The sequence below is a fragment of the Tyto alba genome, unplaced genomic scaffold (genome assembly GCF_018691265.1).
Source record: "Tyto alba isolate M040663 unplaced genomic scaffold, T.alba_DEE_v4.0 Super-Scaffold_45, whole genome shotgun sequence".
NCBI classification, from domain to species: Eukaryota; Metazoa; Chordata; class Aves; order Strigiformes; family Tytonidae; genus Tyto; species Tyto alba.
Genome location: NW_024881321.1, coordinates 40,902,706 through 40,974,372, shown reverse-complemented (window position 1 = coordinate 40,974,372; position 71,667 = coordinate 40,902,706). Strand labels below are relative to the sequence as shown.

The window sequence follows — 71,667 nt, the reverse complement described above, 5'->3', positions numbered from 1 at the left end:
TACAAAGGTAAGTTAATTCAAGATCTCTTTTTCTTAGACCGGTACAGTGCTATTTACTCTGATTTAAGGTGAACAGGGCATAGGAAACTCATGCCCAGAAGATGAAGAATTATTATTCAAAATCCAGAAAGGAAATAGGAACGCAGAGAATTAAGACTATTTCCTTGGGGCCTGAGGATAGTGCAGGGCAGGTGAGTTTCAGGAAGAAATAATAATGCATAGCCTGTACCTTCAACAGTAGAGATACACCTTGTTGTGGTTTAATCCCATCTGCAATTAAGACCCATCCAGCCGCTCGCTCACTCCCTCCGGGTGGGATGGGGGAGAGAATCAGATGGGTGAAAATGAGAAAACTCACGGGTTGAGATAGGCAGTTTAACAGGCAAAGCAAAGCCTGCTCACACAAGCAAAGCAAAACAAGGAATTCATTCACCCCAACCCACGGTCAGGCAGGGGCTCAGCCGTCCCCAGGAGGGCCGGGCTCTGTCACACATAACGGTGACTTGGGCAGCGAAACGCCATCACTCCGAGTGTCCCCCACTTTTTCCTTCTTCCCCCAGTTTTTATTGCTGAACACGATGTTATGTGGTGTGGGATGTCCCTCTGGTCAGTGGGGTCAGCTGTCCCCGCTGTGTCCCCTCCTGACTCCTTGTGCACCCCCAGTCTCCTCGCTGGTGGGGGGGTGTCAGAAGCAGAAAAGGCCCTGACACCGTGCAAGCACTGCTCAGCAACAGCTAAAGCATCCCTGTGCTATCAACACTGCTTTCAGCACAAATGCAAAACATAGCCCCATACTAGATACTGTGAAGAAAATTAACTCTGTGTCAGCCAAAACCAGTACACACAGGAACAGAACTTGCTAACCAATGAGAAAAATAAGACAATAATAAGAACAGTCACAATGAGAAAATATTTTAATAGTAAAAGCAGCAATGGTCAAGTGGAATATTTCAGAAAATGGGAGGGAGTTACCAAGGTCAGCAGTACACTGTGAGCAACCGGCAACGCTTTCATATTTATTGCACAGTGTGATTAACTGTTAGATCCTGTTGTTCTTGCTGCAGCTGTTACTCTTCAACTAATATCCCAGGCAAGTAGGAACGTGTAGGAAAAGGAGAATCTCCTCCTCAGAGAGCTTACCATCAAGGACACAACAGCGAGGGGAGCGCTGGCAATCAGCACATGGTAGTAGCTAGTGCAGGGAGATCCCGAGGTGTGACCTCCAGAAATACCAATTAGCAGCGTGCCCCGGGAGAAGGCATTGCTGTGGTCCCTCTTCCAGGGGGAATGGTGCCCACTGGGAAGGTCTGCCACCCCGTAGCCAGGGCTGCCGCTGCCGTCTGTACGGCACCCGGGGGAACACCATGCTGGCTACGTGGTAATGCCAGCGGGCAGGACGGGGAAGGGTGCTCTCACGGGCCGAAAATCAGCTTGTGTGTCACACTAGGGGAGGGCGTCGGTGAAGGAACGCAGAAGCAAGGGGATAATTTGCCTCTTAAGCTCAGGCGTGTGTCCATCAAAGCCAGAGAGGAGAAGCTGTAACGGATAGAAAAGAGCAAATGCCCCGGCGGGAGCTCTAGGTGGACTGATTTGCTGCTCTGTGTGTGGGCCGAGAAAGTAGGCCAACTTAAAAGTCAAAAGGTAGTTCAGATATGTGTAGAGCAATTACAGAGGACTGTATGAGATTCAGAAAAGTAGGCCAGGGTTTCGGGCTGGAGAGACTGGTGGAGAAGAAGTAACCGTGACTGTCTTCAGCACAAGAAGGATAGCTTAATCCGTTTTTATGAGCGAGACAGTCAGAGAAAGAAGGCCAGTGATATCTGCAGGGGAAATCATCAAATTTCTATGGATGGAAAACTTGACTTTTAGGTAACAATGTGAAATTATTATTATTTTCCTGCTGGTCTGTTGGTTTTGAGAACTGACACTTTCGAGGTTTTTCCTGAAGCCATTAGACCCTGAAAACTCATGTTTTATTGTCATGTACAAATGGAAACTACTATTTAAAAGCCTGTGGGACACTCCGGAAAATGTAACAAATGTTTCCAAGCTTCATTTCTTCATAGGTACCTTTTCTAATTTTCTCTCTATGCATATGGATAAAACACAAACATTAAGAGTGGAAAAACAGATTACCTTATCTTTATATTTTGTTTGCTTTTTAGGTAGGACAATTACGTTTATTGCTTTGCCAAACTCACTGTACTTAAGAACCTTAAAATCAGAGGTGCAAGGTAACATGAGTAACGTTCTGAACCAGTTAAAAGAACTGGAAATCTATCAAGCTCACTTGCCTGATTTATTTCCTTTGAGAATCTGTCTCAATGTGAACAGGTGAAACTCCTTTTCCTTTCCTGCATTGGTTTCACAGGTGTGAAATTTCAAAAGTTAATATTGGTTCTTGTTTATTTCTAGTCCACCCTTTCTTCTGGAAAAATTTGAGTTTCTGCTACCTTTCAGTCGTAACAGATGAGACACGGACTGAAGAAAACAATGCCAAGATCTGATTTTCAGAGTTTTCTTTCTTTGGCAAGGTAGATTGCAGCCACACCAATAGTAAACAGCTGGTCACAGCCACACCCAAACTGAATATCATCCCTGACTTTCTTCTATTGTCCTTGTGGGAGCAAGCTAGGAAAAAAGACGTATCTGTCCAGAATAGCCACAGTAAGCCAGGGACACAGGTATTGGTCATCTGCAACATCACTTTTACACATTCAAATGTAGGTCAGATCATTAGACATCCACTCAGTGCTTTCCCATCAGTGACTTATTCTGCTAAATACAAAATGATCATAAAAGAAGCTTAAACTCTTTTTTTTTTTTTTTTTTTTTTTTTTCTGTTGTTGGCACGTATGCCAGGTATTAATTTAGACACATTAGTTGGTACTGGGCCTAACACCATTTGCTCCTTGCTCTACTGTATTATCAGCAGTGATAAGGGGTGAAAATAGTGAGTTATGCACAAATGTCATAATAAAAGGGATCTTATTTTTCTTAAGATATCTTGAAATAAAACCTATAGCCCTCTAGCTAGCTTTACTCATGCCTTTATTTAAGGGTAAATTTACCATCACAGAAACTCGCACTGGGTGAGGAAGCAATATATAAATGACATCCAGCTGTCCAAATATATTCAACTTCAATAGTACATGATGATGAATATTGATAATACACACAGGTGCACAGTATCTTCCAGGTGCTATGTGAGCACAAGGCACAGAGGCAGGGCATCCTGAGAATCATGCCAGTGTTAAAACCCCACGTGAAAGGTGGAGAAACTTGCACAAAGTAAATGAGCAGTGTGTACACTTAACACAGGAACAGTGCCAGGAACTGAACATGAGACCCTGGTCCCTTGACACCAAGTCCACCTTTACTTCCCTTAGGCTTTCAGGCGACTGAAATCTACAAAAAGGAACAAAAGAACAGGCCAAAACTGTTCATCCAGCTCTTACCACAAATAAAGGAACAATCCACACAGAAACAACATTGTTTATGCACTGCTTCAAGCCAGACGTCAGGACCTGCTGTTTACAAACACTCAGTTTCCTAAAAGACATCATAAAATTTTGTCGTATTTAAGATGTATGTATAAAATATATGAAACGTAAAAAAGATGTAATTCTTCACTTGTTTTTCCCTAATACATTCACCGTTGTTCTTTTCAAAAAACTACATATGTTCTGCGTGTTTTTCATAGTTATGAAAACTTGGTAACATTGAAGGGGCTTTATAGGAAGTGAATATGCTATGGCAAATACACTTTTCCCTTGGAACCTGGAACAGAAACTCTTGGAAGTTACTTCTTCTCCCTTTTGGTTTAATGAGGAAGGGAAGCCGTAGATGTTTAGCACAAGTGTTAGACCTAGGACAAACCTCTTAGGCCTGAAGATGCTCAAGGATAAGTCATACACAGGTGCCTCAAGCCATCTGAGTTGCCAGATTTGCCACAGGAGCCATGGGAGCCCTTTGCTCCCTGGATCAGAGGAGCCCTTGGGGCACCTTTCTGGCAGCTGGACTGCACCCCCGGGGCTGGATCTGCACAAGGCAGCCAACCGCACTGACTAAATCAGTTGAACGCTGCCTTGCAGTGATCCGATGAACAGATCAGCCTTCACTGACTCCAGTGTGAGCTCAGACACCTACCCCACCTGTAGACACCTTCACGGTGGACATCTAAATGCAGTTTACTGAGTCCGAAGTGGAATTCCACTATCCTGATCCTTCAAGCAATTTTGGCACCTAAGAATGAAAAGCATCTTTTCAAAGTTATGCATTATGACTACTTTAGCTTTAGAGATGAATCTTCTTTTCATCCTCAATAAGCTAAGCTATTTCTGCATGTGCACATAAAAAGGTAATATGTATATTTCCTAACAGTGTCTCACTGTGTACAACTCCTATATTCTGCTTATTTCTAAAGGACTCTCTGTCTGCAAGTGTATTTGGCTCAGTCTGCTGTAACGGGTTTAGCAATAGAAAATTGCAAGGCTCACATTACTGCTGACTCAAATGGACCCTTTGGCTTGAATTCCTCTTAATGATAAATATCCCCAAATCTTTCCACATCATTTTCGTAAGCATGCAAACATGGATTCAAATTAAAGTGATGACTGCCGACAAATTTGTTAATCAAGTCTTAGCTTTTTTCTTATTTTTCCCTAATGCAAAAACGCCTGATACTGATTTACCAAGCATTTCAGAGCAGATATAACAGCTGGTACCAAGACCAGATTTACAGGTCTTGTTCCTAGGTAATAAAAGAAAGATAGATGTAGTGACAAAGCTCAAAACATCACTCTAAACAAGTTTGCATGAATTAGATTCAGTTCCAAAGCTCAAAAGAGCTCCCTTTTTATTTTTTTTTTTTCCCCAGCCTCCCACTATGTGTAAATCATTTTCCTGTACCAGTCTCTAATGGATAAACTAAAACTTTGCTAGATGAAAGTATTAATTCTGCTTTATCTGCTGGAAAAAGACATGCTTTCACCAAAGAGGAAAAGAGCTGCAGTGACCTCTGTTGATGGAATTAAGCAATGTACTTCAGGAGCCAAAAAGGAAAGGTGACACTTTCAAATCCTTTGATAGGATTATATTGTACCAGAAGTAAACTGTGCCAAGAGGGAGTGGCTTTCAGGACGCATATGAAAAAGACTATTTCCCAACACCCACTGAAGTCAGAATCCTTATCAGAATGATTGCCTTTTAAAAACTATTTTTAGACAATTTGTTCCTTTTTTAGTGTGGAATTAAAAACTATTGGCATGAAGACAGAAGACATAGCACACTAGGGGAGATGTGGTTTCTTGAAGCGCTATACTGCATTCCAGGAGTTTACACCACCAAAAGAAAACATTATGCCTGCATGTATTATGTGATCTGAATTTAGTGACCGGTTCCCTGTGCCAGCCTGACACACGGTATTCCTGAAGTTTTGAGGCAAAGAAGCTTTCCAGTTGGCGGGCTGCCTGTAGCAGACAGAAGTATCTAGGAACTGTCATGCCTTTATGACCAAGAATTTGGAACATGTCTTTATGGGCTAGTTCTGATCCAGGAAAATAATTAAATACGTAAATACCCACAAGGATCTGGACCTTAATGCTTAACTTCAAGGTTGGGTGTAGCCTCAGTAAAGCCAAGTGTTTAAGGATTGATCCTGCATGATTAAAGTATTGAAATCAATAGGAAAACTTCCATTAGGGATTAAGTAGCTTGTGGAAATGGGGTAATTATGTCCTTGTTTTTTCAGATGTGTCTTTGCTAAGGACTACTCAGTATTAAACAGAGGCATTAATGAGGGTCAGGGCTTGGTACTGTTAAAGTTATTTTAAATTTCCGAGCTGTCCAGTAAACGACTGGTACTCACACTGTTTGTCTCTTCTAGAAGCCACAGCAATACAGATCGGTATCTTTTTTCTTCTATGTCCAGTGTTATGCCAGGTCTGACCACAACCATAAAGCTGGGAGTTTTCCCAGTTCAGGTATTTTAATTTTTTAATGCCTCTACCAGAGCCTGAGAAGTTTTATTTTTAATATATTTTCCAGAACCACTGCTGTCCCTCTGATCCTAAAATGTTATTCTCACAAGAGATAAATGGATAGTGGTAATGACTCTTTACTAGTATCCACTATGGTATCCTCATTGAGGCTTTGTAGAGAATAATTTCTGCAAGTCTAAGGAGGGGAAAAAAACAAGTTCATTCTGTTTTTAATAAAAAGTATGAAAAGCTGTACATAAAGCAATATCTTATTTTGATATATATAAAATCAGAAAATGAAACAATAGAACAGTGCATTATGATATCATTAACTAGATACTAGAGGTGTACCTGCTCTGCCTGCCTAAGAACATCAAGATATACCAAATGTAAGGTATTAAAATCAACCCTAGTTTGCATATGTTATAGATGCCATAAATGCTATGGCATTTGATACAAATTTCACAATAAACCCAAATATTACAGCTACCTATTTGAGAACATCATGCTGTCAGGCATGGAGGAAGTATTGATGTATCTTCCATGTATAATTAATGGACCTGGCGAAGATCTTCATTGGCTTCTGGGAAATTATGTCTGTTTTTTTTTCACTCTGCATGAGTCTGACAAATTTTTGTGGAGAGTGGTCAGGATGGGAAATACAGCTGGACAGTAAGTTGGATCAAAGATTTCTCTGCCTCAATATATTTAGCATCCTACACAGGCCTCTGCATGTTAAAGGACTCCGGTTACCCACTCACTCTTCTAAAGATAACCCAAGAAAAGGCTCTATTCCTGGGATAGTTTATACATTCAGTAAATTAATTCTGTGTTAGAATAGCACATAGAAGCATTCTATATAAAAAATAATTATTTTCTGCCAAGCTCACCTTGTGATAGGAAAATAATTTGAACATTTGTAATATTCTATATAGCTACAACTTTTTCACTGAAGACTGAAATCACCCATTCTCTGATATCTGTGCTAAAGCTGAGCCCCAGTTCCACATATATTAGTTTTGATACCTGAGGCATGGTTTACAAAGCAGGTTATGACTCAAAAGGAATCGAAGTATCTTATTGCCATTTTTCTACTGTGCATTCTTATTACCCAGAATTTAGACTTTATAATTTAGTTCTTTTCCAGTTTACTCTTACAGTTTATTTATGAACAAGTTCCGGAGTGGTTATTTATGTACCAGTCTTCAGAGGTCAGTTCTTTTGGCTTATCTTATAGAAGAGAGAGGAAAAAGTCAGCAGTCATCTTTTTTTACATGTGGAAAAGTATCTTTTTTCATACAATTATAACTGTTTGACAGGAATTTGCTCAAAGTTAAAGAATATCTTTGGATGGAGATTTAAAATGGAAAATTACATCTTCAGAGATGTACTTTTCTTTAAATTACTAGTATGTGAAAACTGTTTTGGAACTTTAATTGCTGCTACAGACTTACTACAAAATAAACTTTGTAATAAACCCTGGCTGATCCTTATCTACAACCAAAAATCTCCACACTGGCAAGAGTATAATATAGGGTGAAATCATATTTGGATTTGGATTTTTTTTTTGCAACTGAGTTCAACAAGGCAGGATTTTCTCTTTCAAATAGCCCCAAACTTCCCCTCCTCTGTGCATGTGGAGATTATCTAGATTCTGCAGTAATTGCTGGTTGGGTCAATTGCTTGATTTTTTACAGTGAGGAGACTTACATACTTTCTGGTTTTGGCCTCACACAGAAGCATTCGGGCATGATTTCTCAGGGTAAACTGGACAGTCCAAACCCAGGGTTTGAGTGACCTCCTGGATTAGAAGCCAACTTCTCTGCCCAGTGCCAGCTCTGAACCCTAACAATTATGCCTGTTTCCAAAAACTGCATCTGAACCTGCCATTCTTTAGACCATTGTGATTTTGGAAATTTGCATCTCTCTGCTCACCCTGCTTTAGCATGCTGCAGGTGGGACAAACCTGAGGCTCCATCCCAGGACAGAAGGCTTTGTCAGAAGCTCCCAGAGTAGCAACCACTGCAAAGTCGATAGGTAAAATCCCTTCTCATCACAGAATCACAGAATGGTTGAGAAGGGACCTCTGGAGGTCATCTAGGCCAACCCCTCATCCATAGCTCCTTTGCCCTCATGTGAGTAGTCGCTTGGAGAAGACCTGGACAATGCACACAGCTACAAGTCTCTTAGCCATGGCCAAAACTCATATTCAACCCAGCACTGCAAGAAAAAATAATGAAGAGAGGTATCTGCAGTGAACAACAAGGGAGGAGGCACCTTGCTCAGCTTGGCCAGTGATTTTAATAACAGAAGCAGGACAAATGAGGGGTTGGAATCCACCACATCTGGCTTCAGATGTATGCGCTAGCCTATCAACCTGAGGTTCCTTTCGTGCTCAGCTGTAAGAGACAGCATCTACAGGCAGTGACTGATGGGCCCGTACTGGGAAGCAACAACCAGGCCCCCTGAAGTGCCAGCTGCTTTCCAGGAGCCATAAATAGAGCCCAGGGAGCCCTAAATAGAGCCCAGGTTGACAAGCTGGGACATAGACACCATTGCTGAAGGACAGATGAACCACCCTGAAAATAAAATTCTGACTACCTTTTACTGAGGTGTTGAAGGGGTTTTAATAGAGTTTGGTCTTTCTAGGAACAGCATCTGTACACATTTTATGTGATGGTGGGGCTGAAATCGTGAGCAGTTGTTAGAAGCATACTGATATTTTTACTGTAGGCACCCAGTTACTTGCATTAGCTCTAAAAAAAACATTTCCGGAACAGTTGTATCAACGTCTGTATCATGAGCCCTGTGCCAATGTTCATCTAAGAAGCCCAGTTATTTTGTCCTAAGAACACATCTGCCCACATCTGTGCATTGTCCTGAGCTAGTCTGGGAATCCTGTTGCCAGGGCTGGACCACGTGTAGGACCAAAAATCTGTTAGACCCTCGCTGCTGGATTTCACACAGTTTTAAGCCATTTGACTTCTGCAGTAGAAAACACAGGTCTGACTGATTCCTCTCTCCTCCCTGAGGTTTTTCAGATAACTAGCTGCTCGGGTTTATTTCAAACACTGTGGGGTGGTTTCTGCTGCCATTACAGGACTGGCACCGACATGCTGGTCTAGCTGAGATGAGAACCAAACTGCTTATGTGACAAACTTACTTCACCACAAGGCAAGCAGAGGTTGATTGCACGGGGCAGATATGCAGCCTCTGCTCCTCTCTGCAGAACTGGCATTCTTCTATTCCTGGCGTTTTCCAAAGTACCTGCAAATGGAGAAGGCGATTTACTTATCTCTGGGCACCAAGAGATGAGAACTCCTTTTGACAATTCCATTAGAAATACTGCTAATTCCATTTTTTGTCAGTGCATTCCTTCCTCGGGAGGTATAGATGGAGTGTCACCCAGGAGGATTTCAAAAAAATACCAGTAGTTAATGACTATGAACATAATTGCTCCACCTTTTTTTTTTTCCATGATGTAATGTTCCAAGAAAGACTGTTGCACAAGAAAGCATAGGCATGTTAAAATACAAGGAAATGGATATAATCTTCTCAATAAAGTAATGCTATCCTGGCATGGCTCCTGTGAGCAGATTTGTTTGTTGTAGACATCAGAAGGGACTTTACCATTCCTCCACACTTTCCTGCTATGCTTATTAAAATGGTTTTCTTGAGGTATTTTTTGTTTGTGTGTTGTTTTTTCCCTCGTGCAGCCTTTTCTCTGATTAAAAGGTATGCTCACATTTTGATCCCCACATGTAATTGTGGGATAAAATCCTACTGCTCTTTTTTATAACTTGTAAATGCTTGGGATTAAGTTGGGAACTCTAACATTTAAGTATCTATGCCTAGCTGAAATGGTTTGAAAATACAGGAGCGGATTCCAGTTGCAATATCTGCATTCATGAAGAAAGGGAGAAATAATTAAAAATGTAGGTCTAGCTAATTACATGAAGGCTATAAAAAATATAAATAAAATGATACACATATATATGTGTGCTTATGTGTAAATGTATAGATATAGATATTACATACCTACATCTTTATATAAAAGAAAAAGAGGCTGCCTGTTAGACCATGCAGAAGCAGTAAATTTGTTCTCTACTGAACTATTAGTATTCCAGTATGATCAAACCCAGAATATAGGTAGATACAGACGGTATGGGTGTCAAAGTGATACTGATGATCACCGAAGGATTGTGACCACTGAAAAGGTTCATCAGATATTTCCAGTGGTACAAGTTATGTATGCCTTTAATTTTAAAAGTTTATCAAATGCTGGTAAAGTTAACTGAAGTTATTTCACTGAGACAAAGAAAATTTGCTATCTTCCTCATGGTGCCACTGTGTCCAGTTTGTTTATATAGCAGCCAGCAATCATTAGCTTGTTAACAAAAGTTTCTACTCATCAGGAAGATTTCCAGTGATTTGTCTACTTTTTCATTTCCTGAAAGCTCCTGTATCCATCTTCCCAACTTAAAATACCATTAAAATTCTTTGAAGAGTTTTATGTTAGTAATTCCTCCTATTGCTCTTCATTTTTTATCTGGAAAACTCTGATAAATGAAAAAATTGTACATTTTTCTTTACGCTCTTGTGGAAGGTTAAATGAGGCATGGGGTTCAACCATATCATCTCTGAGATCAAGAGAAAGCTCCTTCTACAAAACAAAGGATTTTGATGCTTGGCTGCTGCTCGCTCTAACCACTGCAACACTGAATGTTTTAGGCTGAGGCTCTGTTAACCCCACGTACTGATGCTATTCCACTTAGGAAGTGCTAAAAAACAGGCTGCAGGTTAGGGAGTGTTTTGTGTGCAGTGGAACACCATACCCTTTATCTTCAGAGCAGAGAAGCAGAGTTTAACAGCCATCGTCCTTTTGACTCTATGTTTACGGTGCCTACAGGGAACTTCAAACCAAAGGCTTTCTTTTAAAAAAGAAAAAGCAGCCTCACTGACTATATTGTCCCAAGCACACTTTATCTTTATGCATCAGTGGGAATGGTGGACTTTCCCATGATATTTCGTCTTGAATGAATGAGTGATTTTCATTAATTTCTTACCTGATTGTTCTGTCCTAACTTTCCCGAGGACAGGATTATGTGAAGAGGTGAGGAAAGCTTATTTTTACACATGACTTTGGAACAACAATGAACCAGACTAATTTATATTGAAAACAAACCATATATAATATTCTGTGTACAATTTAAAGCCAAGCTTCCACCAAGTCAGGTGGAAAACCTATGTTCACACCAGCTGTCTACTGGTCATAAAGCCAAGCAGCTGAGATCAACAGTTAAAGATTCTGCAAGGGTTTATTAACATTCTGCAGTGAAAATAAGGTGACATAAGAGATGCAAGCAACGGGTAATTAACTTCAGTGAGTAGGATGGATAAAGAGAAATAAGAAATAAGGAAAACTGGGGTGAGATAAACAAAACATAAGCTCAAGCCACTGAAAAGTAAGAGTTCATCAGCTCCTGAAAAGTGTATTTCTGAACTCTAACAGAAAGTTATACATAGTGTAAAGAAAATATCACCTACTCTAGGTTTCTTCTTTTTCTGGATAATGTATGCTCACCATTTAATCCCTGCATAGACAGTATTAGTATACAGACAGTTAATTCTTTGGCTGACCACTGCTGCAATCCACAAACTACCTTTTAGTGTAACTTAAACTGCAAAATGCCTTCTTTGTGTTGGGGCTGATTCTGCTTCAACTGTCAGGAACAATTCCCTGGCTTCGATGGGATATGTACAGCACCACCCAAGACAGAGAGGCAGCTCTGAGGATTGTGGAGGATCTAAGGTAGCTTTCTTATGCCATTGCTAAAGGATGGTTCCAGTTGTCTCAGTGATGACTAGTGCTGGTCAGCTCTGACTTAGCAAACACAGGGTGCTGGTATTTGTATTTCACGGGTTGGTTCTTGGTGTAAAGGGGAGAGAAAAGAGGGTGTCAGCAACAAAGGGGCAGGTCAGAAAGGGGCCATGGGGTGAACAGCTCCCTATACTACCCATGTATGCACAGCAATTCCATCACCTGGTTATAAACTGACCTGCATCACTGACTACAGGATGGTGTTCTGTAAGGCACCCCAGTAGTTATTTCTAGATTCCTCCTGAAGATTTAAGTCCTCTTACAAAAGCCCTAATCAAGGGCCTAAAGCTACCCTGCTATGCCTTTACAAACCAGCTCGTATTGGTGAAGGGGGAAGCAGATTTTAGCCTGTGCTTATGAGCTGAGTGCAAGCACAGCCAAGAAACCACCTGGGCCAGAGGAACTCATCATGGTAGGACAGTCTAAGGTGGCTGTTGATTTGATTCAAGGCAGAGTACGCTCTGGACACATTTTTTCTTGCTTCAGAACTGCTTGAAAAACTTTGTAACATGTCTTTTAAAATGAAATATTCTTCAGCGAAAAAAAACAACCCCTCAGCATTTTTGAAAGCAACATTTGTTCAACATGCTTGTGCCATTAATCTACTGATAAAAAGTGAGTGGGAAATGTTAGCTTAGCAGAAAGCCTCCCAGAACTCTAGGACTGGGTCAGCCTTTACCTTGCCCTTTGCAAACAGAGGTTACTCCTCTATGCTTTAAAGGTTTCCAGAGTTGTAAATATAAGCTGTAGCACTAAAGGAATCACTTCAGTCACCAACTCCAACACTTGAACTGATGGGAAAGCATTTAAAAATATGCTTATAAACTTAGACTCTGCTTTCAAAGGAAAATTCTCGTTGTTGGTTATGATGCCATTGTAAGGCTGAAAGTGGAGGCATTCTTTTAGTCATTAACTTTTTTTCCCCTAAAAGTTAAACATTTAAATTAGTATTTCTGTATTCATGGCAGTGACAAGTGCTAGGCTTGAGAACAGTGGCTACTTTTGACAGCTGGCATGGGGACACAGCCTCAGAAATCATTCAATGACTAAGTGTCCTGGTGTAGAATAAGCTAAAGAGGGAATTTACAGTTTAAACATTAAACACGTTGCTTAGCTATTAAACAGTTAGATTGTTCTAATTCTTAAGAGATGGATACCAGTCTGTTATCTCCAGTTCTGGGTTTTCAGCAAATGTGCCCAGCAATGTCATTTTCCAGTGACACCCGGATCACCTGGAACACAAGTAATGAATAAAAGGAAAACCAGCACAGACCTCCTCGGGGTGAGTCATCTTGGTTTTGCCTGTCTTACGAACAGAAAAAGTGCACTTTACTTTCAAGTAATGGCAAAAATTAACTTCATGGATTATTCACCTTCCTGGGTTGTAAGTGTCCCTCTGGAGCTCGAAACATCACATAGCCCTCCTGCGGTAGGTGACGACAGGTCCCTTTTTTGTTCTTGGGGATGGTATTTCATGGCGATGCCCTGCAGCACTGCAAAAACCTCTCTGTTATTTGGTGTGAGACACAAAATGATCTCTCAGAGCTTCCTGGCTGACCCTGATAGAGATGCTTACTCATGGTGCCTGCGTACACCTCAGCCGGCTGGGGACCGCCTTGGGAGAAGTCTTTGGAAGGGTGTTCACAAGGGTGCAATTATTCTGATACCCAGATTAGCTCTGGCTCTGGGGAGGTGGTCACCCCTAATCCTCAGAAGCAGCAGCACGTTCCTCCTGCATGGCTTCACTCCAGAATAACCAAGACCGGTGCTGCGGGGCGGCAGTTTCGGCGTGCAGCCTCGGGGGACACCCGAAAATCAGAGTTCATCACTCTGAATTCCGTGCTGGCCATCTCTGCTCTGTGCCACAAACTCATGATCGGCTTCGCTGCTGTTTCCTTCATGGGGCTGCTTGTGAAGATTAAAAAAAAATAGCTATGGCCCTTCCTTCGTGATCCATGGCTGTAGTCATGTAGCCTGCTGCTCCTGCCACGCCTCGAGTTGTGGACAGCTAGGCAGCTGCTGATACCTGTGCTCTTTCTCAACCCTTTCCAGCTTAAAAACTGAGTTGTGCAGACCAAACAGTTAACATCGTAAGGGCCTTAAAATGGCTTACCAAAGTTCAGACCTGCACAGCTAAATTGCTGCCATTAAAGCGCCCGTGTGAGGAAGGCACGGTGCCTCTGGTGGACCTGGTTTATGGGGACGGTTGCTAAGCAGCCCTGGAAAAGGCTGTGGAAAAACACATCCTCAATGGACTATTGATTTCATAGAATAAATCACTCGACAGCTGAGATATTCTTTCACTAATTAATGGATTTAGAGACAGAGCTACACGGTCAAGGCCCTGATGCTATAGCCCTCATAAAAAGAGTCTAAACCCTAATGGAAGGGAGATTTTGAGAAATGTTTGTTAACATAATGCATGCAGGTGAGCAACCAGTTCCCCTCCCAAAGAAAACAACTCTCAGTCAAGCATGTTGGTATTTTATAAACCTTAAATCTCCACTGAAGCTATTTCTAAACAAGTAAAAAAGATCTATGTCAACTCTTTGGTGTCTGTTCTCCCTTAGCTCTCTGAACATCCCAGCTGCATGCACCACAGGCACAGGTTTTCCCTGCATTTTTGTGACGCCCATGTAGCTGCTGATGTCAAGGAGAATTAATTGCCTTTTTACCTGAGGTAACCCCAAAACTTTATTTGTTCTAATGGAAATGCTAGAATTTTTAACAACTTTATTTTATTAACATACTAATGTATTTCAGCAAGATAGTCCATGTTTAAGTCACCTGTACTACACTTTTCGGGCAAATTGGAGAAAATCTCTGTCTGTTTTAGAGAAGTGGCTAGGAAGAAGGTTGAAATTTATACTTTCCTTCTGAACTAGGAACACAGATTTTTACAATACTGCTATGTAGACCGTGTCAGGGAAAATTTAAGAAGTATGAAACCTAAAAGCTCGTCTGCACAGAGTTAATGACCATTAAAATAAAATAGCAGTAGAATATAACATTTTTTAAAAAAAAAAATCTGCTGAAAATATCCGTCAAACTGAAACAGCAATGAAAATAATGGACAAATATTTATTAATGTATTTATGATTTTTTCCCAAACTGTTTTGATTTTTTGATAGTATTTACTAGAGAACACCTATAACATTGCTCGTAGGAGATCCAGTTATTGAAACAGTCACAGTAACATTTTCCAGAAGTGCTCTCTTGATATCAAAGAGAGGTCAGAAAACTAAGTACGAATATACGACCTCATGATTTTTAGGGAATCCTTAAAAACGGAGCTAAATTTGTGATACAGTGAGAATTCTCATTTGTTCAGGTTAGCTTTCTTTTTTTTTTTTTTTTCATTGTGAAAGCAGAGTTTTGATAATAGCAGTAAAGATAAATCTTTTCCTACTATATAGATAAAGCTGGATCAATAATAACAGATGATGTACAACTCTGTAACTCAAAGCCATTCCCACAACTCAGAGGTCCCCATGCCTACTATAGCAAAAGTAAAACTAAACTGTCGTAACACCTATATGAACCACCCGAGCTACTGCAAACCTGCGTGTGGTGTGACTGCCAATGTCTTTCCCAAACAGCACGGAGTGTGTAGCCTGAGCGGTTCCTCACTCTGGTAGTAATTTCCAGTAGTAATCAATAAATGGATTAAAAGGTAACCAAACTGAATTATGTGAGTTCCCATCTTGCTGTATAAAACAGCGTGCGCTTTGTCACGTGAAATGCTGTTAGCACTGTGTCTGGTAAAACAGACAATGCCTGTGAGCAGAATTAAGGAGATGAAAGTACACGCGGGTGCAGGCGGCGGGGCACAGCGTGGGCGAGGAGGGGTGGGTGGGGGCGCAGCGGGAAGGTCCTCTGTGGGTGGCTCGCAGTCGGGCGAGGGCAGCGTACGTGCTTTCCCTTTGTGCTATCATCGAATCGGTGCGGAGTGACCCGACAGAAAATTGCTCTGAAGCGGGAGCAGATGCATTGAGCTGTCAGGGGCAGAGCCATGACGAGACACCGCGGCGCCAGGGACACACCTTCACGTCTCCTCTGTTGCTCTCCCTGGTTGAGGGGACCCCTCTCCCTCTGCTCCACCGGCAGTTTTGAGACTTGGGAATATTTTTTTCCATGTGGCGATGTCCCCAGCCGCGCACCCAGGAGTTGCTGCTTATTGTGCAGATACCAGCAGGGCTAGGTGCAGCGTGAGGGGTGGTGGAGCAGATCGAAGCTGTTGCTGTCTCATACAAGCTAGGTGAAGCAGAGAAAAATGGGAATATCACACCCCACTCTGCACTCTCAGGCAAGTCTCTGCCTGGATTTAAAGACCTTCCACCGGTGGTGAAACCCTCCAGCATCGGTGGGACCTGCTGCACAGGGCAACGAAAAGCAGCATGTGCTGCAAATACTGAGAGAAGCTCCACAAGATCTCCAGCACTTTATACGGTCTGAGCTTCATTGCGACTACTTCAGCAAGCTCCAAAGTCAAATATGGTCTGCTTCCCTGCTGTATCGTGCCATCCTGTAAAGACAATTCCTCTCCGTATGTTGGATATTCTCATCTATACAATCCATACATAAGACTGAATATTTTGGTGTAACAATAGGTGGTATCAACTCTAGTAATCAATCTCAGCTCCAGTTTTCTTCGCTTTCCCATTTTTTTGGGGTCTGTGTCAATGTATTATTTCCTTTTTTATTACTGGCATGTAAGTCACCAGTCTCAGGATTAATGACATCTTTCCCTCATTTTCTTCCCATTTACCGACCTCTAATTTTCATATTAAAAAAGAAAAAAAAATTAGCCTAGTACCCAGACCCACAGCAGTGTCAGAGCTAGAAGGATTTGTTGTGTGTGCCCTTTTTTTTCTTGGTAAGGAGGAAAGTAAGAGGAAAAATAATGGCAAATATGTGGATGGGTGCCCCACGGAAGGATCCATATTCCTGTTTCTGGGAGAAAATTTGTGACTGTAAAGGCATGACCTGGGTGCCAAAGCACTGCTCTGTCTCTGTCAGTTTGCAGCAGCCAAGCTCTATCGTCCCTCAGTGCCTGTAATGAAAAGGGAAGCAATGAAGAACATTTTCCATGAGAAGGGACCTTCCTCAACCTTCTCATGCCTCAGCATTTTCCCACTCAAAATCTTCCTTCCCCTCTTGTGGCAAACTGAAAATCCTCAGCCAGTTCATGTTTCCCAAATGCCCGCAGGGCTACGGTACGGTGCTCGGGTTCCCTGCTCTACAGCGTATTTCTGCTGTGACTATTGAATGGGGATATGAATCCCAGCATGGGGGGGGGGGGGGGGGGGGGGCGGGAATTATGAGCTGATCTTTGAGAAAAGGGTTGATGGGACAGTATATAAATAACCATAATTCCCACAGCCTTGGCCAGCTTGCTCTTGACAATGATTTTTCATGGACATTATTGAAGATAATTCTCAGTCCAGTGCAATATCCTGCAGGCAGGTAACTAGGGAGGATCTGTAACACTGCTCCGAGGAGATCAGGCATTGACACTTTCCCAACTGTATTTTTCAGAAAGGCTTCCTTCAGCTGCAGGGAAGGTCATGAAAGGAGACATGCAAGTACAATTACAGATCTTATGGTTTTAGACTGAATTAAATTTATGAATACACAGTCTGATTTACATGTGAGCAATAACGCTATCTCCTTCACCTGAGGGGTTAGACTTTTCGTATGGATGGCTGGTCTTGACAGGGACCAGGAGATTCAGGAATGAGAGATTCAGGAATGACAGAGCATTAACTTTTTGTATTTTTTCTTCCATATAAAGGAAATGTCCTCAGAATTGGCAATTCTCATCTGATTCTCTTATTTCAGAGAATCTAATATAGCAAATAAAAGGACCTATGAAGATATCACATGCAACTAGAGGGTTAGATGGTGTATATACTGGTTTGATATTCAAATGTGTTTTCCTTGCTGACTTGCAGATAAAATAAAGAAAGCCTTTTTATTAGTGTCATGTTTTTTAAATTTGTCATTAGAACCATAGGCTTTATGCCCTGTTTTCAGGTTCTGGGGGACAGCTATGGATATTCAGCTAATTGATTCTGAGCTTTAACTCCCTATAGAAGTGGTAGCCACTGGTTACTATTTGCTATATTTGGGGAAAAAAAAAAAAGGAGCGCTCTTCCTACCTGCTTCAGTTTTATTTGAAGTCAGGAAAGGCATGCTTTGCTATAGAGGCACACAGGACAGTGTGCTATAAAGATTTTATGAGTTTGAGCTTTGGAATACTGTCTTACTCATAAGTGGTGAAGTCATGAGTAAATCGGGGGTGAGATTCCATTCAGGAAATACAGAAAGCCGGTGCTCAGCAGTACCTGATGGAATCAGACCCCAGTGCCTTCAGGAAGAGGATTCTGCCAATCACACGTTCAATATTGGCAACACACACTCACACACACGAAAATACATTATTAGTTATGCATTTATATACATTATATATGAGAATATATGTATGAGCACTCATATATATATGTTTATACAGTGTGTTAACTCTCTGAATTAACAGAACGCAACTCTCTTCATTAAGAGGAACGGGATTTTGCCAATCACGTTTGGTGGGGGCAATACATAGATAATGTCTATTCATATACTAGATATTATTTTAAATATTAAATAATTATATATAATATCTATATTGTACAATATATAATATATATATGGCAAGTACATACTTATAGATGAACCTACATACATATATGTATACAGAGCGTTTTCTTTTAACTAGCAGAATTTAACCCGTAAGTGGTGGGAACAGAATGTTGTCTTCCATGGATACAGTGGAAAAATCTTTCCTGTATTTGGCAATGGTACCATACATATGTACATATACGTCCACACATACATACGTAAAAATGTGTTTCTTAAAATATGCACATACACAGCCATACGTGTGTGCATATATACACACTCGGACGCATGTGTAGACATACACACACCTGCATACGGCGTGTCTACATAGATCTAAGCGGAACTTGAGGAATTCTTAATTACTAAATCCACCCTCCCTCCCGACCCACGCGGAGGGGCTGCAGGCAGCTACGTGCACGCACACCCCGCCCCGCACCTCTCCACGCAGAGCGGGCGAACGCTCCCAGCGAGCTCCCCACCGACAGCCCCACGTCCGTGTCTCCGCGCCCCCCCCCCCCCCCACGCCCATCCCTCCCCCGGCCCCCCGCGGCCGGAGGGGCTCACGGCCCCGCCGACCTCCCACCTCCAGCCGCTCGCCGCGGCCGGGGCGCCGGTGCCCACCGGGGCACCCTCCCACGCCGGGGCACGGCACCCAGCGCGGGCACCCCACCCGTGGGGGGGTGGGGGGCGGCCCCGTGGGCGGGGGGGGGGGGGAGCGGGGAGCCGCGGGGCGGGCGGCGGCGCCGGGCCGGGCCTCGCCCCGTCACCGGGGAGGAGGCGGAGGCGGAGCCGGCGGGGCCGCGGCGGCGGCAGGTGCCCGCGGCGGCGGGATGGCGGCGGCCGGCGAGGGGCCGTAGGGCAGCCGGGAGCGGGGAGGCCATGGGCAGCCGCGGGGGCCCCCCGCGCCCCGCCGCGCCTCGGCCTCTGCCGCCGGTGCTGGTGCTGGCGGCGCTGGCGGCGGCCGGAGCGGCGGAGGCGCGGGCCACCTCGGAGAGCCAGCTGCCCGGCGCCTCGGCGGGGGGCACCGGCGCCCCGCCGAGCCCCAGCGGCACCGCCTTCGAGGAGACGCGGCTCCACGTCTTCACCCTGGACTACCCCCACGTGCAGATCCCCTTCGAGATCACCCTCTGGATCCTGCTGGCCTCCCTCGCCAAGATCGGTGAGCGGGGCCGTCGGGCGACCCTCCCTCTCCCTCCCCTCCTTCCCTCCCTCCCTCCCGGCGCCCGCAGCCCGGGGCCCTCCGCGCCCGGCCGCGGGTGCGGGGCTGCGGGAGGAGGATGCTCCTTCCCGGGGCGGGATGCCCCGGCGCGATGTGGCCGGCGGCAGACGGGGTTTTCTCGCTCAGGGCAGGTGCGGGGGGAGGAAGGAGGTTCCCCTCCTGCCCCTCTGCAGCAACGCGCAAACCCCGGGCGCTGCAAAACCCCGGGATCGCCCGGAGCGCGACTGGCTTTTGCCTTCATCGCCCGACTTTGCCGGCTGAGCGGTGCCTTCTTTTTCTTAACGTAACGCCGGGTGTAATGACAGTTTCAGAACAGAACGCCGGATCGATGGAAAGCGAATGTTTAGGAGGATAGAGTAAGCCTTCCCATTGAACTCTCCCACCGTTCACTTACATCCCGAGAAAGGCAAAAAAGACGGCACTGAATGAGTAAGGAAGGCCACCTCTTCCCTCATGTGGAAAATATTTGCATTGCATAGCTTTACAGTGTTTTCTGCAGCTTACATATAGTATTTTTTAATTAGCGTTCTATGTTCCAGACAGAAAAATGAGTACAGTATCTCGATCTGAAGAATGTCAGGTAAAGGTGTGCTGGAGAGCCATTTAAAAATCAGTAAATCTCTGCAAATGATGAACTTTGTGTCTTCTTGACTAGAAGATGACGTAAGGAATAAAGCCGTGGGAACAAAAAAAAAAAAAAAAAAAAAGGTTTACTCATCTCATGCTCCAATTGTTTGAATCAGAAATCTGATTTTGCAGTGCAGGTTTCCATAAAAAAAAATATGATCATACTCTGATAAAACATTTTGATAAAACTTGAACCTTTGACTTCTGCTTGGGACATTTAAACAGACTGTGTCACATTGTGGTTAGCGATCAGATAATTAGGATTCTGCAAAAAAACAAAAATTTGTACTCACCTCCTGCCATGGCTAGTGGTGGAGTTGTGGGGCCTGATCCTCTACCCAAGCAACTTGCTATGGCTTCATTACTTTCTGCAGAAATAGTGTGTGGTGCATCCATTAAGGATGCCTGTATCTTGATGCATGTATCTTAATGCATTAAAGATGCATGCTTAGTCTTGAGTATGTATTTAGGTGTTTGCAGAATCAGGACAGACTTCAAATATGATACACTCGAGTATATCATGAACTGTAGCAGAAAATAGGGAGTTTGGTAAAGAGCTTGGTCCGCTGAGCACTGCACAATTGCTCTGGCTTCTGAGTTTAGACACAGCAAGAACTCCTGAATAAGCTAAGACTAGTGAAAAAGTTTCTGTTTTATTAAAGATTACAGGGGAGCCATTTGAAACATGTAAGCACACATACATACACAATAATATATAATTTCTGTAGGGCTGTACATTCTGACTGTCTGGATATTTTGCTAGTGCATAGGCATCTAAAGAGTTAAAACCAAAAAGAACTTGACCAATTTTCCAATCTGACTGCAATACAGTAAACAAGCAAACAGCATGGATGAGGAAGAATGTATATAATTTTTAAATCCTTTCATATATACCAAACAAAAGCTGATGTGGCTAATCTAGGGCATCACCTCTGCTGTTACGAGTGTGCGTGTGCTAAGCAATGAGGGCTGGATCCAGGAGAGGCCCTTAGGTGTGGCAGTGCTCAGCTTCACCACGCCTATCTGCAGGCACCCTCACTCCCGGACTGGAATTAGGAACATCCAGTTCTTGCTCCCGGAGCTCTGTCTGTGCTTCCTTATCCAGCGAGTGCATCAGGTAAACCCTCCCAGGACAGGCTCCCATCGCTCCTAACTCACATTCCCACAGCGCCAGTTTTCCACCTGCTTGTGCCTTCTTTTTTTTTTTTTTTTTTTATTTTGAAGGTAGCCCAGGCGGGCAGTGCTCTAACCACTGAGATACAGAAATGCTGGCTCTGCCGCGTCCTACCGTGTCACTAAGTGGGCTGTGTGTCTCGGTTCAAAGGGATGGAGAGGGGTTTTCTGGGGGGTCTCGCTGCCTGCAGCCCCGAGAGCAGCCCTGCGAGGGAGGTGGCCTCTCCGGCGCATCCCTCTGCCTGGATTTTCCTGCCAGGCAGCACGGGCATCTCGCCCCTGGCATGCCAGGTGGCGTGAAATCCACCTCGCGACTCACACACTGCCCAGGAAACTTTGGTGCTTAATCTGGCATCACAGAAATTCCTTTCTGGGGCTAGGCGCTGAATGCTTGCGCTTGGCAAAGCCGAGTAGCAAACCTTTATGAACAGAGGAGCCCGAAGGTCTTTTCAGCTGCAAGGAGCTCAGAAGATTGAGTCGCATTTCATAACAGCTCCCGTGGTGTGGGAAGGATCCCAAAGACAACTGTACTGCAGCACCTGCTTCTTGCCTGACTGGAGCCTATTTGAACAAATGTGGTTTTGCAGGAGCACTGTTTCACTGGAGCTGCAACGTTACAGCATTTGCTGATATTTATAGGGGATTTACCTGACAGGTTTCTCAGATGCTGGCTGTGATCGTGTCATTGTAGGCTAGGTTCAGAGGGAACAAGGACAGCATGAGGAAGGAAAACCTGAAGTTAGCAAGCAGAACCTGAACGTTTTGACAAAGTGCATTTTCAACAAAGACATTGGAAACATGGTGCTTTTTATTCCAGCATAGAACAAAAGCACATTTTGAAATCTAAGAAATTGCCTTGAACAGAATTGTTATTTTCTGGTTACCTCTACGTATGCATTATCTTGTGTGGTGACACCATATAGGAGGTATGTTACTCACATGCTGAGGCGCTTCATCAGTATATTAGGTGGCATCCAGTGCACCCCAAGTACACTGCAGTCTCTAGGCAGTGAGACTAGTCTACTTACCTCCCAGTTTTGCTCAGTTCTTACACTACTGAACCTACAAAATGTTGTCTAACTGATCCATATTCACATTTCTTTTACATTTAATCACAAATGCGTGATTAGAAGAGTTTCTTCTGGGAACTGAGCTGATATCCTTCCAACACTCCTCTTCTGAAAAAAAAGTTTAAGCTGTTCAGAGGGCCCTTGGGAAACTCACATGCAGTCAGAAGGACAGGTCTCGGTGGCATTTCCAGCATCAGAGGGCACTGGATTCCGCCTAAGGAGCAGGACGCCGGGACTCTAAGGGCTTGTAGCTTGAAGAATACTGAACTTGCACTTGAGGCGAGTGCCCTGCTGCCCAAAGGCCTGAGGGGAAACATCCTCCACGCTGCTGAAGCTGGGTTGCTGCGTTGTCAGGAGCCCGAGGACAGGGTCAGAGGAGGAGAAAGTAGCCGTAGTCCTGTGTTCGGCACAGAAGTCTGAGTATTCATGGGCTGCAGGGGGTCTGCTCACCGCCTGGCTGGGGGCCCGTCGGAGCAGGGGAGATGCCCCTCATCCTGCAGGCACCTGCCCCTGGCTGGATGTGCACTGGGTTTTAAATCCTAGCTCTCTGCCCTTAAATGGGGAACCCCCGCCTGTCCCCGATCCCCGTGCGATGCTTTGCATGGAGGCAGGCAGCCTTTCAGGAGTTTTGGTGCTGCTTACGTGGATAAAAAGCCCATTTAACTTTTCCATTACCTTTAGGGGTGAGGTGGAGTCCCAGAAGCTCTGAGAGGGTATGAACTTTCCAGAGAGTGACTTGAACAGAAGAAAGTAAAAGTATCTTTATATTCCCAACAGACGTTTCATTGCCATTGCATTACAACGGATTGGGATGTTTTTTTGTTTTCATTAAAAGCTGCATTTACAAAAAATCCCTCATCTTCAATTTTTATTGAGAAAATGATGTAAGATACTTTTGAAGTGTTTAAAAAAAACCTTTAGCAAAATCTGTTTACTCAGGGGAAACTTCAGTCACTGTATTGAAAATTTTGGCATCCTGCCACTGCAGAAACTGAGACAAACCATAAGATGTTTATGTGGAAGTGACCGAAAGGTGACGAAGAGTCAAGTCTCCAACCGCAAATTCTTGTGTTTCCAGGGTCATTACCTGTTCTGCCAATATAGGATATCGGCGATTCTAGTTTTGAAAAATGGCAGTGAATTTGGCAGTCTTTCTAACAAGTCACATAGGCTGCGTTTCTAAATATTAAAAAGCAGTCTCTGTTTATCCAGAAAGGAAAAAAATGCAGCCTGAGCTACTTATGTTTAAAAATAGCGTTAATAGTTATAGAATATGTAAGTAAAAAATCTGTAGATTGAAACAGCTTTCCCCTTGGTCCTTCTGGACCATTTGTTTTTCCTAATTTTAAGTTCATGCTTTCTTTTACCTGGAAAAGATCTGATGAAAGGAGAATTAACAAAATAGGTGTTACAAGATACAGAAGCCTGAAATTGGGAAACTGGATGTGAACTGTATCAACCTTTCACTAGTTTAACTGTTTCGACTACAGGTGTGATTTTTACTGAAATAGTTCTACTGAAATAGACGCCCGTTATTACCACACCCAGTGTTTCTGTGCAGCTCTCATTTAAAATAATTTAAATGCTTTTTAGTTAGGCAGGAATTGTGGGATCTTGTGGGTGTGGATAGTTTTCTGTATAATTATGTGGGCCAAATATAGATAAGGAGGAGCCTGGAAAAGATTGGCATCACCAGGACATGGAATGTGACCTTGGTGCATAAGGTTGATCATTCCATTAGATTGGCCAGCGGAAGTTTCTTCAAAACTTTTCCCATTCATTACCAAAATTATCCTTACAATGGCCAACTTCTACAAGTAATAGGAGTCTTTAAATCAAAACTGCGTGGATTTAAGAGTTTCAGTAGGCTAAGGAACATGTAACCATTAAGTCCTCATTCAGAACCTTTTTTTCTTATTTTTTTCAGTCCTTTGCACAGATTTTTCTGAGAGACTCCTGACACTACCACAATTCATATAATACAGAAGAACGAGCATAATAATACAGGCTACAACTTATGGTCACTTTATGGAAGACGGATTGCTTCTTGTGAAATTAATGTGGAGGCTTCACTAAAGTTAAAAAAATAATTGTGGCTGTTAATGCTTCCTCATGGTGGCTGGGAAAGTGGCCATGGGGGTGACTGGGAGCAGGTCACTTGTTAGTTGCCCTCCCTAGTTTTGAGACTTTAAAAGACTTCTGGAAATGAAATTAATGTACTCCTCAAACTCCTCTGTGAAGCTGTCCATGGCTGGGAGTTGGGGGGGGGGGGACACACGGGTTGGCGGGCAGGCCTAGTATGATTCTTTTTCTCTATCTGGATATAATTTGCCCTAGAAAAGTGTTCATATTGTGTTTCTGGAGGATTCCACGGGACAAAAAACCGCCCCCACTTTCACAAACAGTTGCTCCACTTTGCACACAGTTGCTCCAGCCGGTCTAGCTATTAACTGGAGCATCTAGCTATTAAAATGTCTCTCCACCAAGTTAACTGAATTAGCTGCCCTAGCTGACATATTTGCCTTGACCTGTTGTGGTGGTCCAGTGAAGTCTTTGCGATGAAAATGAAATCGCCCTTCGATTGCTGTTTGTTTATTATGGAAACTAAACTAATAGAATCCAGAAGAATCTTTTGGATTCTGTACAAGTAACCATTTCACTTTCTTGTGTTTGAATTTCCTTTGAAGGCTTTCATCTCTATCACAAGTTGCCCTCAATAGTACCTGAAAGCTGTCTCCTTATTCTGGTTGGATTGCTTCTTGGTGGGATTATTTTTGGAGCAGAGGAGAAGTCCCCACCTGTAATGAACAGTGATGTTTTTTTCTTGTATCTTTTACCACCCATTGTACTTGACGCTGGATATTTTATGCCAACTCGTCTTTTCTTTGAGAACTTTGGTACCATATTCTGGTATGCCGTGGTGGGCACGCTCTGGAATGCCATCGGCATTGGAATTTCACTTTATGGAATTTGCCAGATCGGTGCATTTGGTTTGACCGATATCACACTGCTGCAGAATTTGCTCTTTGGCAGCCTCATTTCAGCTGTGGATCCTGTGGCGGTGTTAGCCGTTTTTGAAAACATTCATGTCAATGAGCAGCTTTACATCCTGGTGTTTGGAGAGTCTTTGCTGAATGATGCTATAACTGTGGTAAGTTACTTGATAAATGCTTAGTTGATAAAAACAGTGAATGATTGTTTGCATGCCACTCTTTGTATCTGGCTGTTATAGTTTGCTAGTAGATGGAAGTCGAGGAGTGCTAATGTGTTTATGTAATTCTCTAAATTTTATATTTAGAAGCTACAGAAGTCTTACTACACCAGAGTAATGTGTAACGACAGCATACTTGCACTAGGGATTTTACTACCTGCTTTCTTTAGGTTCCATATCTTTGAATTCTGTTACTTCTCTAATCTGAAACTGGAGGGTTTCCTCACCTGCAGAAATGTCATTGGATGGGAGAGGGAGAACAGCCGATGTGGGGTGTTCCAGCATGCCCACAGGGTGAACGGGCAAATCATGGGACAGGAGGTGGCACAGGACCCGGCTGATGCTAGCCTTTTGCATGTGCCCATCCAGTTGGAAATGCCCTGAGACCACCAATACATTCCTCCCAGGCTACGGATGAGATAGAACAGCCATCTGGAGGCAGTAATTTCTAATCATTAACTAGTTATACAGGGTTTGTGGTGCTGACCTGACGACAGCAATCTGCAAATTCCATTAACACCCCCAATGCCCCTCATTTGTACCTGTTGACACCACGTCTGGGACATTACTCCCATTTATCTGTGACTTACTTGAAATCCTGCCTGTGCCAACTATGTCCTGGCATGCTTTCTCTTTTGTGAGGCATGAAGGTCCAGGTTTTCATATGCCAGAAGAATCAGAAAGATTCGTGAATTGGGTCCACACCTTCCCTGTCTCTGTCACTGGCTTCTTATTCCTGTCCCATTCTAGGCACAGTTGTCCTTCAGTGTTCCCCTTTTCTAGGACTTTGCCTCACCTGCTTAACACATGTATAACTCATTTAATCTGGGCCTTGGTACTGATCATTTCTTGTGTGTCTGTGGGAGTACCATTTCTTTTTTTTCACTTATGCTTTATGGTTTACTTGATTCTGTTGCTATCCTCCCAGCTGAATCGCATCCACTCATATGGGCTTGCTTTAAAGCCCAGCTTTTCTCATTAGCTTACAGCTGAAACTTCCTGCCATTGCTAAACTGGTACTTCAGCCAGTCCTGAAAATAAATGGGTGTAAATATGGAGTTTAAAAGGCTTAGCAGTTCAGCCATGGCTGTGTCTGTCTCTATTCATTCTTAATGACCATTCATTCGGTGGAATTCTTTTAATACAAGTTTTTCTGGAGGAAAAGATCTGTTTTTATATTAATGTAATTTTTTTTTTGGGGGGGGGTGGATTTTTTCAACCAAAATCACTTTTTCCAGTCATAAAATAAATCACCTTTTCTCCAGAGCAGCAGTTTATCTGGCAAGGTTTGCTAGGAAAACACTGCATCCTGATGACGGAAGTATTTGTGCGTGCCATTTCCCAATGGCAAATTACTCCAAAACACCATTTTTATAGGCACTGGCAGGAGAAGTTAATCACTGTGATGCATGGCTTTCCTGTAGGCATCATGATTGCCTTCTTTGGAGGTAGTCCTTTCTCAGGGCATGCCTGCCCAGATGCCTTAACGCTGGAGAGACACTCTGAGGAATCTGTAGGGCCAGCCCATTAACGCACTGGCCATGCACGTATTCACGAAGGAGTGAAAGGAATTTAGAGTACCTTTGGTCTTACTTCCCGGCTATCGCTTAAAGGCAGCACTTGGCCGGAGATCAAGTGGTTTCCACGTGCCAAGCATTGGTCTGCTAATGGTTCCTTGTTATGATTTTGCACACCTGAAGCCACGTGATTATGCTTCAAAGGTGACCCAGGCCGTCACACAGATCCCCGGGGGGTGCCCTTAGAGGACCTTGCCTTCCCTGCCCGCACTGGTGCCGCCAGACCAGCCCTGGCTGTGGTGCTGCCAGGGTCCCACAGCTATCCACTCAAAGGAGATGATGCTTTGTAAATACTATCTCTTCCTCTGCCCTTGTTGTGTTCCTGGGAGAGCTGATAAAAACCAGCCAGCGGGCAGAGCTCGGCACCTTCCAGCTTTTGTCTGCTGGCAGCCCTCGAGTCCCTCCGCCAGTGGGATGCGGGGATGGAGCAGGAGGGGAGCTGAACGCAGGCCGACCGTCCGTGGAAGCTGCCCAATTCCTGTGGCCCCTGCAGTGCCAAAAAACCCAGGGGCCCCACAGATGGGCAGTGCAGAACAGCATGGCTTTAGTAAACACGCTTTCTAAATACTTTAAGCCCTTCTTCCTGCTATCCCACTTGCACTGCCCGGCTGCTCCTAATAAAAGCTTTTATTAGGATAGCAGGGTCATCTATGCTTTTCCTTTTCCGAAAATGTGCTACCACACCTTCATTTTAGATGAAAAACGAGGTATGCTTTCTCAAGAATCTCAGCTCTTCTGCATTTCTCAGGTGGTCTTTCATGCCTGATAGTTTTTGCAATATGTCTGTGCATTTGCATGATCCCTTTCCCTCACTGATGGAATTTTGGAGCTTGAATTTGGCTGAGGACAAGGTTTGCCAGTTGGCTTCTTGTTCAGAGTTGGTGCTTTACTGGAAGACTGGGTCGGTGAAAGCTAGCACAGTGATATTAAATGGCAAGATCACAGTTAAAGTTGAGTGTTAGTTCAAATTTCAGTTCTGGGCTTAAAATCACAAAGAAAGAGCCAGTGTCATTACGATAATATTATTCCCATGTTAGAAAACATTACAACAGTGCTCTGTATTCCTCCTGTGCCGAAAACATGATTTTAGAGTCCTCTAAAGTAATTCCAGAATTAAAAACTAATAGCTGAGATCTGATGAAAATAAGCAATTAGTGTCTAGGAAGATCAGAGATATTCTGAGACAAGATTAAAAAGCCATTGGTGACTAATACTGCTTGTTGTAACCTTCAGCAATTTCATCTGAAGGATGTTGAATAAATGCAAATCTTGAACTTGAAAAAAACCCCTGTTCTCATTCCAAACGCACAATCACAAAATGCGATCAGAGTTGATGTAGTTTAACGCACCTGAAATTTTAGGGAGAGCTGTAAAACTGAACTGCTCTAGAGTAAAAGGGAAATTAACCTGATTTTGATCTCATTTATAGCAGTGTAAATAAAGAACAATGGGAACGAGATTAAAATCATGTTCATGACATTCCATAGTCTTAGATGCTGCTTCTACCATGGCAGTTTGGTTTTGATCTGAGGTACAAAGGAGAACATTTGCTTTTCTTCTTTCAAATAACTTATGGCAACAGACTTGAGATTTGTGGGGATGTCTGTCTGTGGAAACAACAGGCTCCATTCTGTTTGCAGGGTGAATACTTCGCCGCGAGGATGAGGTGGTGTTATGGAAAGGCTAATGCTTGAGTAGATCAAAATGACATGCTTCTTTACAAGCAGCTGTCAGTGGCCTTACTTTGGAGGTTTGCCTTATATGTATTTATATAGTTACTTTTTAAAATATAAAAAAGGCCATTTAAAACTCCAATTAAAGGAAATCATCATCTTCCCTAATACATACCAAGGGAGTATTCTGCCCGGTCAAATTCTGTAGGTGTCTTGAAGAATAGCACAACTCTGGCATTGTCTCAGGTTTCAACAAGTGACTCAGGAAAACACCCCTCCTTGCAAACAACACAAGTCAAAAGTATTTTTTCTTGAGTCTGTGATTCATGGAGTCTAGGGAGCCTGTGGACTGAGAAGTCCTCGTAAAGTGACTACCAAAGGCACGCCTACTGTCAATAGGCTTCATTCTGGTATACTTCTCTTCACGCAAACCCATAAGGTCCACAAATCAAAACAGGTGGAAAACCAGTAGAGCCTATGACATTACTTTCCTGCCCTGCACAGGCCAGTAGGATCAAGGAACAGGGCAAAAAGGCTGGGGATCTGCCTCAGAGCAGCAAGATGAAGGGCTTTGTCCAGGTGAAAAAGGACACTGCTCCCAGGGGGACTCATCCTGCGTTATCAAATTGTTATCAAATAAATAGTTCACGCTCCTGCTTTTGTCCTGTTTGCTGCTTTGTAATGAAAATTACTGGTGACCATGCTGGGTTTGATTTAACCTTATTTTTTCCACATGTGCTCTGGAATATATTTTTTTTTTTAACTTTTCTTTTTCAGTTCTTTCCTTTCACTTAGCCCAAAGGACCCATAATAGGCCATGTCTTTGCATTAGTCTATAGTGAGAACTTTTACCTCTGTATGGCCCAGCAAATTTTGGCCCAAAAGAGCTGAACAGCTTACTTTTTGTCATGTGAGAGAGAACAAGACTGCAAACATGAAAAATCCCTCCCAGTCACTATTCAAACACCTACATTGTTGGCACAATGCAAGTACTGATAAAAAAAATGTTCTCTCAAATGTCATTTCTGATAGGGAAACCTGTTTGGTATACTAAGGAGTTCAGAAAGAAAGAGGAGGTTTAACTCCTGCAAGCAGTCCAAGAGGGCCAGTCAGGTGTTTGTTATGACCACGGTGACTTAGCCTGCGCTCCCCCTGGGAGAGGGATAGGTGCCTGTGACCCAGCTTTGAGTTGTACAAAGGGGCTGTGTAGCTGTCACGGTATTGCGTGACTGGGAGCGTACGTGCAGCACCAGGCAATGCTGAAATCTCCCAAGCAGGTCTGAAAATGGGGAGACCCTTTAAGGTTTCTTTAGGAGTAACTGATTCCATTGTTGTCTGTTTCGTAGGGACTAAAATACCGGATATTAGAGAGATGTGGACTTTACATCTTTCTGTTTCCTGTGTAAAACAGAAAGGCGCTCTCGCTAAGAAAATGTGATAATCCCATTGACCCAGTTTGTTTTGGAGGATGGTTATAAACGCTTTGAAAATTAAACTGGGCAAACACATGGTAACAGGTCTTTTAATGGGAAATAAATCCAAAGCTCTAGAACTAATCTAAAATTTGAAAAGTCTTTAAATCATTGGATTCCTAATGGTTAATAAGTCAGAGAAAGAGCACTCCACTGATACCATGTTTCTTGTACTCCTTGAGGTGGTCACTGTCCATCCCCTCTTCCCCCTTCCTTGCAACCTCCCCATGCCAGATGAACCTATGGTCTAATTCAGTACTGCAGCTCTTGGTGTCTTATGTAAACCAAATGCATTTGAAAATAACCTGCTTTTTCACTGATTATGAAACTGAATTGTTTCCTCCTCCTTTTTTATTTCTTTGATTCTGGGGAAAATCTGAAATGGCCATTTGTGGAGAAATTAGAAGCTTGCAAATAAATGAATGTGAAGAAAGATTAGCTAGATCTATGCTTCTGGCCTGCAGAATGGCATGGGTTAATAAACCTGTCTCATTTGCAGAAATGAGAATAATCATATTTACCCTTCTTTGTATATCTCCCTGATGTTTATGGATGACAAGTAATATGCCAGAGGTAAACAACAGCATATCTCAAAAGTGAGTTCTAGGCAGATAGAGAAATTCAAAGTTCAGCATTGAGGCAGAGGAATATAATGACATGAAGGGAAATTACGAAGAGTTCAGAAACATAATGTGCTTTCTTTTTCTCATAGGTCCTGTACAATTTGTTCAAGTCTTTCTGCCAGATGCGCACAATTAAGGTTATTGACATATTCGCTGGGATTGCTAACTTCTTTATAGTGGGGATCGGTGGAGTATTGATTGGAATCCTTTTGGGATTTGTAGCAGCCTTTACCACCCGTTTCACCCATAAAATCCGAGTGATTGAGCCACTCTTTGTCTTCCTGTACAGTTACTTGTCATACATAACAGCTGAAATGTTTCATCTCTCGGGCATCATGGCGTAAGTACCCCAAACTTCAGTAATAATAGCACCCAAGTAAGAATGCCAAAGAAAATTGCAGAGAGGACCAGGTTTTGCAAACTTTGCCATATGGCATCGTTCCACTGTGCATGGCAGCGATGCTGGCTTGAGGATTTCCGGCCTCTCCCCTCCCACTTCCACCCCATTCTCTCAGCTTGCCACCACACCAGCTGTGTCACTAAAACAGTCCGTGGCATCACACCATAAACCATATCTTTGAAGCGTTCCAAGTTAAAAATAATCCCTTTGTATTTTCAGTGGGGTTATTTTTAACCCAGGTCGGTTTGGTGACCCGTGTCCTCATGTGACCCTACAACTTGTCATACGGGCATGGCTGAGGGGTGGCCCACAGGGATGTAGGGGCAGTGGTGGCTGGGAGGGAGTGGGAGTGGTGGCTGGGAGCTTCATGAACTGGCTTCACTTCTGATGCCAATGTATTGTGAAACTACATCTTCCCTGAGTCAGGTGAGCAGCCAGTAAGTACCATTCCGTGAAGACAATGTATAGATCATTAAGGTAAACTCCTGCTGTACTGCAAGCCCAGCGAGGATTGGGTCAATGTAAAATTTGCAGAATCTAGTCCTGTGGTGATATGACCCTTTAGTTAAGTATCTTGATATGTGTGCCTGTGTGTTACAATGCTCTCTATATACATCATTATGTATAAAACAATATTATTCTTCCCACTTCCAACAGATAAAAATATTTCCACTCCTGGCTTTTCACTCATGGGCTTCAGTAGAGAGAGAGCACAGCCTCTCGCTTGATGCTGTTTATACTGTAACAACCTCAACTTTAGAAAGAGCCTTTATGACATTTGATATACTTAAACGGTTTGCTCTGGTTCCAAGTAATATTTTTAAAAGCCAAGCTTCTTTAATGACTTTGCATTGTTCTAGTGGCAAATATGAGTCATTCGGGCATTCGGAGTGTAGTTTTTTACGAAAGCTCAGATGTTACTTCTGAATATCACTAATACTTGATAACACCTCATCTGGTGGTTATTTTTTAGGAAAGTGAAGATAGGTTTGATATCATAGTTAGGCCAATATAAGGTTTTCTGAGGCTGGGAAGCAGTTTACGTGGAAACTTACAGCTGATGATTTCAGTAGTATAAAAATAGAAATATGCCATGAAATGGGAGGGGTTGGTACTTTAATATAAGTAAAGAGCAAACGATTGCGCGGATTTCTTTCTCTGATATGAGCCTAAATAAAGTAACATGTGCATCCACTTTGACCGAGTTCATAAATGTGCCATCTCTTTCCCTAGCTTCTATTCATAGCGTTTGTGTGGTTTCTAGTTTCCTCCACTCCTTAAGTCAAATGTCCTTGATGTCCTATGATCAAATACTTAAAGGGCTTCTAAACCAAAAACGTGTGGCTAAACTGTACATGGAAAAAAATTGTGGCGGTGTGCATGAAAATACTGATTTGGACGTGCTGCATCTGGCATACAGTGGAAGGGCCCGGTGCTAGGTCCCTGGAGCCACCGCACGCCCGAAGCCTGCCACCAGCACACCGGTGCTTCCCATGGCACTAATGACTGATTCCTTTTAATTTGTACCAGCAGCCCTGGAGTGGCTGCAAAACAGGAGAGGAAACACAATTTTTTTTTTTCCCTCCGACAGCACAACAGACAAGAAGCTCTCTTTAAGATGTCCTGTATGTTTTTTTTTTTTTTTTTTGACTCTAAACTATTTTTAATAGCTTACAGAGCTGGATACATCAGTAACGCCCAGGGGGAGCAGGAAAGGCTCTCTGCAGCCATGAAGTGTCTCAGCTGCCATGGGGGGTAAAGCCTGCCCCCTCCCAGCAGTGCTGCTGAGGCCCTTAGTGCTCCTGTAATCCCTGCATCCCCTTGGAATAAGTCCACCCCGTGCTTTTCACATTTCGTTGGGATTTGAACTGCAGAGAGTATTTTGCTCTGTGTCACAGTGCAACATGCACCGGTATAGAGTTCCCTGTCATTTTCTGCAGCGAATGACTCACGACAGGATTGCTTGGGTCTGACTTCAAAGTCAGCCCTCCTTTGAGCATGGAGTTGGACCAGATGACCTTGGAGTGTCACTTACAACCCAGACTGTTTATTCATATGCTTCTGTGGACTTTTATAGTTCGGCCTATAGGGAATAATTGCCTGATCTCCCCTTTTTCACTCGTATCCACGTGAGTCTGTTAAACTACCGATTCCCATTTCCTTCATAACCAGGTTCATAAAGTTACCCAGTGAGACCTTGTGGTTACGTGCTGTACCAAACTTTGGGGGGAGGACATGAGCAGGAACGTACAGTGTTATCAAATACATAAGATACATACACAGAGTGCCTCATTTCTGTGCAAGCAGGAATTCACTGGCAGAGGAATAGAAGGGAATGAAAGGTGCTTGTCCCTCTTCTGATAAGCCTGTGTGCTCGATCTGAGGACAAATGATTCCTGAAGCATCCGTGTATAACCCCTGAACCAGGTTACACGGCTGAAATAGTGAAGGGACTGAACCACGTCCCTGTGAGCTGCAGTGAGAAAGTCCTCTTCAGAAGGAGAGAAAAGAGCTTCTACTGTAATTAGAGCCAGACTTGAATCAGGATCATGAGTGCAAAGCCTACAGATAGGAATCTGAACTTTATTTGCCTGGTTCCACTTCTAATTATAATGCTGTGTTTTCTGCTTACAAATTTCTCATAAAGGCTGTGAAGCAGTAGAACTATTAATATATGTTTCCTTTTTTTTGCAACAGTGAGTTAGCAGGCTGAAAGGAACAAACATTGAAACTACTGTAAATTTAGTAGGTCAAGGAAACTTGAGGATTGAACCCAGTGGCCTAGTTTATTGCAGTCACGACAGAAACTGTACTGTTTGTACAGGAGGACTTTTATTCTTCAGAAGCACAGAAGGTTGCAGGTTAATTGGAATTAACTGTTTTTTTCCTCCCCTTCTTGACTAAGGCAGCTACCTCAGGTCACAGAAGTGGAAGCCAGAATTAATGTATGTGGATAAGAAATGTACAATAAAACACACCTAAGTTTTTGCTTTGATTATTGTGACAGTAAAAAATTAGTTTATGAAGAACATTTTATAATGATGTACATGCAATCTTGCATGTTTAAAGGAATTGGTTTTGTATTAAATTCTAACACTACATCATTTTCAAATTAAAGAGACTTCAACATTTTTTTTTTTTCTAATATAAGTAAGTTTCTGAAGAGATATCAGATTCATAAAGTGAGCAGTGATTAGCTGTGGAATTTTACTTACCTGAAGAGTAACAAATAATTTACAGCACTGTTTGTTATATTGGTGAACCAATTCATCAATTAGGTGACACTAATTGAACGAATGCAAAATGTGACTGAAAATAATTTCATATGTATGAGTGTCGTCCCTTTAAACTCCAGTGGTTAAGCATGGTAGGTGTTTTAAGTTACAGCTTGCAAAGATCCTGATTAATCTGGTGACAGATTCTTATCGGACATCTATTTACAGTGTCTCCATTACCTCAGGATCCAAAAACAAACCACGTCCAGAGCATGCTTCCCCACTCCCCAAGCTGCAGGGCTTTCCTAAGTGACTATAATCATGAAAACTATTTATATTAAGAAGGTAATAAATATTACTGAGTGCTTTCTTGTGTCTTTGATGCAGACCTGACAGCCCTAATGCTTCGGGCAGCAAGCTGCAGCTTTGAGACCCTGAAATGATCGTGGGTCTGGAAGTGGCTGTTTTACAGGATGCCCACTGCGTTCTGGCTATATTGCATTTGCTTCTCCTGCTTTTGCCAGCTCCACTGGCCCACCCTGATAATTTTTAGGCAATTCAGCCTGTGCTTCCCTACGCTGAGGCATCACCTTGAGGTTATCCTCCAGCCAGCTCTGCTAAGTGTCTTTAAACCTGTGAACTTTGTAGCTGAGTGGTCCTCAGCCATCCCTGCACCACGGGCGACTGTACTGAGCAAGCGATGCCATTCTTCGCTCTTCCTGCTGATTAAGAAACTCTGCTTATTGACATAGGCTCAGAGCATGTAGGCGTACTTAGAGTAAGCCCTGTCTGTTCTCTTACGTGGCAGCCAAGATGCCCATTTCATTCATCTGTAGGTGCCTTAAATGTGCAACAGCAGCTGCCTGATTTCTGGTGGTGGTTTTCTCCTCCTCAGCCCTATGCATAGGCAAAGCTAGCAGTGGCCTAAAGTGGTGGAGGATGACAATTTGACTGTAGCCTTGCTGCCTGCTTTGCTGGCGGCTGAGGGAGGAGGGGAACGGTTTGGTGGGACAGCTGTTGGTGGGCAGGGAGGGAAGCCCTGCCCCAGGACAGGCAGTTACCACCCTGTCTGGTGTCCCTCATCAGCAACTGGAGCAGCAATCCCTGTTGTCCTCCCCTGGCTCTCCTCAGCTCTGCCTCTTTCAAATCACAGTTTGAGTGACCCTCAGGTAGTATGGATTCAGTATGTGACAAGACTCTCCATATACTGATGTATTCTCAGAAAACCCCCGACTCGTGCCCAAAACTGTAGGTTCAACAAGTCTGTAAGTTTGAGATTGGTTATGGAATAAGTTATGCTTTGTATTTTGAAAGAAGACTATGAAGAATTGAATAATATTCTGTAGAAATGAGAGAGGCTAAAAAAAAAATCAAGCCGATGAAATACAGGATAATATTTGCCTTTCAGGATTACAGCTTGTGCCATGACCATGAATAAATATGTGGAGGAAAATGTTTCTCAAAAATCCTATACGACAATAAAGTATTTCATGAAGATGCTGAGCAGTGTCAGTGAGACTTTAATCTTCATCTTCATGGGAGTGTCGACAGTTGGGAAGAACCATGAGTGGAACTGGGCCTTCGTTAGCTTCACCCTCCTTTTCTGTTTAATCTGGAGAGCATTGGGTAAGCAAGTCTCAGACCATGCATCTGTGTTCTTTGTAAGTGAAACTTTTAACCTCTTCTCAAGTAGAAAATGCCAAAATTTAGATATAGTCACATCAGCCTGTAGAATGGTCTTCTTTAGATCACAGGGTCAGCTTCCAGCTTCCCCCGAGACGGAACCCAAAAATCAGTTTGGTCCTGATCCTGCCCATCTAAAGTCAGAGGCAATCTGCTTGTTAATCAGAGTACGTGTATTTAAGTAAACATTTATTAACGAGTAAGCAAATTTTGCTTTAAAAGAATTAGCAGTTGTACAACAAATAAACAGGTTGTGTTGTTTTGGTTTTTTTTTTTTTTTTTTTTTTTATGTCTAGTACCTTTGGGATTTTCCCAGTCATTGACATAAATGGGATCAAAACAAGAAATACTGTAGTTGTTCAGGTTGTGTTCAGGTATATATTGTGAAGAAAAAATTCATATAAGAAACTGTTGTATCCCTTCTGAGTTTGCAATACTATCTCTTTTTCTTTTGCCTTGAGACCTAAGTGCAGGTCAGGCTCGTAGGTCTTAAACCTGCCCCTTGCCCCAGTTTCATCTGTAATAATTCAGTCCCTGCATGTGTAAAGGCGGCTCATGCTCTGATCTGCCTCTGCACCCCTGCTTCCAGCTCCCACGTCTCCCTTCAGTGCAGAGATCTGGGCTTTTTTCCTGCCTGTGCCTTCAATCCCACAATCAATACTTTATGCTGAGGAGCAGCCAAGCAGCCTGACTGCCCCCCAGCTCGTGGCCTCTGTGCTTGCTCCCTTCACCTGCCTTTCTGCCTTTTCTCCAGTCTGCCACATCACTGGAGCCTTTGCCTTCGGTGCGCCAGCATGCACTGCCATCTTCTCCCTCCTGCGTCCCTCCTCCCTGTCTCTGTGAGTAAAATTATGTGAGTGAATAGGAGTTTGCAGGATTCAAAGCACAGATTGATGGAGGTGACAAGCCAAAGTGCTCAAAAGCACTGCAAATCCTATTAAAAAAAATTAGGAGTCTTGGCCTGGACTTACACAGAGAACTATTGCTGTTCTGGAGGTGCAGAGTCTATCAGGTAGCAATCTTGTGGAGATCAATTAGCTGCTTCAGGTCTTAAATCCAGCTGACCTGAGGTGATTAGATCATTAAATACATTTAAGATGATATACTCCTTAGGCATTTTAAATTTTTCTTCCATGGTATTTTCAAGTTGCTAAGTAACATTTAATTTATTCAATAATATATAGGTAAGAAGGAAATAAAAGTGTTTTAAAACAATTATTAGCACTGTGGGGGGATTTCTGTGTAATTTAATTTCCCTTTTTCCCTCCTCCCTGGATTTCTGTTTTTTTTTTCCCTCAGGTGTTTTTGTTCTGACTCAGATCATTAATGTGTTCCGGACAATTCCTCTAACTTTTAAGGACCAATTTATTATTGCCTATGGAGGCCTCCGAGGAGCTATTTGTTTTTCACTTGTATTTCTGCTTCCTCCTGCTGTGTTTCCCAGGAAGAAATTGTTCATCACTGCTGTTATTGTGGTGATATTCTTTACCGTTTTCATTCAGGTAATGCTTTTCCTCTTCTGGATCTTCTTTTTTTTTTTTTTTTTTTTTTTTTTTTTTTCAAACAGATTGTAAATAAGCACTGGGTAGAAAAACAAATGTCCTAACTTACTGGAAGGAACATACTTGAAGGTACTCTCCATGGTCATAGTTTAAAAAAAAACAAACTATGTCTGCAGACTGCAGGCAGGTAGCAAAAGTATGCCAGATGTTAAGTACTTAGGCTAACATATAAGTAGCTTTAAGCATTTAAGACCTAGTGAGGTTGGAGTAGAGAAAAAAAAGATAATCTGGGTACAGCCCCAGTACTAATTCCTTGTTAGAGCATTTAAAGTTGTGCATTCAGTCATGATTTCTTTGCTGGATATTCTGCACAGTGAGCAGGGGATGGAAGACACTGAGGGCCCTGGGAGGTAAACTGGAGTGCTTGGGTCTGGGTGTTAGGCAGTGGTGCTGCAAACTGGCTGGACACCCATTCAAAAAGCACCAGGAGTGCAGAAAAACGTGAAGAACTTGTCTCTGGTGTCAATTTAGCCATGGAGGCCTGGTCAAGAGTGACAAAGAGGGAGGGAAGTGGCTGAAACCAGCAAAACGTAGAGGAGGCTAAGCCCCTCAAATAAATACGTCAGCTAGTCGTTATCCAGAGCAGTAAGAGATGCGAGAGGCGTGTATGCAGAATTGCAGGTCTGTGGGAGAAAATACATTTTTTTAGCCTGCCTTTTACACAGATAAAGGTGCTATGGGAAGTAGCAAGTATCTGTGCTTGTGCTTGGGAAAGGGGAAAAGGTGGCTGAAGCAGCTAGGGCTCAATTAATTGACTTTAGCATCTAAGCTGTGAAAACTAATTCTGAAGGATAGAATATTTTAAAATATGGAGGTAAACTGAATGTGTTATGAACAAAGGCAAACCTGGTAAAAATCTTTGATAAAGCAGATTATTTTCTGGAGTAATCTCATCTAACTGGACTATTATAAAAATCTTTGGGGGAGGGGGGCTACCTAGGAGATTGTTAGCTTAACTACTTGTTAAATTGAGGTTTAGATTGATGTTAGGGTGACTGTAAAGTGAGTGAGGAAGGAGCTGACGGTTTCTCTTGTAATGGGAAATAGAAGCATATAGTCCTCTGGGGGTCTGGAGTCCAACCTTGTGCCCAAAACAAGGCCACCTTCAAAGCTAGATCATGTTGCTCAGGGCCATGTCAAGTTGAGTTCAGAATATCTCTATGGATGGAGATTCCCCAGCCACTCTGGGCACCTCTCCAGCATTTGACCACCCTGGTCAGATAATAGGTTGATGACATGTTATTAATGGAATTCCTCAAGGATGGTTCGTGGGGGTGGTTTTGTTTAATATTCTTGTTATTGGCCATGGCACATAAATGTAGGAGATTTTTGTTGCTGATATTTCTTGATGACAAACTTTGGAAGGTGTTCTCAGAGTAACAGCAAGATGGTGTATCGTGTAGAAAGAAGAGAATAACAGAGAACCAAAATGATAAGAAACAGAATGAAATTTAAAAGTAGTAGGTGCAAACAAGTTCATGCTAGGACTTTCTCACTAGGGATTTCTCTTATGAAATGGGAACTTTTCATTTGGAAAAAGAAGTATGGAAAAAGACACAGGTGTACTAGTTGATAACAGGGTAGAGTTTAGGTAGCTTCATCAGAGACAGGTAATTTCATCAGAGAATAGTGTCATGTTCTAGAGTGATTATGGGACCGGTAAGCCTGTCATGTGAAAGGAGACCAGGATGCCTTGGTCTTAGCAAAATGAAGGAGAAGAGGGAATATAATTACTGTTTATATGTGGGAGTGAGCACCAGAGGAGGAACACTGCTTAAACTAAAAAGACAAATGTTGGCACAAGAACAAAGTGGTACAAAGTGACCATAATGCAATTAAGAAGCAGCTTTCTAATTATCAGAACAATGAGGTTCAGGATGAGTGTTTCAGTATGAGCAATGGGGCAAAGAAACCTAACTACTTTTACGATAAAGCTTGATTCATTTACAAAAAGAAATATGTGACCTGGTTGTCTGGGATAGTAGAGACTGATCTAAACAACATGAGAGATTCATTCCTCTCCCCTGTGCCAGTGCGCCTATACACTTAAACAAATTATGTCAATTCTTCCACAGATAATTGCTCAAAACCATTATACCATTCTGGGATAGCCAAAACTTTTTGTTCTTTCTCTGAGAAGAATACTTGGACGAGGACACATATTTACAAAAAGTCTTAGAGTCACAATCTTGAATAGCAATTTTAGTGCTACTGTTGACATATCATTGAGTACCTGTTTTGGAAGTAATCACTAAAAAAGAGGACTTTATATGTTTGCTTTGGAATGATGGGGGGATCTGTTCATTAATTCAGAAAACAAGCGAGGTGTTTTCTAATACATAACAGAACTGAAAAAAAAACTTGTAAAATACTGTGGATGTGGTAAGTGATGTATTCCTGATGGGGCTTGTTAGGCTGCCCCTCTTGGACCTCTTACCTATGAAGTCCTTATCAGCACACAGACTCCACTAGTGCACCAGAAGGAAGGAAGGGGATCCCTGAAGCTAAGTGCAACACCTGCTAATCACAAGTGTGAATTCACTATTGTATTCATTGTGTCAGACTGGATTTTGTGGTTAGGAAGGTGAAAGGGTGTCCAGAGCTAAAAAAGGTATCTACAGCCATTTTCAGTGCTCTGACTGAGATGGAAAAGACTGAAAGGCTTTGTTTTTTCTTTATGTTTATGGAAAAAAAAAAAACCAAAAAAAAACCCCCAGAACTATATTCCTTTTTTTGTTGTTGTTTTCTTTGCAGGGAATAACAATTCGCCCACTGGTGGAGTTCCTTGATGTCAAAAGGTCAAATAAAAAGCAGCCTGCTGTCAGTGAAGAAATTTATAACAGGGTATGTTGCAGCTTCAGTGTCATAGATGAAATTCCTAGTGGCTTTCAGTAAGACAAGGATTCCGCATATGGTATTGCAGAGAGGCACATGCTCTTTTAGATTTCTTTTTGATAGCTGTTATAAGCACAATAACTATAAAGCTTATATTTAACCTTGCAAGTACAAAAATTAGCATTATTATGTATCATTTTGGAATCTTCACTTTCTTAACTGTTCACCTCTTGAGGTAAATTAACTTTCTGTAGTTTGTTTCACATATGGGATATTTTAGAACTTGGCTGTATTAGGAAACCTTTGCCAATTTAATTACATTACATTTCATTTGGGTTAGTCTAATTAAACAAATGCAAACTCCTCCTAAACACGCTCTTAACCTTACTTAACTCTCACATCATCAGCCTCTTTATGGATTTCTATTTGGTACGTGTACGTCTCCAATTATTGAAGTTGATTAGCCATGCATATTCTTGAATGTATTTCTCCTTGCAGCATACCTGTGGCAGGTGGTTTGAAATTCCAAAAATGAGGAATAATAAGGGCCACATTCAGCAAAGAAGTCTTTCAAGGCATCTAAAAGTCTGTCCTTTTAGAGCTTATCCTTTAGGCATATCTAGCAGGAGTTCCCCCTGAGTTTGAAACCCCTACTCTGGTACTTAAATTAAGAGCAAACGAGCTGCCTCTGGGGATCAAGTGAGATCTTAGCTCAAGCGATTTACTCTTTCATAATTCATAATAGGCTGAGGAAGAGTGTGTTTCTAATATTAGGTGATCAGGAGGCTCTGAGGTGAGGCTAGACCACAGCTCCCTAAAATAGGAGCTCAGGACCTGATGCTGCGTATCTCAGCTCTGTCCTGTGCGTCACGAGGGGCCGGTGCTGATGTGGGGAAGTGCTGACCACTCAGGCTCTCTCCTCCACAAAGACATACCTGTTTCACTGTCAGGTCTCAGACAGGCCCTGGAGATGTCCCAGGCATAGCCCCGAGCGGTTAGGGAACTTAAAAGAAGTGAAAATAAGAGAGAAATCTTCAGATTCAGGCAGGAGCTGAGCAAGGTTGACATTGAGGAAATTAGCAACTAACTTCTGTCCTCTTGGGGCTGTGAGCTAAGGAAGCTCCAGGGGAACAAACCAGAGTCTGACTCTGAATTTGGCTAGGCTGTGTTTAGTTAAACTGGAGCATCATCCTGAATTCTGACCGGACATGTCTGTTTTGAAGTAAGTTAGAAACTGATAATGCCTAAGGGCAAATCAAATGAGTTTATGTAATGAACTAACATTTTCCCTTTAGTTCTTTGACCACGTGAAGACTGGAATTGAAGATGTGTGTGGACACTGGGGTCACAACTTCTGGAGAGATAAGTAAGAATGGCATGTAAAACTCTTTGTTATACAGGAGAGCCTGAACTGGCTCAGCAGCAACAAATAAAGGCTGTTGGGCATCATATTTCATTTTCAGCATTTTATTCCTGAAAGCAGACAGTTGTTTTTAGAATGTGTGGGTTACAAAGGGAAAGTAGCAAAACAGTGTCTTTTTTACTAAACCGCAAGCAAGTAGAACAGAATCTCCAGCTGGGAAGAAAGGCAGCCCTCTGATCACAGGGTAAAGTATGGTACCTTCTGAGAGTGTGTGTCCTCTCCCTGTTTCTGACTATTTCAGAGCATTTCCCCTGCATCTGCTGAGCCTTTCATCTCATCCAGCTTTCCTCCTGCAAATTGTATGTCCCTGGAGTGTTAAGTGGGGGGTTAGTTCCCTATTTGATGGGAAGTGTACAAAAGCTGTGGGACTTTTCTCTAGAAAGATCAAGGCACTAGCTGGTATGAGGTGCCTGAGAGATCCTAATGGCAGGCAGCTCCCCAGTACTTGATGGTATTATTTAAGCCTTAGCGTCAGTTAAGAAGATTATGACTGGCAATACCTGAATAATTCATGTTTTCACTTCAGATGCTGAATCATCATCATCATCGGTTTGGGTCTAACCCCCTTTTCTCAGCAGCACCCTCTTTTATACCCAAAATCCTTTAGACCCAAAGGATGAGCATTACTCATCCAACAAGAATTTAAGTGTTTTATACAAAGCCTAATAGCACCGACAGAAGGGGCTGAGAAGAGCCCTCCCCAAATGTCTTGAGGGCAACAGAGTGAGGATGCTTGCCTGACAGATGCGTGACATGGGTACAACTTTACTCAGGCTGGTTCTCCTCCAGTCTGTGTGAGATCTTTAGTTAACAGATTACAGAGCAAAGGAGGTTCCCACCTCTTCCTGACCTTCAGACCCAAATTCAAGAATAAGTTCAGAATGGCCAGAGGGCAAAATATTTTCTGACAAACAAAATCACCCCAGCTGTAATCAATATTTTTTCACTAAGCATCCAAGAGGGTTGCAGTTGCTTTAGAGGAAGAGAGAACTTACAAAGTTTTACAAGAGTAGGCTAAAATTTCAAAGAAAAAGCAGTCGGTGCAAATTTAGAGCTTTTCTTTGTTATTACAGTAAATATTTAATGTTCTCTTTGTCTCAGTGAAAATGGAGAATTAAAAATAATATTGCCTAATAACACAGAATACCTAAAAGTTAAAAGTTACAGCTAGGGAGACTGTCCATTAACGTATCAACCAAAACACAGGTTGAGGCAGGTTAAGGCTATCTATCTGAAGCAAAGATGAACTTGCCCCTTTTTTATGTTACTCAGCAGGAGGTTGTTGATATGAACAGACACATTCCCAGGGAATAAACACCTTCACAATTGCGTTACCCATAGTATATTGGATTTCCTTAACTATGCACAGTAAAAATTAACTGGTTGGGTTGGTTTGCCTCACGTGCAGGTTTAAAAAGTTTGACAATAAATACCTGCGAAGACTTCTAATCCGGGAGAACCAGCCCAAATCCAGCATTGTTTCTTTATACAAGAAGCTGGAAATCAAACATGCCATTGAGATGGCAGAGAGCGGAATGATAAGCAAGGTGCCATCCTCGGTGTCTCTCAGGTAAGGACGTGATGCCAGCGTGGCTGAGCGCTTTGGCTGGGTCACGTCATTGAATTCACAGCCCAGTCTGTACGCAGGATAATCACTTTCACTCAGGACATTTGGTGTCCAAATGCCACCTGAACAGTGAGCGGATATGAAGCGAAAGCTTTTCGCCTGCAGCTCACACACAAAGTGCTCGGTGAGCTCCGCTTGCCCCGAGCATGCAGTTTTACACGGGCAGCAGCTCACGGGAACATTGATTTGCCATGTAGAGCCGAGCTGGATTTGAACCAGTGCCTGCCCATCTGCTGCAGGTAGCTACAAAGGGGCATTTTGAAAAGTGTCTTAATCAGATTTACAATTTAATGTAGTTTATGTCAAATTCTGGAGACTGAGTTTTGAGCCTTACCACCGACTCAAATGAGATCAAGATTTCATTCCTACATGTTATGTTTTCACCTGTTCCTCAGCTGTTTTGAAATGTTGTTTCCAACTCTAACAAAGGAAATAGTTCAAGTGTAATTCCCAGTCATAAAAATAAAAACATTCTTTCTCTCCTTCCCCTGTTTTCCTTTTTTTTTATTCTGCCACAGTGAATACCATGAAGGAAAGATAAAGCCACTTTCTCCCACAGAAATGGAAAACATGCGGGAGATATTAACAAAGAATCTCTACCAAATACGACATCGAGTAAGGATGAAGTTTTGCATACTTAAATATCCCGCTACTCTTTGAATATACAGATTACCTTTCTAACATATCTTTGGCCTAGTACATCTGCTGCACCACAGAATAATAATTAATGCTGTTATTTACTTCTATTGCCCGTGAATCCATGTCCTATATGTACAGCAACATATTCATACTCCTTTATGTAAATAACTTACTTGATCTTATACTATCGATAGAACTTAATGTTTTCATCATATTATATGCAGTATACTTAGAGTATTTAAAAAGGAACATAGGTACAAATTCAACCCAACATTGTCCACTTACATCAGTATTTTAGTAACTTCATGATATAGGATTAGATTTCCTATTTGCCTCCAGTTGTGAAGTTGTTTGTATTAAGAGCAGAGGTGATGAGCTGGAAGAATAGTGAAATAAAATCAAAAGGACATTTCACATTTACCCTCGTGTGGCTAAGTAGTGTGAATGCCTGAGCCTTTGGAAAACATTCAAAAGTGGAGCAAACGTCAGCTTGCTGAAGGTAGAAATTACTTCCCCCTAGGTGACTCATTTTACCACTTTCAAATGCGTGTCCTCTGTTGACGTATTGACTGAGCTAGTACAATGTAGGGGTAAACCCTGTATTAAGCTAGCTTTTTCCAATTTCTCTTTTATTATAAATATCAGCAGGTTTAAAAAAAAAACCCAAACAAAAAGGTGCTTGTGAAGCAGATGACTAAAATCGTGCTGGCATAATTACTGTTCTTGTTCTTAATCATCTGCAATATGATTTTGTTCTCAAGGATGTATGAAGCTTATTAAAACATTAAAGCAAAAAGCCTGTTTTGCACTGTGCATATAGTTTAACACAATTGACATTATGCTTTTCAGAGTGTGACCACTGCTTTTATATTTCAGACGATGTCATATAACCGACACAGCCTGGCTGCAGATGCAAATGAAAAGCAGGCCAAAGAAATTCTGATCCGTCGCCGACACAGCTTTAGGGAGAGCCTGAGGAAAACCAACAGCCTGTCAAGAGAAAGACCGGTACTTGCATTTTGGTTGTTTGATAGAAAGCAGTTCTTTGTAGCTAAATGTCATGCAGAAAAAAAACCCGAAATGCACAAAAAATAAATCCTGAATTTGGAAGACAACTGCACATATAATGTCGCACTTACACCTTGAGTCGGACACATGGGCCCCTTAATTTGTGTTGACCCCTTCAGCAAAGCTTCAGTCTTGTAGAAACGTGGTATGGGAGTGGGATCTGCTGCCATAATTTTATCTCAGAGGAGCAGAACAGGCTCTGTACACAGTGTACGAAACTAAGGGATGGTCAGTATTCTCTATCGGTATTTTGATGAAGTGTGGATGATTGAGGTCAAAAATGACTTTGAGATAGACAGATTACTTATGGTATGCTCCAAAATAATGGAAAGAGAGCTTTTAATTGAGTCAGTCAGGGTGAGCTCTTCATTTGAAAAATGTTGTGGGCTCTTTAGTATTCATAAAATGTAGTCAGGACGTCAGGTTTTGACACAGAATAGGGAAACCCCTTCGGCCTACAAGAAATGCTGTGTCATGGTAATATTTTTATCTCTGAGGCAATCCTGCAATACATTCAATGTAAACTTCAGACCATATTTGAATGGAGCAGGGAAGCTGATCCCGCAAATCATCTTCCCATCGGGGAAATTAACCATCCTCTAAATATGGGTTTTCATGTTACAGGAATACTTAGTGACTGTTATCTTCATTGATACAGTTGTCCTTCAGCAGCTGAGGCTGGAATGATGTCTTCAGTACATGCTATATCTCATTTGTGATCATTACCAGGGCTACTGTGGTGTTAATTGTGACAATAAGTCTGATCCTGAATGATTTGTTCCCTCTCAACTGCAGTTACATGTGTTGTCTTTGTCATACAAATAAATTATTTACTAGGTGGAATAATGAAGAGATTCAGCAGGATTGAGACATTTTTGGGGCAGGGAGAAAAACAGGATGTCTAACAGCTTTTTAAAATGCACAGGCTATAATTTTAAAAACAATTATCCTTGGATAAATCCACCACAGAGGGAAGCATAGTGATTCTGAGTAGCACAACAATACCCAAAGAGCAAAAATCTGTCATGGAAAATAAATTTGCTTTCAGGTTCCCTTTGAGTGTGAAACAATGAATGGTACAAGCAGAGGAGAGCTGATAGGCTGTGCGAGTTTTAAAAAATCTTTGTAACAAATGTAAGAAAGGATGCCCTTGAGAAACTTTTGAATTTAAAATAAACAGCAACCTGTCCCGGAAAGTACCTCTCATGTTCCAGGAAGTATGAGGTGTGCTTTTCTCCCAGGGCCTTTAGAGCTTAGTCTTGGGAAAACAAGGATTTTATGCCCTGAACTGGTAAATGATCACGCTGGTGCCTAACTTCCCCGTCCACTTCAGCGTGACTAGTCAACTGTATAAAGTAATTCATATGTATAAAGCACTTGCAGGAACAGAATACAGATTAGTTCTTGTGCCTGAGTTTCAGTCTCAACCTAATTTTAGCAGCTGACTAATAAAAAGTTTCAGACTGGAGTTGCATGAAGTGATGCCGTGTTTGCAGTGTTTGCCTTCCTTGGGAAAACCTGTACAGGTAAGGCTGAGGTTAGAGAGCACCCATTTATTGACTTTGAGCTCAGAGGGCATATCACTAGGCTTTCCTTTGATTAAGCTGCTTGAGATTGCTCAGTCTTTACCTTAGCACAGATCTCAACCAGCAATCAGCGTTAAAACTTGAGTGTGTAGTAAAACATCACACATTAGCTAATCCCAAACTACACACCAGCCCTTTAGCTACTTAAACTCGTTCAAGCCTCAGTTGTGTACCTCAACATACATTATTCAGGTACTTCAGGCTACAGTAACTTGACATTTCTTATATTTCTTCGCACACAGGCTGCTGCAAATACAAAAAGATTCCTTTCACTTCCTAAAAACACTAAACTCCCAGAGAAACTACGAGTGAGAAATAAAACATCTTCCAGAGGTAATGAAAATTTTCCTGCTGTCTCTTACTGTGTTGTAGACATTTTGCCTACTTAGAAGGAAAGCTTTTTCAGGGGTTATGCAGAGAAACCAGCATGTTAATTTTCAAATAAATTTAATTAAATGCGTGCACATGCCTTCATTCTAGAGTTAATACCTTCATAGCATATTTCTAGGTGTTAGATGTTTAGCACGGGTTTTGGAGCTTTAAAAGTGATGGGTCCTAAAGCAGGTATTTGAGTGTAGAGAAATGCCCCAGCTGAGTCCTGTGGGGCTTTCTCAGTTCAAATGCCATCGTGGCATAGTCCTCCTGCCACATCTCCTCACGCGAGCGAGCAGCAGCCTGAAACGCTTCTGCACCAGAAATGCTGCCATGCCTTATTCTCCCTGTCTTTATTCTGTAATGTCCAGATCTCCCTCTTGGATTATGAGCCTAGTTGGTTTCTTTTCTCACTGGGGTCAGGGTGGAGGACACTGCTCTGAGAACCAAATCAGAAAGGAGAATACGGACATGAGGTCTGGTTTATAATTCTCATGAAGACCTTCCCAAAAGGCTGTGGTTTACAACCAAGATATAATTTTACTTTTTTCTCTGCCAAATCTCACCAATGTTTTATATTAGAGTTCTTCAATTCTAACAACAACAAAAAAAAAATCTGGAGGAAGACAACCATTTGATGTGAAAACTTTGCCCAATTCTATATATTACTTTTGATTATTACTGGTTGCATTACCATGTTCATACCATGCTCAGGAGCATTTCCTTTCATGACTAACAACCATCAAGATCTCTTGCTGGGAAGATTAAATCTCTGTACAGCCACTAAAATGTCCTGATCCCCACCCCAATTAGTCTTGCATTCTTCCAAATTAATTTAGCAATAGGCCATGGTTTTGTCTGTTAATAATTACATCTTTGCTCTCCTGAATGTAGGATACCTTTTGTTCTGTAGTTATGTCTGCAGAGGTCACCTACTGTCACGGAGAATTAAAGAGGAAATGTGTCTCCAGATTATTCAATTGTCAAAAAATATATTATTTGACATATTTAGGGGGGGGGGGGGGGAGAAGCCTGAAATCACAGTCCGATGAAGACCTTCCTTGATACGTAATTATCTGGGTGAATAGACAATTATGTGGTGATATATTTTGTTGACCCCTTCCTCACCTTTTTAAAAGAAATAACACGTAGTCTACTAATGGAAGTTGTTCCTATGACAGGTGCACAATACACAGTTCTCTGCTTTGATATATTTAAAACATCATATCTGACTTAAGTCTAAGAACAAGTCCGAGGCATTCATAAATGATGGTTAAAATGATTATCAAATGACTGAAGTGTGCAAGTTGTGATGAAGTTAGTCAATTTAAAAGAAGTCCGTTGGGGAAAATATATGCACATGTACACAGCCAGAAAGTTTCCAGCTTGGTTTACTTGATAGTGATCATTTAAGAGCATTCCCTGAATGGTTACGCCAGCTTTCCCTTGACCATTTTCTACCCTGCTGTGCGGGGGTGGAGTCTGCAGCACTTGCAGTCTGTGAGATCTGCCCTGTGGATTTTCTTTGATGTCTTACATTCAGGTGTATTAAGGATGGGATGTTCCTTCCCACCTGTACAGTGACCCTGGGAGATCCTTTGCTCAGTGGAGCATTGGCGCTCCTTGTCTGAAGTCAAGTTTCTAGAGGCCCTGTACGTGTCGTGCTCTGGAAGTGCCTCTCAGATTAGATTTCATGGGATGTGAGGGTGAGAATTCTCATTCTTGTATCCTGCTTGGATGTAAGCGGGGACTAGACCCCAAGTAGCTCAGAGAGAGACAGGTTTTTCCATGTCCAGAGCCAGAACCGGGGAAACGTCAACTCAAACAGGGGGGGCACTTGGCAGTTCAGGAGCAGCTGAGTGAGGGCTTTCAAAAAATTACAGTTTTGAGAGGAGGGATGTTTGTAAGTCAAATCTATCCTCTGTCCTGGCAGAATTGTCTACCAGTGGGTCTAATCAGAAAGCACTTAATTTAGGAAACATGGGGAAACTTTCTTCTATGGCTGCTAGTGCTCAGTGTGCTGTTATTCAAATGTTAATGAAACAGTAATATTCTGCACCTAAAATTTTAATTTTGTTCTCAATTAACAGTGGGTGACAGCAGTGACTCCGAGATGGACGCCGCTACCACAGTGCTCAATCTAAGACCCAGAGCAGGGAAAATCTTGAGAGAGCAAAGACTGAGACAGCAGCGGCCACCGCCTGAGTTTAGGGTGGAGTGGAAGAACGAAGTGGACGGGAGCCAGGGTGTCCGAGGAGAGCCGCAGGAGCCAGGAGCCTTGCCCCAGCCTTCCATTGGGTTCAGGCAGCCGCTGCTGACGAGACCAAGATTTGGCACGTTGAGCAGGGAAGATTTGACTGCAGACCATGGGTCAGCAAGACCTGTGCCACCGCCACGGTTAGTTAGGCAGGCGTCGCAAGGGGAAAGGCAGCGAAATAAACCTGAGAACCAGCCCTACTGAACACAGCGAAAATTAAACCATGGACCTATCGAATTAGGATTCTAAACTATCTCGTCAGACTATGGGATCCATCAAAAAAAAAAAAGAAGCCTCAATGTGGATCTAACCACTTCCATTTGGGCAAAGTCAATGCCATTAACTAAGTAAAAGGAATACTGGAGCAATTGCAAAGCTGAAGACATTAAAAAAAAAAAAATCTCTTTTATAAATAACTTATGTCAATGCTTTAATTACATTATTTCCACTATTAAGATAGGATGGAAATGTGCCTTATCACATCATCTCTTGTGGAACCAAGTTATGCAGGTTCAATACCTTAGTTACCCATTTAAAATCATTGTTGAAAGTCCGGTGATGAATGGATTCATAAAATCATTTTGTATCATTTCAGCTTTTATTTATAATCAAGTAATACTTGTTTTAACCAGAGCTTTAATATGAGTAACACTGAAAATTGCACAATGCACCTATCATATAGACTTTGTAAGAAGAATATATATATTCCTGAAGCCCAGTTTGTTCGAAGAGCTGTGATGCAGAAAAAGAGAACGGAGAGAAGGAACAAGCTGTAGGAGCAGAACTGCAAATACAGTTTACAGAAAGGAGTTGTAACAGAGACAAGACCTGAATAGCTTGAATTTTTACTTTCTGAAATTTTGGCAATATGTTACCTTTGAAAGGTACTGAGGATCACCAAAGGAAATCTGAATTACCTTGACTTTCACTAATGTCAACAAGAGCTGCAAGCACCTAGCAGGACACCAGAGGCCCCAAAAAGAAAAAACTTAGATAAAATAATGTTCTTATTGAAAATTGCTTTTTGCACCTTAGCTTCTTGGTTGCAGTGCAAACACAGCAATAGAATAGTTGCAAAGTGCTGCACGTAGATGGAGCAAGCAGTCTCCTATTTGAGTCAGGGACCACTGAGGCTCAAAAAAAATCTCGCTCACTCATGCTTGTGACCCTGGTCAACTTGTTTCACTTCTTGTTTCCTCATCTGTAAAAGGGGAAAGATAATCTTTTCTTTGTCTGAGCTATGCACTCCAAGGAACAACAATGTTCTGTCTTATTTGTTTGTACAGAAAAGCAGCACAGCGGGGCCCTGGAGTCAGTTGAAGTCACTGTGCACCTTAATAACACCCGTAAGAAACACGGACTTCTTCATCCTAGCATAAATGGCTGCCACCTGAGTGCGTATGGGAAGGGAGGGTGCATTAAAATAAATGATACTTAACTATAGCTCTCAGGAATTTGCACTTTCTGTCCCACTTAATCTTTCTTGAGTTTTGAGCTTGCTTCAGCACAGATACACATTTCAGCACAATGCAGAAAAAATTTTCATTCTACTTGTCACAAGATTGATAACTTACATTGAAGAATGTACACTGTGAAATCATAACTTTTCTTTTTCGTTAGCACATTTCTAAATCTGTGGGCAATAAGATTTTTTTTTTTTTTAATTTAAGCTTGTTTTGAAAGAACTATTAAAAATCAGAATTTCCTTTTAAAATCACACAGTAGATTTCTTTCAAAGGTTTGTGGGTGGGGTTGGTAAATTAATTTTATAAATGGGGATTTAAGACTTTTCTTCTAACAGCTTTTCCAAAATATTTATTTCACATATGTATTTGAAATGTCAAACCTTCCTAAACTCTTTTATTGGCACAGGTCTTTTAGTCCATTTCCTCTGTTTCAGCTCTTGAAGTTTCTGCTGTGTGTCAGATGCAAAGTCTAAACTGCAGAGGGATGGCTGTGTGAACCCTAGGAATTTCAGTCAAATGTTCATAGCTATTCTCAGCAAATGAATCTTGTGGGAGGCAATACTTAACTATTCTTGAATGATCATCTCCTGTTTAGAAATAAAACTGGGTTCAAAGAAAGCCAGCAAGCTGTAAAACCAAATTTGAATTTGTCTTTCAACAGGAAAATACGTTTCAACAGTAAAATTGTCAGCAAGCACTCTGTCACTGCATTATGGGGATCATGTTTGAATAAGAAAGAGGCCTTGGGTTGGGATTTCGGTTTTGAAACCCCACCCCCCTTGCAGATCAGACTGTTTAGATTAGGTGTTTTATATCGGACAAAATAAACAAATGTCAAATGTTGCACATCAACATTTCATTTACTCCCTGTGGAGCTTTCTCATCCATGTGCTGGTAACAACCAAGCAATTGGCTTGTGTCTGGGGAAAGCTGCCTTTTTTTTCAAATGGTTGGTGTTTTTTATGAGACAATTTTAAATAATGAATGCAGCTTTCAGGAACCTCACTGCTCTGCTGTTTGTCCATTAGTACAGCGCGTGCTCAGATCACTGGTACTTAAAGCGGGTGTCCCACAGTACAAGCACAGCAAGTTGGGAGCCGTTTTTATGAAAGATGGTTTGAAGCTCATGGTGCTTTAAAACACGCTAGCACGTTGTTACCTTTCCGAAGCACTTTGAGATCCGCAGGATATGAGCGTCAAGGCACATCTCCAGCATGGTTATGCTGTGAAGCAAAATCACAAATCTCCTGGGACTCTGTCTCCTTGGAAGTGCTCTCTCCCTTCCTCACTCCTGCTCCTCCCGCCCTTTTCAGGCTCTTTTCCACTACTGCTGGGTCAGACCCTCTTCATCTCTGGAAACTGCTTTCCTGGGTCTTCTCCTTTTCAGTAGCGATGACAGCAGCAGGTGACACGGGCTGCGTCCCAGTTAGCCCTTCTCATTCGACTATTGCTCTGGTTTGGGTCAGAGGTTTGCCTTTTCCTATCTTTTTTTTTTTTTTTTTTTTTCCTGCAAAGGAAAAACAAGTTCAATAGCACTTTTTGACCTTTCTAAAAGGCCCATCTAACTTCAGCTTGCAGAGGAGACTTTTCCTTCATGTTGTACCCAGGAAAGTTTGCTGGAGAATGAAATGCCCAATAAATCTGTCCTCGAGCACCATCTGATGGGGAAAGTCATGTATTGACTGGGGACATCGTTTTTCACTTTTTCAGGAAACCACATCTTCAGCAGTGACTGGGAAACTCGCCAAATCCACAGTGAAATTTTTTGTTTCCAGATGGACTCCCTGGTACACTCTGTAGTATTGAGATTTTACTGCCTTTGTGAGGAAGAACAATGCCCAGTTGTCCACTTCTAGGGACAGTAGGAAAATACCTATGTTACACTCTGAATTAGGGTTTTCTGAGAATTTCTTTCCCCCTTCAGCTACTGAGAGGCCCATAAGTTGAAAGTAAATAGGATAAGCAAGTAGGTGTAACAAGGGCTAGAAAGTAGATAGACATCCTGTTACCCACTTTAAGCAGATATTTGAAAGAGGAAATGAGAATAATTTGCTGTAAGAGGCAAACTTTTAACAGCTGTCCTACTTGGTACTAAAGTATAATTCAAGCTCCACCAAAACCACAGGTGTTCAACAAAAGGAAACCATGCTGCATAACAATTTAGAAACTTGAGAGTATCATTCTCCACTGAAGCCACATAGAAATCGCATGGAGAAACAAAGTTAAAAATTTGCCCAAAATAACATGCATGCTGTCATGAAGAGTATCTTGGAATCTCTAGGAGCAAACACACTGCACCCCGCACCACCTTTTTCAAGAGATGCCAAGACCACCAATTTCAAACACCAGCAACATTTTAAGGCTGACACTGCAAGACACGTGTCAGCTGGTCACCGTTTTCAAAACTGCTTAAGTTCTGCTAACATCCCCCAGCTCTTGAAGAAAAGATGAAGGATTTTGAAATTGGCTGGAGGAGGACTGCTTCTTCTTACTGCAAGAGCTCTGATCCTATAAAAATGTTCTTGTGAATATGCTTAAAACATGGCATCTGCAATACACAGCTCCAGCCAGACCAACAGACTGGAGGCTCAGGCCAGAAAACATGATGGAGGGGGTATCAAGTCCAAGTATGAGAAGTTCCTACTGCTTTAGGACACAGTAGAGAGAATTCTGCTGGTTCAGGTGCTGTTTAAATCTGAGAGACACAGGAGGACAAACAGTCCTTTCTTTTGATCCCTCATTTTAGCAGATAATGATATAACTTGCACTTTCTAGATAAACCTGCAGCTGTGCTTGACACTGTCAGTTGTGTGAACGACATAGGAAGCTGTCTTACAGCTTTCAAGAGTGTCATCTCCCTCGTGGCCCGTTTATTAGATGGCCAGCTAAAGGGGGAGCTACTTGAAAAATAAAATAAAAAAAAAATGCATGGCAGATTAATTCTCCTCTGAACAGTTGAAGGAACCTTAGCATTTGGGAGTTAATAAAAGTGTGGGCTGAAAATTGATCTTCCTGGATACTGTGCTGAGCCCACCTGAGAATCTTACCCATCAGAAGAGATCTTCTTGCAGGTGGTAGACAGATCTAATATGACAATGTGATGGGAGATTGGGTTAGCATCATTCCCTTCCCAAGTCAGCAAACACTGATGCAGTTCCTGCACAGCACTGACAGGCTCTAGAAGCCTTTTTATCCTGTGAGATTTGACAGAAAGTGAGGGACTAAGATTGCACAAGGGAAGGTGATCGTCATAGCAGCTGCTCTGGCGAGTCTCACTGGTTCATGATCCTAAATGCACTCAGGTTTAAATTGGCGTCACAACAGCACCCTAGTTGCCACAGGATTTATTTCAAAAAGTAATCTTTTTGCCACAAAAAGGAAAAGGCATTTTAAATACCCCAGTTTATTTATTCTTCATATCTAAGACCTCCTATTTATTACAAATTTGACAGAAGAGCAGTTCTTATTGTGTAGCACATCACAAAAATAGTTCTTTGATGCTAATTAAGGTTTTAAAATAACTAGAAATTTGGCTTCATTCCTCCTTGTAGAGACACAGAAGTACTTCAAGACTTCCTTTTAAAACAAGCTCTACAAAACCTCTCATTTTTATGAGAAAGAAGTCTGAGCTCCACTCAATCACTTGATTCACAAAGTTCGGGTTCCAATGTACTCCCTTACAAGATTCACTATCAGCTCTTTGTAAACGAGTCTTCATAATTACAGCACAGTCGAGTCTCCGGTTTTCAAATCCCAAAGCGCTGAGCTAGAAAGCATCACTTGCCCAGGGGTACTCCCCAGCACCCATAGCCAAATCGGGGCTGGCAGCACCTCAACATACCCACAGGGGCTCCCATCACCTAGAATGCGATGGCATTACGGGGTGCTTGAAGCAACGAGCAAGGCAGTAACTAAGCAACGCCCACCCTGTTTTGTTGCTGCATTAGCTGCTCAGTAATCAACCCGTTCTCAGAAAACGAGAACGGTACTGACCTCTGCGATGGTGCTGCAGTGAGTAAATGCAGAGAAAAGAAAACAAAACAAGAAACTGAAATCTGCGGAGCTGGTATGTTTATAAAGGATCTCCTCAAATGTATGCAGCATACACCAACACGGAACAAAACTTTAGATTTGCTTCAACATTTAAAAGCAACAAAATCGGTGCGTATCACATGCCACCAGCTGTTTTACAGAAATAAATTACTGTACTGTATACAACAGCCTCTTCAACATCAGCTGATCATAAAGGTCAGAAAAGTAGTCACTGTTAAAAAAGTGGAAATTTCAAAAGGTTAAAATGCAAAAAAAAAAAAAAAAAAAAAAAAACAAAAAACCCAAACAAACCAAACCACCCCAACCCTGCCTACAAGCCCAGGAAAACCAACCCAAAACTGAAGTAACAGCAAGCAAGAGAAAAATCTTAATTTTCAGTGATTTGCAGGTAGAAACTTTTTCTTCTTTAGTCCACATTCAGATCTCTGTTTTGCTACAGTCTTCAGTTACTACAACTGAATTAAAGAACTGCTGAGTAATTCCGTAAAGCCCAGTAGACTGAAGCAAAAAATAGCTGTAACTCCTCCTCCCTCAATTTAAAAGGGGAAGTCGCATCTCCTCACCTCCAGGGATGTCATTTACTCATCACTCTCCGAACCTGCGGTTAGAGCAACAAAGGGACAACACAAGGGATCCAAGCAGGTGCCCAGGCACTAGGAACAGCAGCTTTTAGCACTCCATCTCGAAACTGCTAAGTTCTCTATTTTCGTTTATTTCTTCTTTTTCATTCACTGTCAAGCCACTTGATTGAATCCTTGGCTCCTGTGCCTTTCATGAGAAAAGTAGGCAGATTCAAATGCCCATTTAAAGGAACAGCTTGAAGAAAAAAAATAAAACATCTGCACTTCACATTGACTTGACCACCTGTATTTTGTGCTGTAGTTTCAGCAGAAGAAGAGGGGAAAAAACAGTGACAAAGTGATAGACAGAGAATGTCACTTCACTTTATTTCTATTCCTTAAAAGTGCAACTTTTCTGTAACTGAGGCTTTACAAAGAAGAAATGTCCCTGCAGCACTTCAGAAATCATTTTGGCCTACAAATAAAAAACTTTTCTTCTGTAACATCAGTTGCAGTATGTCCCTGAGACCACAGCCTTCCACAGATTTCTCGATGTGATTATTTAATTTCATTTTTATTTAGCTTATATGGAGAACTATTTTTCAAAAAAAAAATGAAAATCTTTCTTGACTCTGGAGAGCACCTTTTTCACTTGCATATAAACAAGACCAGTGAAGTTTTTACAAGTCATATTCAGGCAGCTGTGTATGTTAGTTGTTAGTATAAACTGAATTTTATGGTGTTTACAGAATTAAGCTTTAATCAGTGCAGCAACTTAGAAGGGTAAATGTTATGTTACCTCATATAAGAAACAAGCATAGGAAAAATTAACAAATCTTTCATATGTATTAACTTTTCAGGGTTTTTCCCTACTCTTTTCCTTCACTGCTTGTTATAGCTGCAAACCAGAAGTCCCTGACTTACAGAAGGGTGGTTTTAAATAAAAAAAGAAAAAACATTTAAAAGGTGGAAAGAAAGAAAATAGGAAATTTAGGGCAAGAATGTTTTGGGGCATCTACCAAGCAAGACAGGAGGAGATAAGACACTTAAAAATGCCTTGAGTTCCTAGAGAGAAAGGAAACACAGATTATTACAATAAGGAACTCTAAGTAAATGTATTGAAATCATAGCAATAATAAGAAACACACTTATTATGTCAAAATATAAAATTAAAACAACTCAAGAGTTCTATACATATTCCCATGGTGCTGCCACTGGAATCACTGAGGTTTCAACAAGGATTTAAATTATAGCAGGCACTGGAAAATGTAAAGAAGGAAATAAAAAATGAAAAATACCATCTATGCCTCTCCTGAAGCAGCAACAGTATTTGTATGGATGGGATTAAGAAGATAACTAAATTGGTTTTAATTAAAAAAAAAAAACAAACCAATGACTATACATAGTTGACTTTGTGCTTTCATCAAGTAATACTAGGAAAAGCATATGTAACATTATCAGTGCAAAATACATTTTTTCTATGTTTCAAATGAAATGCAAACAGTGGTGACTGGCAAGTAATATGGGCTTGAACAGTAAATAGCACAGAGTGTTATAACTCTCAGTATAGCTCTAAGACTAATCTCATTAGTTAAGCAGTGCAGATAAATGAAGACTAAAATTCCAACAAATAAACGCTTTTGTCACTGAAATGTCACTATGCCTCCAGAGATGAGAGAGAATGCATTACTCCAGACCCATGAACTACTGCTAGTTGTTCCAGCACACCTTTAACAGTCGCTCAAAAGAATTAAGAAATAAATTTATTCTTAAAATTAAGGTAGAAAAATTGCACAGGAAATATTAACGAATAATTTATGACAAAGTTGCTCAGTAGAAATTATTAAACAGGAACCACCACCTCAAGTTTCAATAAAGCTTACATTCAGTCTCAGTTTCAGTCCAAATAACCCCCTATTATTCTAAAATTGTCCATTTTGGGCCTTCTAATACATGAAATTAGCATATGCCCAATTCTGTTACCTGGGAAAGACCAGGAATCAGCAGGGGTCAGGTGGCTACCCCAATAATAATGCCTAACAATGCTGTGCAGCAAGTTTTGTAGACAAAGTATGCTTAACAAAATCACATAAGCAAACAACCTGCTAATTAAACGACTGCCACAGCTGACAAATGGCAGCAGGCCACAGCATAAGAAATTAAGGCTAACGAGCTATATTGCAAATTCTCCTGATTAAATGATAAAAACTCACCTCTGATTAAATAATAAGAATCAATTTCTATCTTTTAACAATCTATCAATCTAAACACCGTTTCAAATGTGAGCTACAAGCAGGATTTGTGTATTCCATGTAATTCTTTTTTTCTCCCCGCCTCCAAAAAGTTTCAAAGTCCATTAAAAAATCCTAGCCAGGACAACCTGTCCCTCTCACAAGTGTTCGAGTGGTACCAGTTAGAGTAACATTTGTCTAGGAGTTAACTTTCCTGCAGCAGAAATACTTGTACGTACTCGCCTCCACGTGACCGTAACGTGCCCTCTTAAAAGATGCTGTTCCCGCTGTACAAGCCTGCCAGGTGTAAGCATCACCCCGGGCTGATTCACTCTGCCTCCCCTGTAACATACACCTACGCGATCCAAATTCGCAGCTATTGATTTTTCAACTTAACACTTCCATGGCTACAGTATTTTTGTTTGTTTGCATTCATTATCAGAATCGCTGCTAAAGCTAGTGCAACCCCTAGGCTTGGAGGGCCACAAGGACTGAACTCCTGAGCAATTCCAGAAAGGAGCGGGGCAACTATTCGTCCCACTGATGTCACAGACTGTCCAACACCTAGGAGCGTACCACTGGCCTCATTCCCACCAATGGTCAATTCAAGATCAATGATACAAGTACGTCCTATAGTAGTTGAAAAGGCTAAGAATGTGGAAGACAAAATGACCATCCATATGCTCAGCGCTGATGCATACAGGAAAATCAGCGTGCAGGTAAGAGTGCTGGAATGCAACAAAATTCTGTAAGTGTTGTGCTGATAGAGTCTTGTTATTGGTCCGAGCAGACAACCAGCCAGGACTCCAAGTGCACTGCTGTAGCTCATTAGGTATCCAGCGAACAAGGGTTTCACCTCAAATCTCTCCTCCAAGGCCAGACTAAAATTACTATAGTACAGCAGTATACTGACAGACATCAGCAACCGCACTAAAAATACATCCCACAGGTCAGAGCACGCAATTCCTTTAATCCTCTTCAGCACTGTTGCAACTTGGATCCACGGAGACTGGAAAACACTGTCGCCTGCCATAGCTCCATTAGTTGCTGATTTCAAGTGCAGGTCACGATTTGCTTTTGCTGAGAAACTGTCTGTTCCTCTGTTGCTTTGTTGATGTTCCCTGTTGACAGTGTTTTCTTCGCTCCAGGGTAACATCCAGACAAGACCTAAACAGATCAAGAAATTAGTTGTTTTCATTTAATTGCATTAACTTTACATGAAAGACATTAGTTTGATTGTAACAGTTTACTTAGTGTAAATATCAAAATTTAAAAAAGGACTTCTACAATCATTCCACTTTAAAAAATTACGAAGGTTACATCTAGTGTTATTCACAGTATCAGCTGAATTTTTAATGTGTTGCAAGCAAAGAAGGAAAACACTGAGATGCCACGCTCGCAACATATAAACAATCTAAAGGCCAAAGCCAAAATTCTGATTTCTAGTCTTCATCTCTGGGCACATTAAAAATTCCCATTCCTGTCTCTGAATGTAAAAGTGATATACATAAGACAAAGGAGAAGCATCTGGGGGTTTTCTGTTTCAAAAACACAGGCTCAAATTCAAGGGGTAGTACCCGTATACACAACATGTATGCCATGGATGGCAAACGTGCTATGAATTCAAGGTATTACAAACGGCATAAAAACACAAAAGTGAGGAATTGAAGGGACCCAAGATGCAAAATATGACACAGAACTTACCAGCATTCAAAAGGAAGATAGAGGCACAGATAAAGGACGTTTGATAAAAGCCATCTTCCAACTCCACAAGGTAGCCACCAACAACAGGCCCCAGAATGAAGCCCACGCTAGAGGCTGCGTTGAAGCGTCCCATCACTAAAGGGCGATCTCTCTCAGAAACCAAGTCAGAAAGCAGCGCTTTGGAGATGGAGAGCGTGTGCTTGAAAATACCTGCAACATAAAATAAACAAAATAATAAGCACGGATTGCTCAGTCCGAAAGATTAAAAATGACAGAAGCTATCCGAATTATCAACGGTCAAATTCTATATGACTGATATCTTTAAGATTCCGTTAGCCACAAATTTTTCAATGCCAGAGTCATGCAGCACGCCAGGCCATGACCATCATCCTGGCTGTTCAAGGATTTGGACTTAGGAATCAAAATTATTCAGGCATCTGTGTCAAAGGACTACTGTAGCCCTGCTGAAAGAAGTAACTTAAGCGGAGTGCTGAAGCACACTAGGAATAAAACAACCACCAAAACAGGAACTTGTGGGTGGGTTTGGGAACTTGGGGTAGGAATGGCTTGTCTGCTTATGAACATAGCTCTGTACCAACTTTGCTGAGTATGAAGATTTCCAGGATTGTAACACACCAAATTCATATGGGAGACTGGTGGGTGACAAAAAAAGAGCACATAAAGGTAAGCATACTTCAGGAATAGTAATAACGCAATCTTCTAATGTTCCTTCCCTCTGTCCAGGGCAATGCTGTCACAGTCACAGTGCTGTTAGCATTGAAAAGTATTACCTCTACTGAGTAATCAAATATCAACCACAAAATTAGCAAATTGTCTTTAAATTAAGAAACAACATTAACAGCTCCTAAATCAAAACTGTGGGCCATAAAAGTGCCCTGTTGTAGATGTGTTCATAGTAATAGTAATGCTTGTAATATCAGAATATACGTGATAGGTGTTCAGCTACTTCAAGAACTCTGATACCAACCCTGGCAGAAACTTAGCTTCACTGCTGAAAACTGACATGCTTTTGCACAACTTAAATATTCTGTTGAATTGGTGACCTAAAATTTTAGCCAAGTTTTGTAGTATCACTTTGAGGTACATTTTCAGCATGAGAAAAAAAAAAACAATAACGCATCTATCATACCATTCTCCATTTCAAGTGCAGGCCAAGATTTCCAGCAGTGACCCGGTATACTGTGTACCTGTTATGACTAACCTTACAATAGCCTTTTTCAAGGAATTGCTGCGCTCCTGTTCTCCTAAAATTAAGCTGTTCAAGGTGGCATAAAACTTGTGACAGTTGTTGAGTATACATTTCAAATTATTTTCAGAAAAATGTCGCAAGAACCTTTGACTTGTAGAGATTTTTCCATTGCTAAGGCTCAGCTGGTGCTGCTGGGTGATGATGCTATGCAGCCATGATTCCTCTAGCAGTAATTCTCAAGCTGAGCCTACAGGGGATTTAAACTGCAAAATGCCGAGTGTTTACTCACCTACAGGGACTCTAGAAATGGCAAACAAGAAAACAGTGGTGGATGTTCCAAGAAGGAAGTAACCCAGTGCACTGAGAAGAATACAAGCGAGCAGTGAATACCGTCTTCCTACTATATCACTCCAGCAGCCCTTTCACAAACACAGAAATTAAGATTAGCTTTTTATAACATTTAACTATGTACAGTGAACAACCAGTACTTTGAAATTAAATTGAGAAGAGAGATCAAAGGACTGTCAGTGAAAGCTTAGTAAGTTTATTACACAATATTCCTAAATTCTCAAAATCTGGAAGTCATGAGCAGAGTTCTGCCCTACTGAAAGTGCACTTGCTGAAACTACGATTCCATTTAATGTCATGCATAGAGCTTTTTAAAAAATAATTTATCTTTTTAAAAAATAAATTCCTACAATAAACACCATGAAATGTTATTAGTAGGGACCCTCAGAAAACGTTGCCACAACCAACCACCAATATTTGTTTGCATCAATGATCGCTACGTACTAGACACTTGTTGAACATCCTAAAAGGAATGATCTTAGCTATGAGGAGTCTGTCATCCGAGTATAGACAAGTAGGAAGTCATTATGAGAAGGGCAAACAGTAAACTTGCATGTAGCATGTTTATAAATCAGCTTGATTGCGAACAAGAAGTAGGTTTTTAAGAAGGTAGGCAATGGTCTTCCAGTTCAAAGAAAATGCCATACGATTTCAGAAGCAAATTATCCCAGGTGGTCTGCATAACAAACCCTGAAACAGTTTTTTCATGAGATGCTCAAAATCTGCTCTCTTGAAAGCTAGGAGGTACCAGGGTAATATTAAAGGTGCTTCTGTAAAAGACCAAAAGCTAATAGAAAACAAAACCAAACAAAGCTCAAAGACATAATGCATATAGCCAGGCCATATGGCAAATTACAAGGCACTGCTTATTGAGCAGAGAAAGCAAACTCTAGACAACAGGCTTATGAAGCACTGACTTGTGAGACTGCTTTTTGGGCAGGCTACTGCACTGAGGGGAACAGCTTTACAAGCACCAACACTGAAGAGAACCCTGTGTGACTGATGTGCTCAGTGACGCATCTGAGCCCAAATCTGGGTTCTAGTTTTTGCCTGAAGTCTGTATCCTGTTTAGTTCTGAAAAATCTGGCAATTCCCTATAAACAAAAGAAACATTTTCCAAACTAAAAACTGGATCCTCCAACCAAAAATGCTTCTATGAACACTATAAACATTTTTTAAATGTCATGAAGCACTATTGTTTAACCTCATCCTTTTCCCTCCTAAAATCTACAGAAATACCAACATCCTCAGGAACGCGGTGTTAGAACTCACCACAAATGTACTGGAAAATAGTTGCATTATACCATAGAGAGATCCTAAAACAAACAAATAAAACAGCAATGTTAAAAATTAAACTTACTTTTTTAAAAAAATGAAAACTGCAAAAAATTTTAAATGAGGAAACATGAGAAAAATTCTGGGAATAATTTACTAGAAGAATAGGGAGACGGAGCAAACAAGCCAAGGGTAGAGTTTAACACATAAACAAGGAAACAGCTTCAGGAATGACAAAAAAAGAAAAACAAATGCTGAAAACTTGCAAAACTATGTAGTGTATAAGGATGTTGCTTTGTATGACGTATTAAAAAAAACAGACCTTGGCATTTATAATCGCTTTCTCAGAATCAGGCAAGAATTTCATTACTGGGAGGCGGTAATTACTTTCCACTTGGCAATTCAACCTATTCCAAGGCACCACAGAAGCCCTGAAGAAACCACAGACCCTACTCTTTCATTTTGGAGGCTAAGAATTTAGCAGCACTTAGTGACAGAAGATAAGCAAAGAGAAGCAGACAGAAACACCTGCCAGCCTCCTTCATTTATAAGGATACACCTCAAACCCTAGTTTCTTTTACAGTTAAAAATTGAAGGAGACTGTTGAAATGAAAACATAGTTTTGATTAATTGCTGCTTAAAATATTACTCTGTCAACTCAGAGCAGTACCAGAATTATTGCATGAAAAGAGCTAAATTTAATCCAAAATTAAAAAGCAAGGTAATAAAAAAACTGAATAACAGAGCCCATGTCAACCACACTTAGCTCTAAAGAATACCAGACTTGTATGGTTACAAACCATAAACAATACAATAAAATACAAGAACACATCTTACCACCTATTCCAAACCTTCAGAATTTACTTGTAAGCACTCCTTAAAGATGTTCCAAAAGGCAGCTGCAAGGAATTGAATCAAACTGGGAGCAATCACAGGCACTGGAAAGCTCAGGAGAACCAGCTGCAGAATTACTGTTTGCAAGGTCCGTAAGTAACAATAAAACTAAAAGCAACACCTCTGGCTCCCAAAGTCGCTGAGCTGTTAGTTCTTGGATGCTGGAAAACCATCTGTACAAGTGTTACTGCAAGACTCCCTTATTCTTTACAAGAGTGCTCTTTCCTAAGCACCTGTTTTTGGCTACTGTCAGTATGCAAAGCTGGACAGGTCTCTGGGTCTAACACAGTATGGCTGCCCATACTTGAAAATTTGGCCTTAATTTGTCGTGGTCTGGGCCTGGTCAGCAGCCAACCACAATGCAGCAGCTCTCTCTCCCTTCCCCTCCAGCAATGAGAAGGGACAGAGAGCCAGGCTTGGGGTTCGAGATAGGACTGGGATGGGGAAAAAAAATCCCCTTTATGATCATGAGCAAAAGGCAGACTCATTAGGGGAAGAAAAAAAGAACATACATTTATTACAGACACTAACAACACGTAACAGAGTAGGACAGTGAGAAGCATTGCCACATCTTGAGAACACCTTCCCCCCACCCCTCCCTTCTTCCCAGGCTCAGCTCTGCTCCCGATATCTCTACCTCCTCCCCCAGGGGCGCAGGGGCAGGGAATGGGGGGTGCAGTCAGCGCTGCCACTTCCTTCATCTTCGGTGAGGGGAGTTTCCGGAACTTGTTCCTCCTGCTCCATCGTGGTCCCCCTCTCACAGGAGACAGTCCTCCACAAACTTTCTCCGATGTGAGTCCCTCCCACGGGCCGCAGCGTTCCCCACACTGCTCCGTTGTGGGTCACCAACTTTCTCCAACTGGATTCCCTCCCACGGCTGCAGCCCTTCCCGAGCTGCTCCGGCGTGGGACTCCCCCGCATGCTGCAATCCTCCCAGTGCTGAATTACAGCAGCGGGGCTGCCTTTTCCCACAAGACCCTGGCCTTCTTTGGGCACAGAACCTTGAACAATCAGGCGAAACACAGGCCATAAATCAATGTCTGCTCCACCGTAAATCTCCATGGGTGGCAGGGGGGGCCGCCCTGCCATCTCCCCACAGGATACAGGGGGGTCTCTGCTCCGGCACACCTCCCCCCTCCTTTCTTCCTCCGTTCCCCCACTGCCCTTGGTGTTCAAACAGCTGCAGCAACTCCTCCTCACCAGTCCCACTGCACGTCACCACGTCCCTTCTTAAATACGTTATCGCAGAGGTGCAGCTGATGGGCTCAATTTCCCACACAGAAGTGGAGCTGGCTTGGAGCTGGGGGAGCTTCAAGAAGCTTCTCACAGGGGGCCACCCTGATAGCCCCCTCCCCTGCCACCAAAAAACTCCACCACTCACTCAACCCAGGACAACTTTTTGTTATGCTACCACCAAGGAAGAGTTATGATACAATGTCCAATTTGCTGTAAGGCATAATCCAGTTCACATTACCCTGTTCTTTGGTAAATCAACCGAGTATTGCAACTCACCTATTATTCCGGCAACCGTATGACTTGCTCCTAGAGATTTGATATGATGGTTCATTAAAGGAACAACCATGCTCACACCAAATAAATCCTGAAAAGAAGGCAAGAAAACATTTAATAACTGATCACTTCTACAAAGATGGTGACAAGCTGGCTTAGTAACAGTCAATATTTTGAAAATTTTTAAATTATTTCCATAGCAGTACAAGATTAAAAGAAAATTTTTCATCGCTATGTGGTATGTTGTAACCTCTACAGTGCATCCTGTATGTACAAAATTACAAAACCACATAAACTGAAGGACAAATGGTTGCCTCACACAGGAGTTAAAACTATGAAAACTGTAGTTTTCTTTCCCCCTCCAGATACAATCATTCTGAAGATATATATTTAAACAGTTAATATTCCTTTAATGTATATTAAACTTTATCTGTTTAACTAGAAAAGTACTTGGTACTATTATTTTAAGCGTAAAGCGGTCTGCAATTTCAGTCACCTAGAAATAATTTTTACTTATGAAAATAAATTTTACTTATGCAAAAATTTGGAAAAATCTACAGTATTTTAACTCTTGACCACAGTGGGGATGAAGCTATGGTAGATCTAAACCTAACTAAAGACTGCCTTTGCATAAGGCTTGAGAAATGTGGTGAAAAGACAGAAACAAGACAAAAAAATAAAAAAAGAGAAAAAGCAAAGCATACATGAAAAATGTTTTGCAAGAGGAGGGCAAAGGACACTGCCCATTCTTAACAGTACAAGGATCTCCTACTCATTCCTTTCGATTTTTTATCTTTTATTAAGCTAAGCACATTGGCCCAGTAGTTCTTTCACTACTACTCTCCGGCACAGACTGCAGTGTCCTATACCAGGGCAGAACCTTACAGAAGATCTGTTGGAGCAAGATCACCATTTATCAGTGACTGCTTGAGCTGAACTAGATTTGCCCTTCCTCCTATGCCGGAAGCCTGAATAACTGTAACAGTCTGTATCACTAAGTAAATTCTGTCTGTCATTAAGTATCTTTAGATGGTTGAAATTGAGCCTTACAACCTTAAAAAACATTAGCACAGGCAAACAGAGCACATGATTTACGAACATCTTCAATAACAAAGTCTTAGGTGTCATCTGCAAACCCCAAGAGAGATTCAGTGACCTCGTCCAGGTCATTGATAGAAACATTAAAAAGGACAAATCTCGGAATATACCCAGGCAGTACTGGACTTGTCATAGGCATTCAGGTGAAGTAAGACCCATTAACCACTATCCTCTGATGGACAGTTATTTCTCATTCCACCTATAATTTCTCATGTCAGATAATAACTACACTGTATTTGCTTGGTTGCAGGAAGCTTGCATCACAGGTAACAGCTCTTTATTATGGTATTTCACCACATTCTACACCCTCTAAAAAGACACTCATTTCTTGGTTGATTCCAGCGTGTACTCCAGCTTGGTGTCAGCAAGGTATTACAGGACTGGAGAACTACAGTGTTTAAAAGTGAGCTAAGAAGCAAAGCTTGTTCTAACACATCTCTTCCTTGAAAATTTGCTCCAGGACCCAAACCAACCAGACTGTTTCTATTGCCCAACCTAAAGGTAAATAAAAGAATATATCTACATTTCGCTGTGCAAATTTGTACTCATTTTGTATTCTTTTTTCACGTCATCCCTTTGGATTTTAAATTAATTAAAAGACATTTTTCCAAGGCTCATGAACCACTACAGAATACAAACCTTTAAATTCTATATGTACTATGTTCTTTCAGGGAGAGGCTTTTTTTTTTTCTAGAAAAAAACCATTTTGTTGTTTGTTTGCTTACTGGTATTTCAAGGAAACAAGGAACAGCTCTCTGGTAAGCATAAAGCAGGACTTAGCTTTGAGGGTGCTGCACTATTCCATTTCACTCCCAGGACAAAACCCATCCCTTTCTGCGCGACTGCTTGCACGGATAGAACCATACAGCCGCCACAAGCCGCTATCGCTGCAAACATTCAAGCTCCCGAGGAACATCTGGAGCGCTGTACCTCAAAACCCAGCGGCTTTATCTGGGGCGACACGGGGGAGCCCACCCGGCAGCGGCAAAGGACACGGGTGGGGGCGGCGTGTGCGTGGCTGCCCAACTTCGGGCTTTACGGCACCTCCTGACGACCCTGAGGGCACCTCACGGCTCCGGAGCCGGCTGCGGGGCCGTCCCCCCCTTCTTCTGCCTCCGGCACGGCCCCTCACAGCGGCTGCCCCCGAGCCGTGGGGCCGGGCAGCCTGTCGTGTGGGGCGGGGAGGATTCCCCCCCTCCTCAGCCACGGCCGCCCGCCCGTCCCAGGCCGCGCCGGAAAGGCACCGGCGTCGCCGCACCCGCCGCTTACCAGGAATCCCACCACGTAAAGGCACCGCACGAAACGGCCGAACGCCGCCGCTGCCGGGCTCCCCGCGGCTGCCCGGCCTCCTCCATCCTCCTCCTCCTCTTCCTCCATCCGGCCGGCGGCGGCCGCGGGCCCGCGCCCCGGAGCGGCCGGCGGCGCTGCGCATGCGCAGTGCCGGCGGCGCGGCGGGAAAGATGGAGGCGGAGGGGTAGGGAGCGGGGACAGCCTCACTGCCGTCTGCGCGTTGCCTCTGCTCCAGGCCGGGAGGAATCAAGATCCCCGTGGGTTTCGGAGGCGAGCGGGATCCCTGCCTGCCCCCCCCTTCCTCCCCTCCCCACTTCCGTAGGACTTTGCCCTTCCTGCGTGTTTGGCCGTGGAGAGTTTTGCAACCCGTCACCCGGGGGCCTGAGGCGCTCAGGAAGGCCTCGATGGCGTGAAGGGGCTTTGGAGGCAGAAACACACCTGGGGAGCATGTTAGCAGGCCCCCTGCCCCGTTCTCTCGGTTGCTGTGGAAGGATGACTTTAGAAGCAGCGCACCTCTGAGCCTGCCCTCCTTCCCGAGGAAGCGTGGCCGTGACCTGCCACCGCTGCTGTTGCTCGGCCCGCTCGCGGGGCTCAGCCCGGTGCCTTCGTCAGGCGTTTCTGATGGCGAAGTCTTCTGACGCCTCGTTTGGCGGCTGTGATACTGAGCCAGGGACGAAGGGCATCCCGCACTCTGCTTCGCGCGTACGCTGCTGTGCTGCGTTTCCCCTAAAGTCAGAGAAAGCTGGAATGTTGGACAGCGATTGCGTTATAATGTATTTGCATCCAAAGAAGTATAAAGGCATGCTTAAATCTCTGAGATGTGCAGGTGGGCACACATGCAAAATACCTTTATGTTGGAGGCAGAGGCTTTTTTTTTTATATAGCTGCTAGGCCAGGGATCACTGAAAAGGCTGCAGTTTTAAATACTTAAAAAAAAAAAAAACAAAATGCACAAGAGAACAGGAGATGCTTTAACTTGATTCTCAGTAAGGTGAAGCTTTTGAAAAATGATTTAAAATGTTACCACCAGTTGGTAAAGTTTGAGAAGGATCAAACAATAACTGACAGTAGGATAACTTTAGTTCTATCTGCATGTTTTCAGAAGACAGATCACAAGATTGAGGGTCTTTGATAGATTCAGGTCACAAAAAAGAATAGGAATGTGGCTTTCCTGGTGGTTACGAAGTGTTAAGCTCAACCCTCCACCTCATAAAACTGGAAAGCAAGATGTATTCCTAGATATGCAGCTTATTTATAAGATAACAAGGCAAAGCTTAGCTGTTGTCGTTTGAGATCAGAGGGCAACTGAGCACTACGCAACCTGTTACTCCTCCCTTCTCTTCCAGTGATGAGAAGGGACAAATGAGCCAGGCTTGGGATTCAAGATAGGACCGGAAGGGGCAGATCACTCATTATGGTCACAGGCAAAAGGCAGACTTGTTAGGGGAGTTAAAAAAAGAACGTACATTTATTACAGACGCTAACAACACGTAACAGAGTAGGACAGTGAGAAGCATTGCCACATCTTGAGAACACCTTCCCCCCACCCCTCCCTTCTTCCCGGGCTCAGCTCTGCTCCCGATATCTCTACCTCCTCCCCCAGTGGTGCAGGGGCAGGGAATGGGGGGTGCAGTCAGTGTTGCTGCTTCTGCCATCTGCACTGGGGGGAGCTTCTGGAACTTGTTCCTCCTGCTCCATCGTGGTCCCCCTCTCACAGGAGACAGTCCTCCACAAACTTTCTCCGATGTGAGTCCCTCCCACGGGCCGCAGCGTTCCCCACACTGCTCCGTTGTGGGTCACAAACTTTCTCCAACTGGAGTCCCTCCCACAGCTGCAGCCCTTCCTGAGCTGCTCCGGCGTGGGTCTCCCCCACATGCTGCAATCCTCCCAGCGCTGAATTACAGCAGCGGGGCTGCCTTTTCCCACGAGACCCCGGCCTTCTTTGGGCACAGAACCTTGAACAATCAGGTGAAACACAGGCCATAAATCAATGTCTGCTCCACCGTAGCTCTCCATGGGTGGCAGGGGGGGCCACCCTGCCGTCTCACCACAGGATACAGGGGGGTCTCTGCTCCGGCACCTCCCCCCTCCTTTCTTCCTCCGTTCCTCCACTGACCTTGGTGTTCACGCAGCTGCAGCAACTCCTCCTCCCAAGTCCCCCTGCACATCACCACGTCCCTTCTTAAATACATTATTGCAGAGGCGCAGCTGATGGGCTCAGTTTTGGTGCAGAGGTGGAGGTGACGTGGAGCTGGGGGAGCTTCAAGAATTTTCTCACAGGGGGCCGCCCCTATAGCCCCCTCATCTGCTACCAAAAACAGCCCCCCACTCACTCAAACCCAGGACAAGAGGCTAGCATGTGCATAGGGACAAATATGTTATCAGAATCTTCAGAATAACTCAGTTGTTTAATATCCCAGTAGCTGTGACATTTTATAGTTGACTTAACCAATACATCCTATTAATTTAGCTCTCCGAGACCACTTTGAATAACAAATCCTCTCAGTGAGATTTTAAAAATTCTGGATATAACACTAATGGAGATCACAGTTGCATACAATTCCTCTGAAGTGGACAAAATGGTTACAAGAAATTGAAATGTTAGAGCATCATGGGAGTTGACACTACATTATCTGCTCAATATTGCACTAATTTTACCCTGGGTCATTTTAACTTGGATAGAAGAAATGGAAAAGGCCTGAAGATTAATCAGAGGGAACTATTAAAGAGGTGGATGATTAAAAGATGTTACAAGAGTTTGGGTTCTGTTCCTGGGGTATAAGGCAGATTGACTTTTGTGCAAACACTGAACTGAAGTGAAATTTTCAAGGTTCTGTGTAAATGTCCGTCTCTGCTCTGAGTCTCAGAAACCAGAACTAGCGAATCTGCCTTCTTCTCAGATTTTGAAGATCAGAATTATCTCATATAATGGGGTCAAAATGATAACTCTTTCTTAGTTTTGTCTATTATTTGAAGCTATCTCCATGCAGAATGGCTTGTAAAGCAGAGACTAACCAAACTTCTTGGTGTTCCAATAACATTGTCGATGCAAACTGTTCATGGAGGAAAAAAAATAAATTTGGAAAACGCATAGGTGTCTTCTGTTAACAGATCTCTTACTGCTTTTGTACTGGCAAACTTGGTTAGATTATTAAAGAATTATGCATATTACATGTTTACTTTTGCAAAATATATATATATATAAATGCATTAATATATAGTAACAAGGCAAATATCTCTGTTACCTTTGAACTGAAGGCAGATGGTTCCTGCTGCCTTGGAGGTTCCTACCCATGTTCTGTTGTTGCAATTACAAAATTTAAGATAAAGTCTCCCAAATAAGGAAATCTTAAGATAAATGTTCCCAAATAAAGTGATGGTATGATTGATAATGGGACTGACTAACAATTAAAGGAATGAAGTACAATGAAAATAATTTATCATGGTCTTAAGTAAAATAGAACCAGTCTAATATATTTGGGGGCAGAATTACACAGTTGGTTGATTAAAATGATACTATCAATACAGTATACTTTCATTACTTTAAGGCATTTGACTTGTTGGCACTTTAAGGTGTTTGACTTGTTACTGGAGGATTCTTAAAGACAGCAGAGCAACACATACTCAGAAACAGCAAACAGCATGTGGGTTCAGAATTGTTCAATGTGTCTCCAGACTGTATTTGTGAATGGATAATCTTCCCTGAAGAAGGGGAATGTCTAGGTGGTCCTTTCATTTCTAACCCTTTTTCCATGACCTGGAAGAAGAGATAGAATCAAAATTATTCATTTTATGAGTAATGCTAGGACGAGGAAAATTATGCAGACTTCTGACACAATGTAATCTGAGTACTCAGCTTTTGTGATATATAAGAATTCTAAGTGTGAAGGAACAGCTGGAAACAAAGCATGATGCATGCTTACGGGGTGCACCTCTCTGTTGTGGCAGTCAGTGATCATGAGATGAACTTGCTAGTCATGGTAAATAACCAGCTACCATAAGTTTTTATTGCTATTCTGTAGCCCAAAAATCAAACTCCATCTTCTGATAAGAAATAGAGGAGCCTGAAGTAGAAAGGCAGGAGAACTGTATTACTTCTGTAACAGTAATTTGGTCTGAATACTAATGCAACATTGTGTCTAGTTCTGCTGTCCTAATTGAATATCAGTGTTGAATAAATGGAGAGGGTTAAAAA

General features: G+C 42.4%; 2 protein-coding genes across 3 annotated transcripts; one reads left to right on the top strand and one right to left on the bottom strand.

Annotated features, from left to right (window-relative positions):
- The first annotated feature begins 19,307 nt into the window (after window positions 1–19,307).
- On the top strand, window positions 19,308–51,288 carry SLC9A2 (solute carrier family 9 member A2). Its single transcript, XM_042805935.1, has 12 exons — window positions 19,308–19,681; window positions 25,299–25,762; window positions 31,257–31,507; window positions 36,191–36,408; window positions 37,765–37,967; window positions 40,782–40,871; window positions 42,158–42,228; window positions 43,694–43,855; window positions 44,431–44,527; window positions 45,428–45,559; window positions 47,448–47,538; window positions 49,668–51,288. Exons 1-12 carry the CDS (start codon window positions 19,402–19,404, stop codon window positions 50,036–50,038), a joined length of 2,430 nt encoding a protein of 809 aa, XP_042661869.1. The 5' UTR covers window positions 19,308–19,401; the 3' UTR covers window positions 50,039–51,288.
- A 4,989-nt stretch (window positions 51,289–56,277) lies between these two features.
- Window positions 56,278–67,598, bottom strand: MFSD9 (major facilitator superfamily domain containing 9). 2 transcript variants are annotated; one of them, XM_042805936.1, is made up of 7 exons: window positions 67,452–67,516; window positions 66,822–66,868; window positions 65,088–65,175; window positions 62,679–62,722; window positions 61,348–61,477; window positions 59,849–60,058; window positions 56,278–59,311 (listed from the first exon to the last, which is right to left on the bottom strand). In XM_042805936.1, exons 3-7 carry the CDS (start codon window positions 65,155–65,157, stop codon window positions 58,521–58,523), a joined length of 1,245 nt encoding a protein of 414 aa, XP_042661870.1. In that variant the 5' UTR covers window positions 65,158–65,175; window positions 66,822–66,868; window positions 67,452–67,516; the 3' UTR covers window positions 56,278–58,520. The 2 variants fall into 2 exon arrangements, with proteins under 2 accessions (XP_042661870.1, XP_032852888.2); XM_032996997.2 differs by lacking the exon at window positions 66,822–66,868 and having other exon boundaries at window positions 67,452–67,598.
- Window positions 67,599–71,667: the final 4,069 nt, after the last annotated feature.

What these genes read in the sequence shown, in the direction of transcription:
- MFSD9 (XM_032996997.2), bottom strand. Translation starts at nt 67,559, where the DNA reads ATGGAGGAAGAGGAGGAGGAGGATGGAGGAGGCCGGGCAGCCGCGGGG. An exon ending in CATTTCTAGAGTCCCTGTAG is followed by an intron (nt 60,059 to 61,347) that starts GTGAGTAAACAC and finishes TTTATGTTGCAG; the next exon opens with GTATTTTCAAGCACACGCTC. An exon ending in TATCTTCCTTTTGAATGCTG is followed by an intron (nt 59,312 to 59,848) that starts GTAAGTTCTGTG and finishes TGATCTGTTTAG; the next exon opens with GTCTTGTCTGGATGTTACCC.
- SLC9A2 (XM_042805935.1), top strand. Translation starts at nt 19,402, where the DNA reads ATGGGCAGCCGCGGGGGCCCCCCGCGCCCCGCCGCGCCTCGGCCTCTG. An exon ending in TTTAATCTGGAGAGCATTGG is followed by an intron (nt 36,409 to 37,764) that starts GTAAGCAAGTCT and finishes TTTTTCCCTCAG; the next exon opens with GTGTTTTTGTTCTGACTCAG. An exon ending in GCCTGTCAAGAGAAAGACCG is followed by an intron (nt 45,560 to 47,447) that starts GTACTTGCATTT and finishes CTTCGCACACAG; the next exon opens with GCTGCTGCAAATACAAAAAG.